We start from the raw sequence: 60,948 nt of genomic DNA, 5'->3' as shown, positions 1-60,948 counted from the left end.
TCCAGGTTGAGGCCCCCAGGTGCTAGCGCCCCCAACCTGTGTATCCAGCGAGTCTCATTCTGGGAAACCTGGATTTTTTTGTTACCCCCTCGCCAATGGTCCTTTATAATATCAATCCCGTAAAAAGTGAGACACGAAGGATCATTATTGTGCTTTTCATTAAAATGTCTTGAGAGGCTATGTTTAGTGAACCCATTTTTTATATTTTTGATATGTTCCCTTATTCTGACTTTTAAGGGTCTGGTGGTTCTGCCGACATATTGGAGCCGGCAAGGGCACTCAATGACATATGTCATTGAGTGCCCTTGCCGGCTCCAATATGTCGCTGGATACACAGGTTGGGGGCGCTAGCACCTGGGGGCCTCAACCTGGATATCGATCTAAACTGTTTCATTTCAAATTTTTAAGGGAATCAAATAAATGTATACTTTTCCAAACAAGCAAGTTATAACAGATTGGATAAGTTCCATCTATAACATCCATACTAGCATCTGTATACTAGCAGATTAAGAATTTACCTTCCAATTGAGTATTTTCAAAAGACTCTCCAAATCTCCTTTACTCCAATAAATATGATATAGACACCTCCTCTATCATAGCTCTTTACCATTTCTCCATTGGGACATTTTGCAGAAGGAATATATTCCACCCCTTTCAAATGCTAAAAAATATGTAGTACCAACATAATGACTCTATATTTGCAATGATTAGACCTGGTATATCTCCAGGATCAACTTATGATTATTATTAATATCAATATTGCTGGTACAAACCTTGTGGTATAACATGAACATTTGTAAACAGGTTCTCCCCCAATCATACCTCCATTGGGGATTATGTGTTCCTTCCTCAAGTATTCCTTAAACACTAAAATACTGTTGCCTGTGACGTCCAATACATGGACATTAATACAGGTAAAATATACATTCTATACCTCCTACATTTCCAGTAACAGTATGGGAAGGATTAATTACCATGTCAAACATGTAATCGTGACCTACGGAACACACAGATGATAGAACCTCTTTCTAGTCCTGCATTCAACAAGAGTGAGATACCCTTCCCCAGATAGTACAGCAGAACATTATAGCACTTATTGTTGCTTTTTTAATTTGAATATGATCCTAATTATGCTTAATGATACCGGAGACACATAAGTACTATTATCTATATCATAGGTCTCCTCATCGTGGGTGGAGATATTCTTCCCCAGTTAGTACAGCATGAAAGTAAAAAATATATTTTTTCTAAATAGTCCCATTATGGGACCCAGATCATGTCACTTATGGCTTAATATGAACAATTAAGAGTATTCCAATAATTATTAGCCATACGTCCTATGGTCCACCTGATTATGAAGCATACAAATCTTAGTACTTGGGTCTGTGTGTTTCCTACACATAGAGGAGTTGTGAGCTGCAGGACATAAAACATAGTAGCAATTATCTGCTGAGGGATAAAAGAGATAAAACTCCAACCAATTAACAACCAGTTAAAATGTCCCCCCCCCTTCCCTAAGCTATTCTTTATTTTACGATACACAGTGACCACTTATGGTGATAGGATCAATGTATTACTTACGTTGGCAAGTTAGCCGTTCACCTGTATATATACACTAAGCAATATAGAACATTTTTCTTCCTCTTTTTTTACTATGTTTAATAAAATTGCAACAATTAGGGGTCTGGTATTAGATGATACAAATATAGCCACTTTTATGCCAATATAAAAATCTCTATTTCAAGGCATCTTTATTTATACAAATGATTTATTTATTATATAATGTTTTTACATTTTTTCACTTGTATTATTTTTTACTTTGCACTCTTATTATCAATTAATAGAGTCCATTTAAGGTTTCTACTATCTATCAGCGGCAGCATATGGTTTCCCGTCCCTCGCATTGGACATCTCCATGGGTTAAACTGGGATTCACCACATGATTAGGATAATCCAGCCAAATTTGTTTCCTCCGCACGGCCCGGGGGCGGGACACATATGGAGCAGCGTATATAACAACATGAGCGTGTGTAGTATGTTATCGCCTTTGAGAAAGTCACATGACGAAACGCGTCAGGTGACCTACACACAGCTCATTCATTGAGACACACGCTAATCGCCAGCACGCCTACCTGTCTCAGCTGTTTTCTCTGCTTCACAACCGACAGCGCCGAAGGAGGATTTTAAACGGCGCTAACAGCAGCAGCCACACCATTCAGTGTGAGACCCATAGGCCAGTGCAGCGTGTCTCTCTACTTGTGTTTTATTTATTTTTATTATATTTTTTATTTTTCTTGTGCACGTATATTTTATATCGGCTCATTGGAGCCCCCCTCTGCGCAGGGCTTCCAGTGGAGGCATACTACTGCCTTTGTCACTTTTTCATTTTTAAATAAATACAGTTTTTGGGTATTACCCAATTAAACTTTAAAAACATATCACACTATGTGGTTCCCTTTGTTTTTTCCTTTTTAACCACTGAGTGATTTTGGAGGACAACTTGGAAAGGATCACATTCACCTTGCAGCCCCTGGATAAGGAGATAGCTGAGGATCTAAGCCAAAAGGTCGTGACACCACAGACATCGAGGTACCACTACCATCCGCTTTTTGCCCCCTGGGGGGTGACGACATTCGGTGAGTGGGGACCTATGTGGGGGAGCACAGATGTCACCGCCCTAACCATGTGTAGCGACACCCTAAAGTCACAAGTTTGAATCTGTTAACTCGCATGCAGGAATAACATCTTAAAGGAAGAAAACTGCCTTGATAGACTTTGTTGAGTTCCTATGCAATTAGTTTAAACACCGCTCTTGATTGACCGGACTCTAGAGTGGATGTTAATTACTACACCTGCTATTAGCATTGAATTTATGGGACTTGTGTCTCTTTCTATTCTCTTTTTTTCGTTTTGTGATTTTTGACACATTTTTTGCTTAATCTTCTAGTCCCAGGAGGGACAGTAGGATTTACACTTTCATTTTTACATAAATATTTCTTTTATATGTTTTTGATATTCACTTATATATATATATTTTTTATGGTATAGCCACACCTAATTAAGAAGCACCGCTTAGGATATTATTAGGTAATAGGGATTCACATTAAGGTGTGCCCTACCTCTTGGACACCCCTTAAGCACTTAGGGACCACTTATTGCGCATGATTCAATTATTTATCTTGCGGTGCATGCAGATGCACATAGCTTAAGGCTATTTATATTATATATATTAACACAGTGCATTTACCACTAGTGATCTCCAGGATACCCACTTAGGGTCGAGTCTTTAACAGACACTCATTCATGTTTTGTATTTTTATTTTTTATTTTTGATTACACAATTCTGGCACATACTAATCACTTGTAATAACATTCACCACGAACGCCCACACTACTGGGGTACCAGACTAATGTAAGGACTTGGATAGGGCCTCTCCTTTTTTCCACCCGCCACTTATGTGGTAGTCATACACTTTTGGCACCAGCAAACAGGGTAACAAAAAAATCCACTTGCGTTCTCCAATAGGGGAGGTTCACTATATTGGATCTACCCCTGAATCGGATTACCCAACATTTGTTACTTCCCATAGTATTTGGAATCAACTCAGTGGAATTTTAATTGCAGCGCCATCATCCTATTACCAGCACTATAAATGGAAATTTCCCTTCTGTCTGTCAGCTTCCAACCAAGGTCGCAATGCATCTTTGAGAGTGCCAGAAGACCTGCCCAGATTTTGCGAAACACTTGGGTTGCCTCCAATCTCAGTACCTGACTGGTATGCACCTTACCGCCGGTCAGTTGGGAGAAGGGGGAGACCTCCAGATACACCCATGGAAACCCAAGCTACCAGGTTTCGCAGGATGAGATCCCCCTCCAACTCAAGATCCCCCCAGGACTCCCCTGGGGCAAGAAGAGAGCAAGACCACATGACCCCACCGGAGGCCAGAAGGGCCAGAAGAGATCACAAATAAATGAACGGGTTGACACAGGTACACGTTGTCTAATGTACTTTAAAAATTTCATCAATTTCAGTTTGATGTAATTCGTCTCTTCATCTTTCTGAGTCCGCAAGGATAACTCTCTTCTACGTCCCGGAGACAGAGATCTACTCTTCCTTCTCACCCTCAGGACACAAAGCTAATTGCTTTCCATAACTGTGTTCATCACCAACTGATGTCCCTCGGTTCGACCGCATAGACTTCCCTCTATGGAAAAAAGAAAAAAAAAAAAGCGAAAACATTCCGCCCTCAGAAACTGTTCTATAAACACCAAAGATACACTTTGACCAAAGAACATTGAGCTATTGTCTCGCCCTATATTGTAGACTATCCATTTTCCCCTGTCCAAACCCGGTAATACTCCACCATTAAACGATTGTCGATCACAGAAACCGATAACCCTGGAATCGGTTTTCAGAAACTGGAGCTACCTGAAAATTCTCCGATCATCATCTCAACTGGATAGTATGACTCTATCACTTTAGTCCAAACCTTTTGCTCATCATTAGTTTTGTCCTCACACTTGTGACTATTTAACACCATTGCCTCTCTTACCTTTTCCTTCCCTTTTAGAACTCTGAGGGGACCTTGACTTCCATGAATACTTACGGTAGCAGGTAAATGGCCTTGACCGGTCTTGTTGACAGCACACCCTTGCTACTGTAACTTTTACTGTATGGGTGGCTGCCTAACATTAATGGTAGAGGCTCAATAGAAATGGTATAAAAACAACTTTAATAGTGATTTTACGTTGCTCCCCCATAAGTTGAAAAGTTGAACAGTTTGTCTTTATTCTACTTTATTATATAGTAAGAAGTAATAAGTTTGATTTGACAGAAATGTAAGATTCAAACTGAGAGATCCTTTAATATTCTAAACTAACCAGTTCTTATGATCCACTTTAGGTCAACTAACAAAACTGGCACCTGTTGCAACTTTAATATGCAATCTGTCTTCTCTCAGTCTGAATCTATTCTGGGGTGATTAGGCAAATATTGGTTACATTTACTTGTATTGTTAAGAAACCTAGTTATAGATTTATAGATAAAATTTTATTAACAAGATCTTTTCTTCCTGTGCTGGCTTTGGCCAACCCCACAACAGTGGTGTACTAGGGCTTCCGGGCTCTAGATAGGGTCCTGGGGGTCTGGTTCCCACTGTACCTTTCCGATTGTTCTCTGTAAATAGAAAGTGAGTGGAACATCCTCCACCACTTAATCGGTAACTACAAATTACAGGCCGTCTGGCCTACCTTTAACAACATTGCCCTCTACTTGGCTAAATATCCCTGAGGCCTATATTCTTCCTATCTTAACCCTTTTTTATCACATCTTTTGCCCTTTCCCTACCGGATTATTGCTTCAGAGACATGACTCCGGTATCATCACCCTCCCCCATTTTACAGAAGAGGGGACCTTTAAGCCACATTAAATTATATTCCCTAAACATTAGGGGATTGAATACTCCCGAGAAACGTTCACGCTTACTTTTCTCACTTCAAAAAGAAAAAGTACACATAGCTTGTATCCAAGAGACACATTTTCGCACGGACGTAATTCCTAAATTGACTGATAGGAACTTCCCGCTAGTGTTCCACGCTCCCAATAGTGAGGCAAAATCTAAAGGAGTCTCTGTTTTAATTTCTCGACATTGTCCCTTTCAAGTCTCAGAAATTCAGAGAGACCCTTTGGGAAGATATATATTCCTACGTGGTACCATACATAACGTGGTGTACACGATAGCTAATGTATATGCTCCCAATACAAAACAAGTATCCTTTTTTCGCTCAACCCTCTATCAACTAACTTCCTTCCAGAGGGGTACCCTTATTTTAGGTGGGGATTTTAACGTTCCCTTACAACCAGATCTTGATACATCCAATGGTTCCACCTGTTTAAAATTTAGTGCTCTGAAAGCTATTAAATCCACCCTCTCTACCCTGTCCCTACACGACACTTGGAGAACCCTTTACCCAAACGTGAAAGATTTTACCTATTTTTCACCACTTCATAAAAAATATTCACGGATAGACCACTTCTTCCTCACACAAAATGACCTCACCTCCCTAGTCAACGCTACTATTGACCCAATGCTGTTGTCAGATCATCACCCGATCACTATTCTGCTCTCGATCCCTACAAATTGTCCCAGATCACCCATTTGGAGACTTGACGACTCCATTTTGCTAGACAATAATTACACCTCTGATATATCCAAGGTCCTCTCAGATTACTTTGCTGTAAACATTACAGATGACACTCCTGCTCCATTGGTCTGGGCTGCTCACAAATGTGTTGTTCGAGGTCATTTCATTTCAATAATGGCCAAGCGAGCCAAGCTGCGGAAAGCACGCATTTTAGAGCTATCAGATAAAGTTAAGGCCGTGGAACTTACACACAAACAAACATTAGCTTCCCAAACACATGACGAGTTAGTAAAAGCCCGAGAAGAACTTCTGGAGGAAGTTAAGAAAAGACTTGCCCGCAAACACACACTTACAAGCAAACTGTTCTATGAACACGGGAATAAGTCTGGCAAACTTTTAGCTGCGGCCCTGCAAAAAAAAAAGGCATCCTATACTATCAATAATATAACCACCACTTCCGGGGAATCCATTGTTACTAACAGTGGAATTGCAGATCAATTCGTAAAATACTTTTCTGGGCTATACAATTTGCAGAAATCCCGTCAGCAGGTAGAAGCTCCTGATAGAAAGACTTTGATGGAGGAATTTTTAGCGGAATTCTGCCCAATGTATACCACCCCTGAAGACATAGTAGACCTAGGCTCCCCAATCACCACTGAAGAAATCACTTTAGCACTAAGCCAACTCAAACCTGGGAAAAGTCCCGGTCCAGATGGCCTGCCAGTAGGTTACTATAAGACCTTTTCCGACATATTAATTCCCAATTTTCTGTCAACATTTAACGCCCTTGCGGATTCCCTTTCACGCTCAAAAGACTTTTTAGAGGCTCATATATCTCTGATTCCCAAACCAGGCAAAGATGCCACACTTGTTTCCAACTATAGACCGATATCGCTATTAAATGTTGACGTCAAGTTATACGCCAAAATACTTTCAAACCGTATTCTCCCATTACTCCCCAAACTCATTTCAACTGATCAGGTTGGGTTTGTCCCTGGAAGGGAAGCCAGGGACAATACTATTAAAGCTCTTAATATACATCACTGGCTTTCCTCCTCAAAGAAAAACGTTTTTTTTTGTCATTGGACGCTGAGAAGGCGTTCGATAGAGTGGCCTGGGATTTCATGCAAGCGGTTCTGACTAAGATGGGCTTACCATCACGCCTTACCCAAATGATCCAATTGCTGTACACTGATCCCACTGCACGGGTCAGGGTCAATGGCCACCTATCGAGCGCCTTCTCTATAACTAATGGAACCCGTCAGGGCTGTCCCTTGTCCCCCCTTATTTTTATCCTCACGATGGAACCATTTCTCAGAAAGCTTCGGGAGAACGATGCCATCAAGGGGGTCGAGATCCGGGGAAGGCATTACAAGACAGCAGCTTACGCTGATGATGTGTTGCTATTCCTTTCGGATCCGATAACCACAATTCCCAATCTCTTAAAAGACCTCAAACTGTATAACATTTTGTCTAACCTACAAATTAATTTTGAAAAATCGATAGCTTTAAATATTTCTCTGCCAACCCAAGTAGTTGAGTTATGTAAACAAAACTTCCCCTTTAAATGGGAATCTAACTATATTACATACTTGGGCATTAAGATCCCTAAAGATCTGAGTAAGCTATTTGCACTAAATTTCCTACCAAGCCTTGCGACAATCAAATCAGACTTATCGGATTGGAACAACGGCAGATTCTCGTGGTTTGGTAGAACAGCAATCCTTAAAATAAATATCCTCCCGAGGATCTTATACCTTCTCCAGGCGGTCCCGATCATGATCCCACAGACCTTTTTTGCAACTTTCAAAAAACACTGTAGAACATTCCTATGGGCAGGCCAAGCTCCCAGACTGAGCTGGTCTAAACTGATTCAGCCAAAGCACAGGGGGGGCCTGGGTATTCCCGATCTAACCCTATACCACAAAGCATGTTTACTCACTAGGCTCGTAGATTGGCATCTCCACACTGGTAATAAGGATTGGATTGCCCTGGAAAACGCATTCCTCTCCTTCCCCATCACCCATTTGCCATGGATAGAACATCGCTCAATTCCTACAGACTGTCAGAACCACCCTTTAATAGGTCCTACGCTCCAAAATTTCAAAGTCATATGCCGTTCTCTGAAAATAACTCCCTCCCCGGGCCCGCTGACACCCTTATCTCATAATCCTGACTTTTCACCAAACATATCCTATAAATATCCAGTTGTAGACCCTAATTCTCAGGCCATTAGAGCTCACCAACTTTTCCACAAGGGTAACTTATTAACCTACCCAGAGCTAACTAAAACGTTTCCTCAAGTGAACATGTCCGTATTCAAATATCTCCAAATCAAACATTTTCTAGGTCCCACCCAGTCACAACGGAAATGGTGCAGAGACCTCTCCCCCTTAGAACAAATATGTATAGCGGGAGAACCTAAACAACATCTGATCTCTACTCTACACTCACTACTGATGCCAGACCCAACTCCTTCCTCAAACACTCGTTCAGCTTGGGACAGGGACCTTTCCATGTCCTTATCTGATGAGGACTGGGACATTATATGGGATCACACACACAGAGGATCCATTAATGTTTCAGCACAAGAAAATCGATACAAGCTCTGTACTAGGTGGTACCGAACACCGGAAAAACTCCATAAAATTTTTCCAGCGGTTTCCCCGTCTTGCTGGAGGTGTGATGGAGCAGATGGCTCACTTTTACATATCTGGTGGGACTGCCCGCTACTAGTCCGGTTCTGGAAAGAGGTACATGAATGTATTGTACGAATAACAACAATACCAATAAGTTTTACCCCAGCGCAATTCCTGCTACATCACACTCCCATTCCAAGATCGCAATACCGGAGATCCCTAACACTCCACCTTGTCAATGCAGCTACCCAATGCATCCCTGTTTTCTGGAAATCCAAAACTATTCCAACAATTGATGATTGGCATGCACGCGTTGACAGGGTGGAGGAAATGGAGCGCCTTATTCACCAAGCTAAGGACATGCACGAGAATTACAGACATACATGGTCATGCTGGTCATTGTATAGAAACCCCCCTTCACAAATACCATCTGATACCCGGAGAAATTCTAACATAACATCTAGAGATGTACTCACCCAACGACCTTATAGTTAGGTACTTTCTCATTCTGTTTTCCTTCTCATCTGGCCTCATCCCCCCCCCCCCCCCCCCACACAAGTCCACACACTCCCTTTGAACATAGAGTCTGACTTGACTTTTCTCAAAGGATGGAAAGGGGGAAAGGGATAAGATACATTTCTGATATGCCATACCCCTGCTATTACTCTTACTGTCCTTTTCGAACACTGGAAGTTAAGCCTATTTTGTTCCGACCTTCCCCTCTCGGCACTGCCCACAGATTGTCCCCGTTAAGGGGTGGGTAGGGCGGAGGGGGGCCGCTGTCACAAAGATATTGTGTAGAGATATAATGCTTAATTTTCTTCTGTTAACATGGAATTTAATGTTTGCACTTTGATATTTGTTCTCAGGATTTGACCCATTTATGAACAACAATGTCGTTATCTTGTCTTGTTTGACATATTATTTATGATCAATTGTTACCATAAGATCCTGTGAAGACTTTATGTGAAATTGAATGACATATATATGTCTTGGATTATACTGTAATGATTGAAAAACTTTCAATAAAATGTTTATTAAAAAAAAAAAAAAAAAAATGTTTCATTAGGGTGAACCACCGCTTTAAAGGTTTTCAATATATTTTATCTAGCAGTGCCCATTTAGAGTCCTTCATTACTAACAATGTAATTTTTCAGTTTGTTTGTGCCGATCTGTAAGGCTGCGCTATATACCATGATCTGTGATGCTGGGGCTTTATACTCTGTCCTTTGATGCTTGGGCTATATACTCTGTCCTGTGATGCTGGGGCTATATACTCTGTCCTGTGATGCTGGGGCTATATACTCTGTCCTGTGATGCTGAGCTGTATACTCTGTCCTGTGATGCTGAGCTGTATACTCTGTCCTGTGATGCTGAGCTGTATACTCTGTCCTGTGATGCTGAGCTGCATACTCCTGAAACTATGGGTGGATGGAAGTGGAATACGGGGGACAAAGTAGGTGGATTATATAAGGGGTGTGGTTTACAATAAGTGGGAGGGGTCAATTGTGGAGGGGGCGGGGTCTTGCGCCCCCCATCCTAAAACTTCACCAGCCGCCACTGGTTGGGGGCCCGGTCGGAGCACGTCACTTCCGGTTTTCCCTGCAGAGGACGGTCAGCAGCGTCAGGTTCATCCACCCACAATGCCAAGGTTGTCAGGTTTTGTCCCTACAGAGCGGCGGTCGGCCGCCGCCCATGTATCTGTTTAGCTGGGCTCATGCTGGCTTCTGGGAGGGGGGCCACCCGCCCGCTCGGCGTTATCTCATGCGGGCAGCCTTGAGCAGCTTTACAGGGCTGCCCGCTCCACCTCCCTGTCTGTTTCCAGGCTCACGCGGGGGGGGGGGGGGGGGGCTGTACTACGAGCGCACGCTGGTGCACAAGGGGGGGGGCATCCATCCACCCACTTACTCTTCCTGGGGGAGAGGGAGCCGCCCGCCACCTCTCCCGGGTTCTCTGCGGGGGGAGGGGGAACGTTTGCCCACTTCATTGCTCCCTCCCTAGCATGGAGGGAGCCGCTCGCCGTTCTCTCAGCGTTCACGCTGGGGGGAGGGGGTCCGGCCGCAACTTCACTGTCGAGGCACTTTCTGTATGGAGGGAGCCGCCCGCCGCTTCTCCCGGTGTTGTCAGGCCGGGGGGGGGGGGGGAGGGGGGAAGGTCCCGGTCGGTACGCGGGCAAGCAGGGGGAGCCACGTGGGGGATTGTTGACTTGCTTTCCTTCCCCATGCAGCTGCTCACGCTGGTGGGAGGGGGGGGGGCATCTATCCAGACACTTATCCTATCCTGGGCATGCTTGGGTCTTGCGGCGGCGGGGGGGGGCATCCATCCTCATGTCCCAGGCCTCACTGGCGGCGAGTAGGGGGGGGGGTGGTTCACCTCTCTGCTGCAGGGGGTCACACACATGCTGCATGAGGGGGGGTCATGCTGGCAGCATGGGGGGGGAGTGGCCTTTTCCCGTGGTCACGCTAGCTGGGGGGGGGGGAGTCACGCTGGCAGTATTCCTTGCATTAGTCATAGCATCTCGTTCAGCGTTTTCAGTCTGTGTTGTCATAGCGTTTCTCATGCGACTACGTTTCTCATGCGACTACGTTTCTCAGGTTAGTTATGTTCGAGTGGTCACGTTTCTAGTACCATGCATGTTCTCATGCAAGGCCGTTTCTCATGACGTTTGTCATGGGTTTTCTCATGCGATTACGTTTCTCATGGGTTTCTCATGCGATTGCGTTTTTCATGATGGCGTTTCTCATGGTTTTTTTCATGCGATGACGTTTCTCATGGTTTTTTTCATGCGATGACGTTTCTCATGGTGTTTCTCATGGTGTTTCTCATGGTGTTTCTCATGCGATGGCGTTTCTCATGCGATGGCGTTTCTCATGCTGTTCTTCATGCGATGACGTTTCTCATGGTGTTCTTCATGCAATGGCGTTTCTCATGCGATGGCATTTCTCATGCATTCACGTGGCTCATGGTATTTTTCTCATACGTTTACGTTTTTCATGGTAGTCACTCATGCGTTTACATAGCTATAGTATCATGCGTTTCTGCCCCCAGGTTGTCTGTCATAACATTTGTCATTGCATATCTGCCTCAGTGTTGCAGACGCAGCTTTCTCTCATACCATTCATGCCCCAGGTTTCTGCCAGATTTTGCCTCAGCGTCTCAGGCTCTGTGTTTCTATGATACCATTCTGCCTCAGGTTTCCGTCATTACGTTTTACCCCAGGTTTTTCTGTCATAGCATTTCTGCCCCAGGTTTTTCTGTCATAGCGTTTCTGCCCCAGGTTTTCGGTCATAGCGGTTCTGCCCCTGGTTTTCTGTCATAGCGTCTCTGCCCCTGGTTTTCTGCCATAGCGTTTCTGCCATAGCTTTTCTGCCCACGTTTTCTGTCTTGGCACTACGGCCCCCGCATTTTCTGTCTGGGCACTACGGCCCCCACGTTTTCTGTCTGGGCACTACGGCCCCCACGTTTTCTGTCTGGGCACTACGACCCCCACGTTTTCTGTCTGGGCACTACGGCACCCAACTTTTTCTGTCTGGGCACTACGCCCCCTGCATTTTCTGTCTGGGCACTACGGCCCCTGTGTTTTCTGTCTGGGCACTACGGCCCCCCACGTTTTCTGTCTGGGCACTACGGCCCCCGCGTTTTCTGTCTGGGCACTACGGCCCCCGCGTTTTCTGTTTGGGCACTACGACCCCCACGTTTTGTCTTATTTCTGTCTGTCATTGCATTTCTGCCTCAGCATTTCAGGCTCAGTGTTGCTCTCATACCATTTATGCCCCAGGTTGCTGTCCTATTATCTTTTGCCTCAGCATTCAGGTTCAGCGGGTCTCCCATACCATTTCTGCCCCAGGGTTTGCCATAAGTTTTCAGTCTCAGCAGTTCTGCTGCCCCCACGATTTCTGTCCCCCTCAGTTCTGTCATGGTTTTCTGCCCCCCCCCATTTCCGTCTTGGCTTTGCTGCCCCACGATTCCTGTCCGTGTTTTGTTTGTCTTGGCATTGTCTTCGTGGTGACGTCTCATTGTACTTTGTCCATGTTGCATCTGGGTTGATTAGCTAGTGCTCACATCTCAGGATCGGTCACGTCTACAGATTCTTACGGGCTGAGGTTTCGTTTTTAATTGATTGTTGACCACAATCTTCTCGCCTGTTTACATACGTCATACGTTGCACGTTCATTACACCTATACGATTACCCACCACCGTCCGTGGGTACACTAGCCCTGAGTATTCAGTTAAATTGCCTGTCTCTGCGCGGCAGGTTACTCAGGCTCACGTGCCAGTCACACTGGGTGGGGGTGTCATCGGGTTCATTCATGCGCAGCGGTCTTGATGTTATGGTCATATTCTCATATATAGGTAGGCACATAGGGCGTTGTTGTTTCATGTCTGTTTTTTTTCTGTCTTGTCTACGTTGTGTCAGCGCACCCCCAGTTCCTGCTCTTCTTCCATTTCTGCCGGCCATGTCATCATTCCTTTGGGTCCGGTCTATCAGTCCTTCTAGTTTATGACTGAGCCATGGGTGTTCCTTGTCGGAGGTGGTGGTGGAATCTCCCATCCCTGATTCTCTGACGTCCCTTCATGGGTACTTTCAGCCAAGTCTATCAGGGAGGAACGGGTTCCGTGTGTCGGCATGGTTCCATGTTAGGTTGTTGCTGCCGTAGCGCATGGGCCTCGTCCTTCTGCTCCGTCAACATATCCATCAGGTATCCAGCACTTCAGGCTCCTGCCAGTTTTTTGCAACTCACCCGCTCACTTTCCTATATCAAGTATGGGTAGGCCAGGGGTTGGGGGGTTTCCTCATGGAGCTACGTCTCTGGCGTCCGGTTGTAGTATTCGTTGTTAGGCATGGTTGCAGGGGCTTATCGGGCCAGTTCTGGTTCAGTTGCCCCCAAGTATCCTCTCATCATAAACGCTTCAGGCTCTCGGCTGGGTTGTCGCAGGCAGCAGGCTCGAACCAATCTTTCTCGGGGCATTGGTTGACTTCAGGGGCTGCTTCACGCGTTCGGCAGGGGCTTCCTTCTTTCACAGGTCATGAGTCAGTAGGTTCTCCTGTCATAACGGCTACTTATCGGGTATGCATACGGTTGCCATGCGGGCGCATGCTGCTTTACTTCTTGGTCGCTTATCTACGCCTCTTCACCTAAATATGGGTCTTTTGCCCTCTTTCAGGCGTACCTACCAGCGGGCCAAAGGCACACTCCAGGCCATTGGTTATTAGGGTTATCGCATCCCTTACTCGAAGACTCTGATTACAAGTTAGAAGGCTGGGAGGAGTCTGAGGGTACTTAAGACTACCTCCCTGTCAGGGCTGGGTTCGCCGTCGGATTTTGGGTCCCACCCTCCCATTCCCTCAGCTTTCATATATTCTCATTGTACTTTTTCTTATTCAGGGTATGCCCTCTTTCAGGCGTACCTACCAGCGGGCTAAAGGCACACTCCAGGCCATTGGTTATTAGGGTTATCGCATCCCTTACTCGAAGACTCTGATTGCAAATATAAGCTGTTGCCTGGGTACTGTGCCACATGGGTGTGGTAATCTGTTGTTCAATGGCATTAGTTCATTTTTTTTGTAGGGGGGCCTGTGATTTCTAGTCATACCTCTGCACACTGACATACTGTACATATGTACAGACAGTACACAAATGAAGAAAACTAAAAGATGATGCGCCAAAGGGAGGACTGTAGTAACTTCAACCTCTGGCAGGATCTCTAATGTTGCTCCTCCCACCGGTGCTCTTCATTGGAACTACTGCTTCATATGTTCCCGCCCACCACCATGCTTAATGGCCTTTCCATTTATTACTAATGGATTTAATAAGCATATGCTTATTTATTAAAAAAAATATCTACAGCTGTAGTTTACTCGAAGTCCAGTCTTTTTACATTGGTAGGTATTGCAACTGTTTGTCGTTTTCTTTGGTTTAATAAACTCTGTAAGGATTCCTGAGAATAAGCAAGAATAATTTAATGACACAAACATGCAAAAATGGCACAAAGAAATACACTGCATATATCTGAAGTCCAAATATTAATATATTGTGGAACACTTTTTTAAAATCTGATCCTCAGTGAATTTCCCCAACTGATGTCACTTTTTGTCAGAGCAAAACTACACATTGAAGCACTAACACAAAGGTCTTCTTTTTTTTTTTATAATCTTTATATAAGAGTTCACTTTCTGTAAATACAACAGTCAAAAACAAAAAGAGGACAAACAGAAATGCACAATATAACAAAGCCAGAAAAAATAAAAGACAGTAGTATACAAAACAGTGGGCCCGATTGGCCATCCAACAAAGAGGGCATAAGAGACGGAGCATATTAATCATATGGCTATTAAGTTGTCCCTAAACCCTCTACTAGACACAGGTGGTGTTCGTGGGCAGACACCACCGAGTCTGACAGGTAAGCAAAGCCAAGTGGCTGATACATTCAAGAAACACCGATCTCTAGGATCGAAACCAAAAAACTAAAATAACAAGGAAATAAACAAAGAAAAGTGCACTCATGCAAATTATGGGCTGGATTCAGATAGAATGGTCTATCTATGCGCCCGGCGTAACGTATCTCAGATACGTTACGCCGCCGTAATTTAGGGTGCAAGTTCTGTATTCAGAAACAACTTGCGCCCTTAGTTGTGGCGGCATAAAGTATCTGTGTCGGCGTAAGACCGCCTAATTCAAATGTGGATGATGTGGGCGTGTTTTATGTATATTAACTGTGACCCCCGCATATTTGACTATATTAACTGTGACCCCGCATGCGCCGTTCGTGAAAAAATCCCAGTGTGCATGCTCGAAATTCCGCCGCAAAACCTCATTGCTTTCGACGTGAACGTAAATTACGTCCAGCCCTATTCGCGAACGACTTACGCAAACGACGTAAAATTTTCAAAACTCGACTCAGGAACGACGGCCATATAGCCTCATATAGCTGGGGTAACTATACGCCAAAAAAAGCCTAACGTTAATAAATGCGCCGGCCGGACCTACGTTTCTGAATCGGCGTATCTAGCTCATTTGCATATTCCTCGCGTAAATATACGGAAGCGCCACCTAACGGCCAGCGTAAATATGCAGCCTAAGATACGACGGTGTAAGTCACTTACGCCGGTCGGATCTTAGGGAAATCTATGCGTAACTTGATTCTCTGAATCAGGCGCATAGATACGTCCCCGCGCACTCAGAGATACGACGGCGTATCTTCTCTCTGAATCTAGCCCTATGTGAGCAAACCTGCAGCAAATAGATCAGATGGATAGATCGGATCAATAAGCATTCTGACAATTACTCTCCCCCTGTCTGATTGGGGTCTCTTGGTCGTGTGTCAGCATCAGCCCCCTCGACGTAGTGAATCCATGTGGCCCGTGTGCCATGGCATTTATCATATTTGTACTTGCATTTTGCCATTCATTCCTTCCGCCGCCTTGATATTATTGTTCACTAAACGTATCCAGTCCGAACGGCTTGGGATTTGGCTATTTTTCCAATAAACGGGATCAGTCTCCTAGCCGCATTCAGAAGATGAGGCAGTACCAACTTTCGACAAAAAGGCTGAGAGGAATGGCGGGGACATGCAGAAGGAAGCCCATTGGAGAGTCAGGGAGGTCTATGTCCAGTATACAGTTACTTTGGGTTCTGATGTCTTGCCAAAAAGGGTGTAACTTAGCGCAGTCCCACCATACGTGTAGGAAGGAGCCTCTATGGCCACACTCCCACCAACAAGTGTGGCAGGCGTACAGGGCCGCCATCAGGAATTATGGGGCCCCTTACAGGGGCGGGGTGGCGGAGTGCTGCCGTCTGAAAGTGAGAACGGGGGAGGGGCTGCCGCGAATTGAGAAGCTGGGGGGGGGGGGGGGGGCCTTTACAAAAAAAAAGAAGAAATAAAGAAAAATATATATAAAAAAAGGGGGCTAGCCATCCGGGGCCCTTTAATAATAAAAATATATATAAAGTAATACAAAAATATATAAAAAATATATATTTTTTTTATAAAAAAAGGGGGTTTTTCATCCGGGGCCCTGGGGCTCTCCGGGCCCCTGGGGAGCCCCGTATCCCTAAAAAAAAAAATTGGCCCTTTAATAAAAAATAAAATAAAAATATATTAGAAAAAATATTTTTTTTATAAAAAATAAATACAAAAAAGGGGGTTGCCATCCGGGGCCCTGGGGACCTCCGGACCTCTGAAAAAATAAAAAATAAATTGGCCCTTTAATAAAAAAAAAATATATATATATATATTTAAAAAAATATATATTTTTTTTTTATAAAAAAAAAAAAAGGGGGAGTTGCCATCCGTCCCCTTTAAAAAAAAATATATATATTTTTTTTTAAAGGGGGTTGCCATCCGGGCCCCTTACAGGTGTACTGCCTGTACCCCCCTGATGGCGGCCCTGCAGGCGCAGCACTATGAAGTGCCTTTATGCGCTGTGGCATTAGAAGAATTTTGATTTCTCTGATCTTTTAGTCCAAACAAGACTGTCTGTTACTCTATAATTCCTCTAGCGCCGTTCTCCGGGATAACAACCGAGCGGCTTTTAGCTTGTCTGATCTGTTTGTGGAGCATATCGGTGTTGCTTGTCCAGTCTCAGCCTTGTCCAATTCCTCTGGTGTCACAGGCTCTGTCCTATATTTATATGAAACAAAGTTTACAGTTTATTTATTTTCATTGGGTGTAGGTAGATCATGTAAGCTTCATGTTTTTGCATTTCATTTTCAAGGTGTAATAAAAACAAGACAGTTGAAATCTGATTGGCTGCCATGGACAATACATGAACTCAGTTCACTAAAGAAAATAGAATACAGTAATTTAAGCGTTATTCTAAATGGTGTTGAATGACACCTTCCTACAGACAGGGCCGGACTGGCCTACCGGGATACCGGGAAAATTCCCGGTAGGCTGCCTGCTGTCAGTCAAATTTATCAGCTGTGTGGGCTACGGCGGCGGCCGCCGGCCGCACTTTGCTATTGTGCAGGGCTGGATGGCTGCCCTATGCCTAGCTGCAGTCACTCCAGTGTCATGCATGTCACATTATGTCAGTGAAGCAGCGGCGGGCCGGCCGCCGGTGAGTTGCGGCCGCCATGCTCGCCGCCGCACTTTCCTTCCCAGCATCTAACCCCCTGTGTGGACTGACTCACTCACTGGACTGGAGCGATCATGTGACTGAGGGAGGGGAGGAGCCGAGCAGGAGAACTGAACGTCAGATCAGTTCCATCTTCCCGTGCGGCGCCAGCACCGCCCACTATTTCTCCTGCAGGGTCACGTGGCAGAGGAGGCAGAGGAGAAGACCACCACCCTTGAAGCACAAGGTAAATTAATAGATTTTTATGAAATCCTGGCCTGCCCTGAGGCTGCTTAGGGGCGAAGCTGTGGCTGCAGCACTCTGCTCCCTCGTCCTCCTCCACTACACTGTGTACATCACACTCACAGTCAGCGGGTATCTCCCTCTGTGTGTCTGCAAGCTGTGAGTGTGAAAACTTTAGCCGCGCTTCTGATTGAAAAGTCCCCCCTCCTCCTCCTAGACCAGCTTGTGTCTGCAGAGAGGGGGGGGGGGGCAAAAGCTAGTGTAATGTGGCTTCAGTTCTGAGCAGAGTGTCTATTCTCTGTCACACTGTTCGGACCCCGCACTGACAGCCCACCCTCCCCCCTCCTCCTCGCACGTTGGACAGGAGAGAAAAGAAAATACAGAGAGCAGGATCTTCTCCTCTCACCCCCCCTCGTGTGTGTCCTCGTGGCTCCGCCCACATCCAATCCTCAGCAGCTCCTCCATGCTTCCCAAAGAGAAACTAGCACTAGCAGCCTGCAGGTAGATAGTGGAGGGAAGGACAACTTGTATTATGGATGCTGCCTGCAACCCCCCACAAAGGATCCACAGCTCCAGGTCAGCTAAAATCCTTGCTTGCTAATTAAACTTTCCAGTGAGTGAAAAGAAAGCAGCACACAAGGTGGGTCAGTCATTGATGGGGCTGAACAGAGTGTGTCACCTCCAGAGTCCCTCAACCAACACAGCAGCCCACTAGGGTTTCCCTAGTGTGGTGCACTACAAGCCCCAGCATGCTCTGCCAGCCTATGTATAGCACAGGCTAGTAGGCCTTGTTTGCTGACCAATCCAGGGCCCAAGCCTTCATCTTTGGTAAGGGAAATATCCCCCCGGGCCCCCCCCCATCTCGCCAACCTCTGAGCACACTTATGTAAGGGAGAGCTCTGTGGACTGTGATGTAAAGGGGGGCTCTGATGTACGTGGGGGCTTTGGTGATCAGATACCCCCTTACATCAGGATTCCAAGAGTACCTCTTTGGGCCAGTTCACTCCAGACACAGTTCCATGTGCTTTTTTTCTGCACAAAATGCATGCACAGTGTTTTCCATGTATTCCAATGGCTCTTGATGGCTCTAGTTCACACCATGCAGTCAGTTTTCGGTCAGTTTCTGCACCAGAAACTGACTGCATGGTGTGAACTAGAGCCATCAAGATCCATTGGAATACATGGAAAACACTGTGCATGCATTTTTAGCGCAGTAAAAATGCGCACAAAACTGTATGGAACTGCGTCTGGTGTGAACTGGCCCTTACATCGGTTTCCCTTTACATTACAGTCCACAGATCTCTCCCTTGGAGCCCTTTCACATGGGCAGACTCTGCCAAGCAAATCCACCTGCTCAGTGGGGGAACTCTCCACTGATCCCTGCTGAGCAGGTGGATGACGGGTCCATGTCTGCTTCACTTGTGCAGAGTGGACACGATCACAGACTGCTGTTCTCTATGGACCGGTCTGACTGTCATCCAATCTGCAAGACGGATGGGGAATCTCCATCCATCTTTTTTCATTGGAGCGGATGCAGGCAGGTGTAAATGGACACGTCTGTTTACATCCACCTCCCCATACAAAACAATGGGTAGTCCAATCAGTTAAATTGTGTAAAAGGGGTCCTTCTGCAGGACCAAAATCAAGGGCCCCGTGATGGGAGAAAAGGACTCCAGGTGCCCTTCATGGTTTCTTGTGGGCCCTGAAGGTTCTAGTTACGCCTCTGGGCACAGACACTGACTGCAGTGAGACTGCATTACGGGCAGGCTGACACTGCATTATGGGCACGGTCAGGCTGCAATGATGGGCACGGTCAGGCTGCAATGATGGGCACGGTCAGGCTGCAATGATGGGCACAGTTAGGCTGCAATGATGGGTACAGTGAGGCTGCATTTGATGGGCACTGTTGGCTGCATTGATCTCTTGTACCTTGCCCGCAGCTCCTGAAATCTCCTGTACCATGCCTGCAGCCCCTGACATCTCCTGTACCATGCCCACAGCCTCTGCCATCTTGACATCTTCTGTACCATGCCCATAGCCTCTGACATGACATCTCCTGTACCATGCCCACAGCCTTTGCCATCTTGACATTTTGTGTACCATGCCCAAAGCCTCTGACATCTTCTCTACCATGCCCACAGCCTCTGACATCTTCTGTACCATGCCCAAAGCCTCTGACATCTTCTGTACTATACCCACAGCCTCTGACATCTCCTGTACCATGCCCACAGCCTCTGACATCTCCTGTATCATGCCCACAGCCTCTGCCATCTTGACATCTTCTGTACCATGCCCATAGCCTCTGACATCTCCTGCACCATGCCCACAGCCTCTGCCATCTTGACATCTCCTGCACCATGCCCACAGCCTCTGACATCTCCTGCACCATGCCCACAGCCTCTGACATCTTCTGTACCATGCCCACAGCCTCTGACATCTCCTGTACCATGCCCACAGCCTCTGACATCTCCTGTATCATGTCTGCAACCTCTGACCATCTCTTGTTTTATATCATGTCTGCAGTCTGGAGAGGAGTCAACGGTTGGGGGTCACGGGAGAAGTCAGACGTGTGTGGACTGTGGAGAGGAGACAATAGGAAAACCAGAGCCACCAACTGGGAGCCGACTGACTGATCCCTGCACAGTGCACCTGAGAGGTGGTCAGTGACAGCGCCGCCAGGCCAGTCTGAGAGGGGGGGGGGTCATTGATGTAAGGGGGGGTTGATGTAAGGTGTCCCCCTTGATGATTGCTCCACTTTTACCATTTTTAACTGTAATTTGCTGTTATATATCCCTAGCCCTATGTGCTTTCATATCGGTCTTATCTATATATAATACACTCTTCAACTGTGCTTTACAATGCATAATTTTCCCTTTTATGAACAAGAAAATAATGACGTTATGTTGTTGGGCTGGTATAATAATGCTATGGGGCTGGTATGACATTTTTTCCAGGGCTGGTTTTTACTCCCAGTCCGGCCCTGCCTACAGATACCTATAATAATAATTTTTCCTGACTCAAGTGCAGATAAATAAAAGTTTAGTTGGCTGCCATGGATTGCTGTACATCAGGGTTGCCCAACCAGTGGCCCAGGGGTAAGTTTATTACTAAAATCACAGGGGCAGATCCACAAAGAGTACACGATACGCCGGCGTACTTTCAAATTTCCCGCGTCGTATCTTTGTTTTGAATCCTCAAAACAAGATACGACGGCATCTGGGTTAGATCCGACAGGCGTACGTCTTCGTACGCCCTCGGATCTTAGATGCAATTCTTCGGCGTCCGCTGGGTGGCGTTCCCGACGTAATCCGCGTCGAGTATGCAAATTAGCTATTTCCGACGATCCACGAATATACGAGTGGCCGTCGCATTCTTTTACGTCGTTTCCGTTCGGCTTTTTTCGGCGTATAGTTAAAGCTGCTATTTGGTGGCATACGCAATGTTAAGTATGGCCGTCGTTCCCGCGTCGAATTTGAAATTTTTTATTTTGTTTGCGTAAGTCGTCCGTGAATGGGGCTGGACGCCATTTACGTTCACGTCAAAACCAATGACGTCCTTGCGACGTCATTTAGCGCAATGCACGGCGGGAAATTTAGGGACGGCGCATGCGCAGTTTGTTCGGCGCGGGGAAGCGCTTCATTTAAATGAAACACGCCCCCTACTCACCGCATTTGAATTCCACGCCATTACGCCGCAAGAGATACACTACGCCGCCGTAACTTACGGCGCAAAATCTTTCTGCATTCGAACCAAAGCCAGGTAAGTTACGGCGGCGTAGGGTATCTCAGATACGCTGCGCGGGTGCAGATCTATGTGGATCTGCCCCACAGTGTATACAGTTGTATTCAAAATTATTCAACCCCCACTGAAATTGATTGTTTTGGCCAGTTTGACATTGATTTTGATCATTCAGTCATCCTGCTTACAATTAAATCAAAGAGGCACGTGTAGGTCAGACAAATATAACATAAAATTTATAATGAAATAACCACAAATGTCTTTTCTGTGCTCACATCATTATCAGTTTTATTCAACCCCCAATTGACATTCAATCTTAGTACTTAGTACAACATCCTTTTACAGTTAGAACAGCTTTTAAACGTGAAGCATAGCTTGACACAAGTGTCTTGCAGCGATCTACGGGTATCTTCGCCCATTCGTCATGGGCAAAAGCCTCCAGTTCAGTCACATTCTTAGGCTTGCGCACTGCAACTGCTTTCTTTAATTCCCACCAGAGGTTCTCAATCGGATTTAAGTCTGGTGACTGCTATGGCCACTCCAAAATGTTCCAGCCTTTAATCTGCAACCATGCTCTAGTGGACTTGGAGGTATGCTTGGCATCATTGTCCTGTTGAAAAGTCTAACGTCTCCCAAGCCTCAGGTTTGTGACGGACTGCAATCACATTGTTATCCACTATCTCCTGGTACTGAAGAGAATTCATGGTACCTTGCACACGCTGAAGCTTCCCTGTACCTGCAGAAGCAAAACAGCCCCAAAGCATGATTGACCCCCCGCCATGCTTCACAGTAGGCAAGGTGTTCTTTTCATCATAGGCCTTGTTCTTCCTCCTCCAAACATAGCGTTGATCCATGGGCCCAAACAGTTGTAATTTTGTTTCATCAGTCCAGAGAACACAATCCCAAAACTTCTGTGGTTTGTCCACATGATTTTGGCATACTGCAGTCGACTCTTATTATTCTTTGGAGACAGCAAGGGGGTGCGCCTGGGAGTTCTGGCATGGAGGCCTTCATTACGCAGTGTGCGCCGTATTGTCTGAGCAGAAACTTCAGTACCCACATCTGACAAATCTTTTCTCAGTTCCTCAGCAGTCACACGGGGACTTTTCTCCACTCTACGCTTCAGGTAGCGCTCAGCAGTCGAAGTCAGCATCTTCTTTCTGCCACCACCAGGTAGCGTTTCAACAGTGCCCTTTGCCTTGAATTTGAGAATGATGCTTCCTATGGTGTCTCTTGGTATGTTTAACATCTTTGCAATCTTCTTATAGCCATTGCCCTTCCTGTGAAGAGTAATCGCCTCTTCTCTTGTCTTCCCGGACCATTCTCTTGACTTCACCATGTTTGTAACCACACCAGTAAATGTCTAGAAGGAGCTGAGTATCACAGTCATTTTAAAGCTGCCTGATTGGTGCTTATTAGGCTTTATTGCTGCTCCCTGACATCCACAGGTGTTTTCAATACCTGATTGAAAACACTTCAATGAACCTCTGTTCCTCAGAGTGGTAGTCTTTAAGGGGTTGAATAATTGTGTAAATGAAGAATTCACAAAATAAACATTTACTACTGTATTACAAAACCAATTGATGTCATTTTAGTTGCATATGGTTCTTTAAGAAGTCCTTGTAGGATTTCATTCTGAATACAATTACAAATGTACACTAAATTCCCTAAAACCCTTTACAGCATTGGGGTGTTGAATAATTTTGAACACAACTGTATATGGGCATATCTGTTCTTCATTGGTTACTGCGCTGCTTTCAAACTGATTCACAGGTGCAGAGAAGTGCACCTGTGGGTTACCTGCACTGAGCCATAGACTTCTATTAGCTGCGAGTTTGATGTGCTGAGAGTAGAGTGGGCTCTATAGAGCCGAGTGGGCTGAGATCCATCTGCTCCTCTCATTGTGGCTCGCGACCGGCTACCAAGACGCTTAAGTGGCTCTTGCTCTTCAAAAGGTTGGGCACCCCTGCTGTAATGGATTGCTGCAGATAATTGGTGATAAGCCAAACCTACCTAGGGTTTGGTTTAGAGACAGTTTGACAAATTTTTACAAAGTTTGGATGCCAAATACGAACCTCACTGAGGTCCTTAGGAGCCAAATCTTAGATATCAGTAAGTAAATCAGCGAGATATGCCTATTCTTGAACGTACGCTTGCCCATCGTAGTAAAGATATGCCGTTTATGTAAGGTGTTTTCAGGCCTAAAGATATTCCACCAAAAAGATGGCGCAGCCAATGTTAAGTATGGATGTCGGGGAGCTGCGGTGGCTCAACGTGATTGGCACTGCGCTGACAAGCCATTCACCTCTGCAGCTAGGGGTTCGGATCCCGGTCTCCGCTACATGTGAATTGAGTTTGGTGGTCTCAGCCCGGCTCCCGGTGGGTGTGCTATGCGAGGTAAGCCTGCGCTTAGTACGCCCACCCCCCTCCCACAAAAACCACCACACTTACACGCACTCGAAATTGGGGTAACATGCACGCACTTTGACCACGCGGTCTCTAAAAAAGAGAGGCGAAGGACTAACGGGGCTGGTTGAGTGGGCTAATCCTCTCACTCCCTTATAGGGAGTCCCTCTGCCCCGTTGGGCTTCAAAGCGGAGCAGGTAGGGCGGGCTGTGTGGGAGGACCCCCTCACACACCCACCATTGCCACCCGGGGCATGGAGAAAGGTGGCAGATTGCCTCTGGGGGAGGCCTGCCTACTCCCAACTCCTGCAGTCCGGCTCCTCTCTCGAGTACACACACAAAATACACTTTAAAAAAAAAAAAGTATGGACGTCGGAACCGCGTCGAATTTTCTAATTTTTACGTCGTTTGTGTAAGTCATCCGTGAAAACCAATAAGTCTTTGCGGTGTAATTTGGAGCATGCGCACTGGGATATGTCCACGGACGGCGCATGCGCCGCTCGTTAAAAACGTCAATCACGGCGGGTCACGATTCATTAGCATAAAACACGCCCACCTCTTCACAATTTGAATTGGGCGCGCTTAGGCCGGCACATTTACGCTACGCCGCCGTAACTTAGGACGCAAGTGCTTTGTGAATACAGCACTTGCCTCTCTAACTTACGGCGGCGTAGCGTAAATACGATACGCCGGCTCAAACATACGCCGCCCTACGTGAATCCGGCTATATATAGATAGATAGATAAATAAATGTTTTTTTTTATTATGGCAGGTTATTTTATTGATTAATACAAATATTTCCTGGTAGAGTTCCTCTTTTTATATCACAGCTACATTAGGGGCATCACAGAAAGAAAGAAATCATAAGAAAAATAACTTTCAGTTCATTCAGTAAATGATCGGACACTCACACCCTGTACGTTTTATTTAACTTACTTTCTCCATGCTTTTGCTTTATAATAGAACAGGATTGAAATCACCAATATTACTGCAGCAAGAACTATTGTATACCAAACCCAGGAGTGGTGTTGTGTCTCATGTATTTCTTGGTCATCTGCAAGAAAACAAACATAATATTCATAGGAGGCCACAATAAAACAATAAGGGGCAGATCCTCGTACAATTGCATGGGCGCAGCGTATGTGAGATACGCTACGCCGCTGTAACTTACTTTTTTAATCTTTGAATCCACAAAGAATTTGCGCCGTAAGTTACGGCGCCGTAGTGTATCTCTCGCGGCGTAACGGCGCGTAATTCAAATCGGCGAGTAGGGGGCGTGTTTCATTTAAATGAAGCGCGTCCCCGCGCCGAACGAACTGCGCATGCGCCGTCCCTAAATTTCCCGCCGTGCATTGCGCTAAATGACGTCGCAAGGACGTCATTGTTTTGACGTGGACGTAAATTACGTCCAGCCCCATTCACGGACGACTTACGAAAATAAAATATTTTCAAATTCGACGCGGGAACAACGGCCATACTTAACATTGCGTACGCCACCAAATAGCAGCTTTAACTATACGACGAAAAAAGCTGAACGGAAACGACGTAAAAGAATGCGACGGCCTCTCGTACGTTCGTGGATCGTCGGAAATTGCTAAATTTGCATACTCGACGCGGAATACGACGGGAACGCCACCCAGCGGACGCCGAAGAATTGCATCTAAGATCCGAAGGTGTACGAAGACGTACGCCTGTCGGATCTAACCCAGATGCCGTCGTATGTTGTTTTGAGGATTCAAAACAAAGATACGACGCAGGAAATTTGAAAGTACGCCGGCGTATCAGTAGATACGCCGGCGTACTCGCTCTGTGGATCTGCCCCTAAGCCTAACTGGATAGGAGTGTGCAAAGGTCACCACATCTAAACTCATTCCACTAACTGACAGTATGCACTTTTTGTCATTGAGTATGCTGTATATGATCCCAGAAGGTCCAGGGAAACGTTCTTTGCTGTGACTGCTTTTTGGTTTACATCTCTCATTTAAATCCCATAATTCCACCACCCCCCCCCCCTTTTGTCAGATATTATGTAATAAACAGTAATGCCTTGTACACACGATCGGAATTCCCGATGAAAAAAGTCAGACGGAATTTTTTCATCGGATATTCCGACCGTGTGTGGGCCCCATTGGACTTTTTTAGAACATGTTTTATTTTTTCCAATCAAAAATTCCGATCGCCTGTGTGGAACTCCGACGGAGAAAAAAACATGCATGCTCAGAATCAAGTTGACGCATGCTCGGAAGCATTGAACTTAATTTTTCTCAGCTAGTCGTAATGTTTTACGTCACCGCGTTTTGGACGGTCGGAATTTGGTCTGACAGTGTGTATGCAAGACAGCTTGAACCAGGGGCGGACTGACCATTGAGGCACTCGGGCACTGCCCGAGGGTCCATGCCACTAGGGGGCCCCATCAGGGTTGCCAGGCTCAGTAAAACCAGGGACAGTATGTAAAAATCTGTCCCTGATATGTCCAAAATCGACATGCTTTTGATGTGAAAATCCTGAGATTTTAGCTTCCCTGCCTCTGCACTGCCTCCTGACTTGGTGGCCATCTGTAAGCCTGGGGGCCCCATAATCTTCTATTGCCCGGGGGCCCCATGAGTTGTCAGTCCGCCCCTGGCTTGAACGGAATTCCAACGGACAATTCCATTGGATTTTATCCAATCGGAAATTCCGATCATGTGTACAGGGCATAATACGATGTGCTCACTCTATATAGTGATTGGCCTCATTCAAAGTCCCCCTGACCAAAATTCTCTTTTTTCTGCCCAAATTTGGGATGGAGGCCAATTACTGATGGTGCCACGGACCACATACTTTTTTTCATTTTTTTTCTATTGAGTATGGGTGTCCTGTCATTGGTTCTCTTGTAGGCAGAAGAAAATGTCACATCATGTGACCTGACCAGTGTCAAGCTACAGAAAGGAATCACACTCACCTTTATTGGCACCCTCCATGTACAGTTCCTCTGCAATGGATGTAACTTTATTGGGATTTTCCTCCAGAGACGGACCTACCCAGACAAGTTAAAAATCTTCCATTAACATCTACAATGGTACTTGCACACAGAAAATTCTACTCAACCACCCATAAGTATGAGACAACCCATCTATTGTATTGGACCATTTTCAGTCTATTAAGTCAGGTACACACTAACAGCTGCAATGCGAGGTTAGTGCAGTGATCTATCCCGCCGAGCAGTTGTGTTCTGAACGGCGGGCAGCATCCCTGCCAGAACACTCCGATCAGCTCTCTCTGCCATTGGCAGAGAGCGCTGATCGGGAGTCGGTCAGCCTCTGGTTTTCCAGCATGTACATCCAACAGAAGCCGGCCAAAAAGCTTATGTCGGAAAGACCGACGGGCAAAATGTCGGACATCTTTTTTTTTTTAACTGGCAAAGGTCTCCTGACATTCTGCCTGTGCATACAAGGCTTTATTATTATTATACAGGCAGTGGCGGCTGGTGGTATATTTATCACTTGCACCAACTCCCCCTATGTGGGTCGGTTGGGTCACCCGCACCTCCCTTCCCCGCCAGTCGGATATGAGTCCTGCACTTACCCCATCTATGGCCCCCGGGCGGCGACTTCCCCCACATCTCAGAAGTCTTGTCTTCCTCTTTGGCATCACGGCATCCTTCTAGGCCAATGGGCTCCTTTCGGGCCAATCTGGAAATGGGTCACAGGACCTGCTTCCTGATTGTCTGGGAGTAGAATCAGTGTAACAATAGCGAATATTAATTTGGTTTAGTCACACAACTGGGTGGGCTTAAGGCGCAGTGCTCTGGGCCCGGATCCCACCCTTTTTTTGAATCCTAGGAGGCTAGGAGGAGACTCAGAAAGACAATAGCGAATATTAATTTGCTATTGTTTGTCACACATCTGCGCCCCAAGCCACCCTCTTTTTAAAGCCCATTAGAGCCTCAAAAAAAACCTGATTGGAATCCATGCATCCGGAGCCCTGCATGTAGATTAGGGGGCAGGAAGCATAGATGGGGGGAGCCACTGTATATGGACGGGCCGCCACTGTATACGTATGAATTTATATAGCGCCAACAGTTCGCTCAGTGCTTTACAAAATGAAGGCAGACATTAAAGCGGAGGTTCACCCAAAAAACAAGTATATAACATTACATTCAGTATACCTCAAACATGTACAGTATGCAGTTTTTTTTTTTTTGGGGTGTACATACGGTATTATTGGTATTTTCCTCCCAGCTTCCGGGTACTCGCTCCCGCGGGAGTAGGCGTTCCTGTGCAGTGCCGCAATGTCATCTGGGACTTCGCCCATATGATTGACGTGCCTGAGAAAAACTCCCCCCGGCGGATAAGGCGCGTCACGACTTTCCGAAAGTAGCCGAGCCGCGAGTCGGCTCTATACGGTGCCTGCGCAGTCAGCTCTACACGGCTCCTAGTCGGTGCGCAGGCGCCGTATAGAGCCGACTCGCGGTTCGGCTACTTTCGGAAAGTCGTGACGCGCCTTATCCACCGGGGGGAGTTTTTCTCAGGCACATCAATCATATGGGCGAAGTCCCAGATGACATTGCGGCACTGCACAGAAACGCCCACTCCCGCGGGAGCGAGTACCCGGAAGCCGGGAGGAAAATACCGATAATACCGTATGTACACCCCCCCCCAAAAAAATAAAACGGCATACTGTACATGTTTGAGGTATACTGAATGTAATGTTATATACTTGTTTTTTGGGCGAACCTCCGCTTTAAAATTACATTACAATTTGGTACAAGAGGAATTAGAGGGCCCTGCTTGTTAGAGTATACAATCTAGGAGGGAGGGTCAAGTGATAAAAACAGTTAATATCTGTGGGGGATGAGCTGATAGAGAAAGTAAAAACACAGTATATTAGTTAGAAAATAAAGTTCCAAAGGATGGGAGAGACACGAGAGAAGTCCTGGAGGCAAGCATGGGGGGAGATGACAAGGGAGCTAGAGATCAAGAGGTCTTGGGAGGAATGAGAACAATTTGGTTGGTATTTTGAGACTAAGGTTAGTGATGTACCCAGGGCAGAGTTGTGGATGTCTTTGTAAGTTGTTGTTAGCACTTTGAAATGTAATTGTTGGGTGACCGGAAGCCAGTGGAGCTTACAACAAGTAAAAATCCTGGGCCAGCGTAACGTATCTGATTTACGTTACGCCTCCGCAACTTAGACGGGCAAGTGCTGTATTCTCAAAGCACTTGCTCCGTAAGTTGCGGCGTAGCGAAAATCGGCCGGCGTAAGCCCGCCTAATTCAAATTTGGAACAGGGGGGCGTGTTTTATGTAAATGTTGTGTGACCCGACCCGCATGCGCCGTCCGTGGAATTTCCCAGTGTGCATTGCTCCAAAGTACGCCGCAAGGACGTGATTGGTTTCGACGTGAACATAAATGACGTCCAGCCCCATTCACGGACGACTTACGCAAACGACGTAACTTTTCAAATTTCGACGCGGGAACGACAGCCATACTTAACATTGGTACACCGCACTTACGCCACCATATAGCAGGGGTAACTATACGCCGGGAAAAGCCTAACGTAAACGGCGTAAATGTACTGCGTCGGCCGGGCGTACATTCGGGAATTCGCGTATCTAGCTAATTTGCATACTCGACAGGGAATTCGACTGAAGCGCCACCTAGCGGCCAGCGTAAATATGCAGTTACGATACCACGGTGTAACACAGTTACGCCAGTCGGATCTACGGGAAATCTATGTGTAACTGATTCTAAGAATCAGGCGCATAGATACGACCGCGCAACTTAGAGATACAACGGCATATCTGGAGATACGCCGTAGTATCTCGTTTGAGAATCTGGGCCCCTGTATTTTCTGCTAGAAAATCACTTAGAACCCCCAAACACTATATATATATATATATTTTTTTAGCATAGACCCTAAGAAATAAAATAGCGATTGTTGCAATATTTTATGTCACACGGTATTTGCGCAGCGGTCTTTCAAACGCAATTTTTTTGGACAATAAAAAAAAAACTAAACAGTAAAGTTAGCCCATATTTTTTTTTTCGTCCAAAGGTTTTGATTACCTGTTTTTGGGCATTTAAAAGATTAAAAAAAAAAAAAAAAAAAATATATATATATATATATATATATATATATATATATTATATTATACATACAAGTGCACTGAATGGAGGCTTGTTGTGTTTAAAATAAATGTTTAAATTTAAGAAATTTTCTGTATCACTTATTACTTGGATAATGGAACTTCCGCTTTTCGGAATCCTCCCCCCCCTCCGGTGTCACATTTGGTACCTTTCAGGGGGAGGAGGGAGCAGATACCTGCGTAATCCCAGGTATTTGCTCCCTCTTCCGGGCATAGATCACCGCGCTGACTGTGGTGACCTACGCCACATCTGGCGCCTACTCTGCCCCCCCGCTGTCTTCTGGGACTCGCACATGCACAGTAGAGAACCAGGAAGTGAAGCCGCAAGGCTTCACTTCCCGATTCCCTTACCGAAGATGGCGGCGGCAGCACCCGAGGGAGAGATCGGCTTCGGGCACCCAGGACAGGTAAGTGTCCATATATTAAAAGTCAACAGCTACAGTATTTGTAGCTGCTGACTTTAAAAAAAAAAATCTGCAGAACTCCGCTGGACCATCATTCTAGAGGTCCTATTGGCTGCTAGCGGGGTGCTTATATCCCAGCTAGCGGCCGATGAAAGGGTTAAATGCTCCCATGTAGCGCCACTGCAGAAGCGGTGCCCGTTCATTTCAATGGGCTAGAGTGGTGGAGGAGCGGTGTACACCGCTCCAAAGATGCTGCTTGCAGGACTTTTTTTTAACGTCCTGCCAGCGCACACCTCAGTGTGAAAGCACTCGGCTTTCACACGGAGACTGCAGGGGAGCAGTTTTGCAGGCACTTTACAGGCGCTATTTTTAGCCCAAAAGCGCCTGAAAAACGCCCCAGTGTGAAAGGGGTCTAACTGTTAGATTTTATGAGATGAAGGGGAGAAAAAAAAATCGGCCTAACATATCGGCCCCAAAAAATCGGCATCATATATCCGCCGCGATTTCTAAATATCGGCATCTAATCCACATCCATGCTGCATCCATCCTTGCCTGTCTGGAGGTGAAGACTCTGTACTGCTGCCTGTGGGTGCCGACTGCCTTCGGGATTTGGTGAGCGGGCTAAAGCCTAAATTCCTTTTTTGTCAACAAAACATGGACACTGCATGCAGACATCATAACCCCAATTTCAGAGGAAGTCATCCCAATTATCATGCTAACTGCTAGAACTTTCTATTCTTTCCTTGAGGATTTCCCCTTTCCTACACTTTGAGCTGCCAGTGAAGACTACTTAAGGCCTGACACTAGTAGCTAGATTCAAGTAGACCGCCGCATCTTTAAGGCGGCGTAGAGTATCGTATTTACGCTACGCCGCCTTAAGTTAGATAGGCAAGTACTGTATTCACAAAGTACTTGCCTCCTAACTTACAGCGGCGTAGCGTAAATGTGGCCGGCGTAAGCGCGCCTAATTCAAATTAGGCTGAGGGGGCGTGTTTTATGTTAATGGGGGGTGACCTGACATGTTTGACGTTTTTTAAGAGCGGCGCATGCGCCGTCCGTGTACATATCCCAGTGTGCATTGCGGCAAAGTAGTCCCCAAGGACGTATTGGTTTCGACGTGGACGTAAATTATGTCCAGCCCTATTCACGGACGACTTACGCAAACGAGGTAAAATTTTCAAATTTCGACGCGGGAACGAGGGCCATACTTAACATTACTAGTCCAGCTATTTGATGGAATAACTTTACGCCTGAAAATGCCTTACGTAAACGGCGTATCTTTATTGCGACGGGCGCACGTACGTTCGTGAATAGGCTTATCTAGTGATTTACATATTCTACGCCGACCTCAATGGAAGCGCCACCTAGCGGCCAGCCTAAATATTGCACTCTAAGATACGACGGCGCAGGCTGTCGTATATTAGCTAGGTTTAAGTGTATCTCAGTTTGAGAAGGCGCAGATTCCGAGTTAGGTCGGCGTATCTACTGATACGCCGGCCTAACTCTTTGTGAATCTAGCTAAAGGACTACTTTTATCCCATCATGATCTGCAGGGTGTGAGCTGGCCTAAATACTACCTGAACCCCAGATCCATGCAGGCCAGTCTCTTCCCCTAGTCACCACCTTCGTATAATAGAGTTGTCTGGGCCCGTTCAATTATTCAGTGTTTACTATTCTTTCTGCATATTTAACTGTTATCATATGTTACTGTCTTCTCATTATCCTGTATATACCTGATTGGCGAGTGTTCAACTCAACCAGCTTTGGGTGCTGTCCCAGGGTTTGGCTGACGTACACCTTACTTACACTGTTTGTTTTGCCAATACAGAAAGTTTGCTGACTTGAGCTTATACTGTGTCTGTGGTTTATTTTAAGGTGTGTGTATTATGTTAGAACCTAGACTGTAAGAAGTGCTGGGGAGTTCACAGGGTCATTGCACCACAAGAGGACAAGCAATATCCAGCGGCCCTCATGGGGGTGGCACTACAATTATAGAGTTCATACCTCCCAACTTTTGGACTTGAGAATGAGGGAAATAGTAGAGAAATGGAAACGGCAAAAAAGTGGGTGTGGTTGAATTACGCTTAACTACTTGCCGTCGCCGCACCGTCATTTTACGTCCACAAGGTGGCTCTCCTAGGCGAGACCACGTAAATGGACGTCCTACCCTTTAGCCGCCACTAGGGGCGCACGCGCGCCGCCGGAGGCGCGCGCGCGCGCCCCCCGCTCGCCCCCGACTCCCGTGCGTGTGCCCGGCGGGCGCGATCGCCGCCGGGCACACGCGATCGCTCGGTACAGAGCGGGGAACGGGAGCTGTGTGTGTAAACACACAGCTCTCGTTCCTGTCAGCAGGGGAAATGCTGATTTTCTGTTCATACAATGTATGAACAGAAAATCAGTGTTTCCCCAAGTGAGGCCACCCCCCCCCCCCCCACAGTAAGAACACACCCAGGCATACTTAACCCCTTCCCCGCCCCCTAGTGTTAACCCCTTCACTGCCAGTGGCATTTTTATAGTAATCTAATGCATTTTTATAGCACTGATCGCTATAAAAATGCCAATGGTCCCAAAAATGTGTCAAAAATGTCCGAAGTGTCCGCCATAATGTCGCAATACCGAAAAAAAAATCGCCGATCGCCGCCATTACTAGTAAAAAAAATATTAATAAAAATGCCATAAAAATACCCCCTATTTTGTAAACGCTATAACTTTTGCGCAAACCAATCAATAAACGCTTATTGCGATTTTTTTTACGAAAAATATGTAGAAGAATACGTATCGGCCTAAACTGAGGAAAAAAAATGTTTTTTTATATATTTTTGGGGGATATTTATTACAGCAAAAAGTAAAAAATATTCATTTTTTTCAAAATTGTCGTTCTATTTTTGTTTATAGCGCAAAAAAAAAAAAAACGCAGAGGTGATCAAATACCACCAAAAGAAAGCTCTATTTGTGGGAAAAAAAGGACGCCAATTTTGTTTGGGAGCCACGTCGCACGACCGCGCAATTGTCTGTTAAAGCGACGCAGTCCCGAATCGCAAAAAGTACTCTGGTCTTTGGGCAGCAATATGGTCCGGGGGGTAAGTGGTTAAAGCGGAGGTTCACCCTTTAAAACATTTTTTGACATCACACAAAGTCGCGCCATCCTACCGACACAATGCCGGTGTTTTTTTTTTTTTTGTCAGCACATACCTCTTAATCCGGATTTTCACCTCACGGCGATCCCGCGGGAGTGGGCGTTCCCAAGCACTGCCTGTGATTGACAGGCTTCCGAACGGCGTATACTGCGCGTCACAGCTTGCCGGAAAAACCCGAACGTCGGTGCGGCTCTATACGGCGCCTGCGCACTGACGTTCGGGTTCTGTCGGCAACCTGTGACGCGCAGTATGCGCCTTTCGGAAGCCTGTCAATCACAGGCAGTGCTTGGGAACGCCCACTCCCGCGGGATCGCCGTGAGGTGAAAATCGGGATTAAGAAGTATGTGCTGACAAAAAAAAAAAAACACCGGCATTGTGTCGGTAGGATGGCGCGACTTTGTGTGATGTCAGAAAATGTTTTAAAGGGTGAACCTCCGCTTTAACCACTTGACGACCAGCCACAGTATATATACTGCGACAGGTCAGCTCTATTACACGAAACGACATACCTGTACGTCGTTTTGTTTAATAGATACTGTAGGGGCATCATTATGACGTGACCATTTAAGTTGCTGGAGAGAGCAAACCCAGATGGAAGATAGGAGAAGATGGAAGCACCTGGAGCAGGCCAAAGCTTTTTTAACCCTACTTCTTCTGTAGGTCACAAGAGTGCACTGTAGTCTTGTGACCTGTATTCAGCCGACAGCAGGCTTAAACCGCTGTCGGCTGACATCAATCAGCTGGTCCAGACTCTGGAGAGACCCAAACTTTAATGTCGGGATCCACTCAGAGCCTCTCAGCACGCTGCCCCACTAAAATCAATAGAAGTCAAAACGAAAAATTTCTATTTTCTGGGCTTATAGGCAAGGGGGTGTCAAAAGTAATGCTTCTATATATTATTTTGGCTTCTGCCAAACAGGTAGCTGAAGTTCAGTCCGACCATGCAGTAGGTTTGAACCCAACCATTGGATCATCCCCATCCGCCCAAGCTCTTGTGAAATGTCTCCTGGCACTTCATTAAAGAGAACTTAAGTTGGGGAGTAGCTATTAACTTTGTGTTTCTGTGCCCCCACCCCTCCACCTTTGCTAGAGGGGTGGGGGTCCTTATTAGTAAATCGGTCCCCTGCACTATTCATCACGTGATCTCCGATCCAGGGGGGCGGTATGTGGCCCTGGTATTAGATATCTCTTACTGTAAAATGGTATTGGTGAATGTTTATCTACCCCCACCTTTTAATGTACAATGTCTGTATGACTTACTGGTTAAATTGGCCCCCTATACACATCTCCCACTTTTAATTATGGGGGATTTTAATGCTACCTTGGATGCATTGGATTCCTCCAATGTGGGTAGGTTGGGCTCGGCTGATCTAGCGGCCTGGGCTTCGATTGCTGGGCTGTCTGAGATGTGGCGGGCGAAGAACCCCACTGCTAGGTGTTTTTCTCATCTCTCACAGACACATCGCTCATCAGCCAGGATAGATTTTGCTTTTGGTAGTCCTCTGGTGTTGTCCTGGGTGGGGGACATTGCTTGCCTGGCGGAGGGGTTGTCTGACCATAATCCTTTTTCTGTCTCCCTGGCTCTCTCTTCCGGGAGGGAGTCCAGGGGGTGGAGACTTTCGCCTGGTTGGATTCAAAACGACACAATAAACGCTCATCTGATGGAAAAGGTTCTGGAGTATTGGAATACCAATCCTGCATCTGCCGATCCTCCTATAGTTTGGGACGCCTTTAAGGCGGTAGTGAGGGGGGAATTTATTTCTGCAATTAAAAAAGAGAGGAAGGAACAACAAGCGGAGGTCCAGTTGTTGCAGGACAAAGAGAAGGAGTGCGCGGACCATAACGCCGGTAACCCGTCTGCTTCCTCATATACGGCTTTGTTAGAAGCCCAAAGGAAGCTAACTCTGCACTTTAATAATCTGGCACATACAGAAGCGAAACACAGGGCTGATACTCAATTTGCGGAGGGTGATAAGAACGGGAAGCTCCTCGCGAATTTAGTAGCTGACTCTCGGCAACTTGCGAATATCCCGGTTATTCGGCGTAGGGATGGAAGTCTGGCTAGTGACCCCAGTGACATACTTGCTGAGTTTCAGGACTTTTATGCCTTATATACACCCATCCCTTCCTATGACAAATCGGCGCTGAAGTCATTGTTGGGGGGTCTCTCCATTCCGAGGCTCTCTGATGAGGACCGGGGGGTCTTGGAGGCTGAGATCACTAAAAAGGAAGTGATGGCGGCAATTTTTGCTTTTCCCCCCATAAGGCTCCGGGTCCCAAGGGTTTTCCGGTGGATTTTTATAAGGCGTATGCGGATCAGATAGCACCCAGACTTACTGCCCTGCTCTCCTATTGTGTACAAAATCAGCAACTGCCTCAATCTATGTTGGATGCATATATGATTTTGCTTCTCAAGCCGGGTAAAGACCCTCTGGAGTGCGCATCATATAGGCCGATCGCTTTACTCAATATGGATTTAAAAATCCTTACGAAGGTTCTGGCCAGGAGACTGGCAGGCGTTATCCCTTCTCTGGTGAACATAGACCAGACGGGGTTCATGCCGGGTAAATCTACTGACACCAATCTTAGAAGACTGTTCACACACATGCAGCTTCCAAATTTTGCCTCTCCCACTAGGATAGTGGTGTCCATAGACATTGAGAAGGCTCTCGACTCCATTGACTGGCATTACATGCAGGCAGTCTTTGAGGAAATGGGTTTTGGCCCAACTTTTCGAAAGTGGATCTTGATGCACTACAGCAACCCCAGAACGGCGGTTCGTATAGGACCTCATACTTCTCCATTTTTCCACATAGGTAGGGGGACTCGGCAGGGCTGTCCTCTATCGCCCTTTTTATTTGCACTCATGATGGAGCCTATTGCAATTGCATTGAGAGTGGCTGGGGAGGGGGAGGTGAAGGCGATCGGGGTGGGGTCCATAGATGAGTGTTTGGCACTATATGCGGATGACATGTTGTTATTTTTGCAGGATCCCAAGGAATCACTAGAGGCAGCGATGTGCATTTTAAATACGTTTTCGCAATTTTTATATGGGGGGGGCTAACCCGGCAGAGGTGTGCATGGGGCCTAAGTGGGCACGTTTCTCCTACTATATTTTTAAAATAATTTTCTCTTGACAGTTTACTTTTAGTCTGACTTACTGATATTGTTCAGGGGAACTTCTTCTAGGAAGGCACCATCTGGATATGCATTAAAGAGGCAAACATAAAAAGCTTCATCTTCCTTCTCCAGCTTAGAAACCTTTATAGAAGAGGTTCTTGAATTGGCACTTAGAATGGAGACATGTCCCTGAAATGGTGCAGCGACGTTGCTGCCATACTTCTCACTGTAGGTCACCATGTTCTGTGTGTTCTTCCCCTTCTTCTTTTGCCAGGTGACTTGTAGAACATCCAGATGAGCTTGGAACACACATGTCAGAATAACATCTCCTCCCAGTACAGCAGGGCTTGTTTTGTTACATAGTACTTGAGGTCTTGATGCTGAAAAGAAGAAACTGGTTACTGTGACATGCAAAATAAGGCCTTGTGCACACTGAAAGTTTTTACAGCTGCTGTTTTTGGCTTCAGACATTTTTTTTTCTACAGTCAATAAACTCTACAGTATGTTATCCTATGTGTCCATGCACACTATAGGCTGTCATCAACTGTTTTTGGCTTGGTCGTTTTTTTGCTTTAAAAAACGACCCCAAAACAAGTGGGTTCTGAGAGCGTTTTTTAGCTGTAAAAATGAATGGAACGTCAAAAAATGTCAAAAACCACCGATCAACGTTCAAAAATGTGTCTCGTCACCAGCGTTTTTTAAAGTTTTTGATCCATTGAAATGTAGCGCCTGTGTACTTTATGATACTGATGCTAGTTGAATTTAGAAGGAGATCAGAGTGTAGTTAAACTCTGATCCAAATTGTTATGTGCAAAACAGGGTCTCTGTCTCAGCTTGGCTGTGCTGTGGGCTTATTCTGTTGCACTGGGTTGTTCTTCCAACCCCGGTGCTGCAGGTGGCAGCAGTGGAGTCAAGGTTTGGGTGCTCTTTCCCAGCAGCCAATCAGGAGGGTTCGAACTTGCTGTGCATGCTGGGAGGGGTATTTATGGGGCAGACGCCATTGGTTCTGAGTCTTCTTTTTCGAGTGTGGCACCCACCTTTAGGGTGACCACATCACAGCGCCCTGGCGTTATGGCCTACCTGGCCGGGGCGTGCATGCCACGCGGTGTTCCTGGTTCCGGGGCCATGTTGGCCCGGAGCATCTGAACAGCGACGGGTTCCCACCTTTGAGGACCCCAAGCTGTATTTGCTGTTCGGTGGGGAGTCCGTCTAAGGAGCGCCATTGAGAGAACCAGGAACACTGCATGGCATGCGCAGCCTGGCCTGGTAGGCCATTTCGCCGGGGCCCTGTGATGCAGTCACTCTAAAGTTGGGTGCAGCACTCGAAGAAGAACCCAGACCAATGGCGTCTGTCTCACAAATACCCTCCCCCAGCATGCACAGCGAGGAGAAACCCTCCCGGTAGGCTGCTGGGCAAAAGCACCCAAACCTCGACTCCACTGTTGCCACCTATCGTCCTGGGGTGGGAACAGCACCCCAGGAAAAACAGAATAAGCCCACAGCACAGCCAAGCTGAGACAGAGACCCAATCTGAACAGATCAACTGGATCAGAGCTACTTAACTCAATGATCCCCCCTCTAAATTTAACAAAGCACCGGTACTTGAAAGTAACCAGGCACTACATGCAAATCTACTGACGTTTTTATAACGTTATTATAACGTCCAGTATGTATGAGGCCCAAATATTGAAATATGACAATAATTTACCATGTTGGGGAAAAATCTTGGAGTCCAGTCCGTGCAAAAAAATCTGAAGTCTAATCAACCCAAATATCTCTTATATTAGTCTGGGTCAGTGGCGGCCCATCTATTAGGGGCGCCGGGGCGCTGAAATCCCTATCCATGCGTCCGGCTCCCTCATCTGAGCGAGAAAGCAGTTGGAGAGAGCAAGAAGGAGAGCAGCCGACGCTGCCCGTGATCCCCGTAATCCGGCCAAACCCCCCCCCCCCCAAATAAAACACCAGCCGCCACTGGTCTGGGTCAATGGTGATGAGATCTCTGGAACCAGTTCCCAGATCCACCATCACTTGATGTGGCTTTTATAGGGTGTTAGGGTCAAGTGTAAGGTTTTAGGTTAGTTTTAGGCTTACCAGAGGTAGGGTAGGTGGTAGTGTGATGGAGTTGATAAAATGATTATTTTGTGTTTATGTTCTCTCTCTTCTAACCACTCAAATATTCTTCTTTATTATTTTTGTATTATTAGTTTCTTTCTTGTTGCGATGTGTGTGTGTATGTGTATATATATGTAGCTCTACCCCCGCAGGAGCCGCTGATTTGTTGTTGGGATCGGCATATTGATATGGTCTAGAGGTGCAGTTGGAGAACAAAGCAGTTGAGCGAAGGTCCAGTGAACAGTGAATAAAGGTTTTCCAATGCTTTATTTCCAGGCCAAACACGGCCAACATCAACATCAAATGGGAAGAAAAGGTTGATGAAGAGAAGGGAGAACCTTGCAGTATCAGGCCCGGATATTAATTGAGCAGTCCTGCTCTCAATAGTACCAAATTATTATTCGTCGCCACTCTAGCCAGAGTGGGTGAAGTGCCCCCGGACAGACCCCTCTCACAAGCCTGGCAGCCGAAGTGTCACTTAGGATTCGCTGGGAGGAACAGATCTCTCTCACAGACCTGGCTCTAGGGCCTCTGCCACAGGCCAATTACTTTAAGTAAGCTAAATGGATGAACAGAGCGAATCCTCCCAGTAGATTTTAGAATAGGTCACCGGATGAAAGCAAAGCGTACCTGTCAGCATTCCGGTCACCAGATAGATAACTGATTGGTTCGTTCAAGCCCTGTTGGATAACCTGCCTCCGGGTTCTCCTCAAGCCGACCCCCCAATTGAACGGCACCCAGCCTGGGATCCTTTCAATAGAACCGGGGACCAGTGGCGGCCCGTCCATAGGGGGCGCCTGGGCGCCGCCCCCCCCCACCCCAAAGCCATTAACAAAAGAAAATTAAAAAAAAAAAATGAAAAAAAAAATTTTTTTTTTTTGGCCCTTTAAGAAAAAAAAGGTCCTTTAAAGTGTTCGGGGCGGGCTCTGGGCGCCGGGAACAGTGGGATATTAAGGCATAGGCATCATTGAAACGTCCTGCCAATGCTGCAGCAGGACGTTTCATTTGCAAGTTTTTTTTTTAAGCTCTGTGGCGCTGTGCAGGACGCCACTCCAGCCAATCACATCGGTCCTGTGTCTCTCCAGCCCCTCACATTGGTTCCTTCTGCACTGCTAGGAAATGAGCAGTGCTTTTCCCCGGCGGGCGGCTGTGTCACTTTCAGTTCTCTGGCTCCAGGACATGGAGGTAAGTAAAATATTCTTATTAAAACCCTTTATTTATTCTTTTAACCCAGTGTCTGTCCAGTGTCCACTCCTTCCACACTTCCTTGCTGGATGTATTGTCAGCTTGTGATGAAGAGTGGGGGGGGGGGGGCCATGCTTCACCCGATCTGTGCTGAAGCCTTCATTACACACATCTCCTGTGTGTGAGGGAGGGCTCCCTGCTCTGCGACCTACAGCCATGCTTTACAAGTCTCTTATATCTGTCTCTTATATCTGTCTCTCTCTGTCCCTCTGTCTCTCTCTATCTATCTATCTATCTATCTATCTATCTATCTAATTATCTATCTATCTATCTATCTATCTATCTATCTATCTATCTAATTATCTATCTATCTGTCTAATTATCTATCTATCGAATTATCTGTCTAATTATCTATCTATCTAATTATCTATCTATCTATCTATCTATCTATCTATCTATCTATCTATCTATCTATCTATCTATCTATCTATCTATCTATCTATCTATCTAATTATCTATCTATCTATCTATCTATCTATCTATCTATCTATCTATCTATCTATCTATCTAATTATCTATCTATCTGTCTAATTATCTATCTATCGAATTATCTGTCTAATTATCTATCTATCTAATTATCTGTCTGATTATCTATCTATCTATCTATTTATCTGCCTGATTATCTATCTATCTCTATCTAATTATCTGCCTGATTATCTATCTATCTCTGTCCCTCTGTCTCTCTCTCTCTCTCTCTCTCTCTCTCTCTCTCTATCTATCTATCTATCTATCTATCTATATATATCTATCTATCTATCTGATTATCTATCTGTCTGATTATCTATCTAATTATCTATCTATCTATCTATCTATCTATCTATCTATCTATCTATCTATCTATCTAATTATCTGTCTGATTATCTATCTATCTATCTAATTATCTGTCTGATTATCTATCTATCTGTCTAATTATCTGTCTGATTATCTATCTATCTATCTATCTATCTATCTATCTATCTATCTATCTATCTATCTATCTATCTAATTATCTGTCTGATTATCTATCTATCTAATTATCTGTCTTATCTATCTATCTATCTATCTATCTATCTATCTATCTATCTATCTCTATCTAATTATCTGCCTGATTATCTATCTATCTATCTAATTATCTGTCTGATTATCTATCTATCTATCTAATTATCTATCTATCTGTCTAATTATCTATCTATCTAATTATCTGTCTGACTATCTATCTATCTATCTAATTATCTGTCTGATTATCTATCTAATTATCTATCTATCTGTCTAATTATCTATCTATCTAATTATCTGTCTGACTATCTATCTATCTATCTATCTATCTATCTATCTATCTAATTATCTATCTATCTATCTATCTATCTATCTATCTATCTATATATCTATCTATCTAATTATCTGTCTGATTATCTATCTATCTAATTATCTGTCTGATTATCTATCTATCTATCTATCTATCTATCTATCTATCTATCTATCTATCTATCTAATTATCTGTCTGATTATCTATCTATCTATCTAATTATCTGTCTGATTATCTATCTATCTAATTATCTGTCTGATTATCTATCTATCTATCTCTATCTAATTATCTGTCTGATTATCTATCTATCTATCTATCTATCTATCTATCTATCTATCTATCTGATTATCTGTCTGATTATCTATCTATCTATCTATCTATCTATCTATCTATCTCTCTATCTATCTATCTCTATCTAATTATCTGTCTGATTATCTATCTATCTATCTATCTATCTATCTATCTCTCTATCTATCTATCTCTATCTAATTATCTGTCTGATTATCTATCTATCTATCTCTATCTAATTATCTGTCTGATTATCTATCTATCTATCTATCTATCTATCTATCTATCTATCTATCTATCTATCTATCTATCTCTATCTAATTATCTGTCTGATTATCTATCTATCTATCTATCTATCTATCTATCTATCTATCTATCTATCTATCTATCTATCTATCTATCTATCTATCTAATTATCTATCTATCTGTCCTATCCAATCTATCCCTCTGTCTAAATGCAGGTCACATTGTCTGTGAGTGACATTGGGGGGGGGGGGTTTGGTTGGGGTTTTGTTTGCGCCCCCCCAAAAAAATGGAGCACCAGCCGCCACTGCCGGGGACCCAGTAGATCACTGGAGTCCCCTTTTACCTCCGGATGAGGTTCCGTGTAGCCTGCAATTTTGGCCAGATGGGCCGCGAAGATTATTGAGCACATGACATCTGTCACAGATATACTCTCCCCCAGCATGCCCCGCGAGGGAAAAACTCCTCTAATTGGCTGCTGGGGAAAACTCACTCTGCCAGAACCCCACTGGTGCCAACTGCTGGCCAGGGATGGTAACGCATCCCTGGAGCACAGTCTGACCCAGTGGACATTTCTGGAATGACATGTTCCAATTTAGCAAGTTGTGAATGGGAGCAAAATAACTCTTCCATTCCCACTAACTTTAGCGTAGTGCCCTTACTGAAAGTAAGGGGGCACTACATATATATATATATATATATATATATATATATATAATATATATATATATATATATGTGTGTACACATATACACACATACATGTGCATATATACAGTATGTATGTATTTCAGTATTACATTAGTATTATTTTTCTTGAATGAAAGTCATGAAAGAGTTAATCTCAGCCCGGAGTGAAGAGGAGAAACAGACGTCTTTCAACCCCCTCCTTTCTACTCCCTACTCCTAATCAACCCCCTCCTTTCTACTCCCTACTCCTAATCAACCCCCTCCTTTCTACTCCCTACTCCTAATCAACCCCCTCCTTTCTACTCCCTACTCCTAATCAACCCCCTCCTTTCTACTCCCTACTCCTAATCAACCCCCTCCTTTCTACTCCCTACTCCTAATCAACCCCCTCCTTTCTACTCCCTACTCCTAATCAACCCCCTCCTTTCTACTCCCTACTCCTAATCAACCCCCTCCTTTCTACTCCCTACTCCTAATCAACCCCCTCCTTTCTGCTCATCCTACCGTATAAAGAATATGTCGCTGAGTTGTGTTTGCCTCGTGGCCAGGAAGAGGTGTAATAAGAGAAGACCATATGAATAAGCCAATCAGATGCACCCATATGTGATGATGCTTGCTTATGTCACTTTGACTATAAAAGCTGTGATTTGAATAAAGTCTTTCCATTTCCTGTTGGAGACGATGACGGAGACTGCAGCGTGAATTATTTTCTTCTGCATGCATGTACTCACATCATCATAGATTTGGCTCAGCGGCAGAATAGAACACGTATCCTGGAATTGAGCCAGGGAAAATCTATTACAGTAGTGCTCAAAAGTTTGTGAAACTGTACTTTTCCCATACTTGGCAAAAAACTGATTCGCCTTAATGGCAGGGTCAGAAAGAGCCAGTACTTCCCTTTAACTAATTTTCCTGCCAATACCCCTAGCCTGAGAAATACTCTGTATACTTCTGGGTATAAGGCACTTTCCCTGCCTCCCCTTCAAAGCTACATTTAGACACGTTTGTAGCTCTTCACTGTCCCTAATTTTAGGGGACTGTCCCTGATTTAGAACAAAGTCCCTCTGTCACTCTTTCATTCTCATTTGTCACTCATTTTGGTCTGATCTATATAGTTGTATTATATAAAATGCACTTGTTATCTTTAAAAGGTGTTTTCCAGAGCTAAACCTTTCATCCAATTTCTAAATTGTTGCATTTGTAAATTTGAAAAGTCAGTATAGAGGAATGGTAGTGGCAAAAAAAAAAAGAAGCACTTGTGGGTTTAAAGGGGTTGTAAAGGTAAATGTTTTTTCACCTTAACAACTTAAAGCGGGGGTTCACCCCAAAAAACACATTTTTAACATTAGATTGAGGCGAGTTGTTAGAAGCACAATCGGGTTTAAAAAAAACCACCCGTTTTTGCTTCCCACAATTAGCCTCAATCTAATGTTAAAAAAAAAATTTTGGGTGAACCCCCGCTTTAAGGACCCCTTCACGCCAATATACGTCAGCAGAATGGCACGGCTGGGCATATCCATGTACCTGTACGGGCCCTTTAAGCCCAGACGTGGGGTCGCGTGCGCCGCCGGCGCGTGCACGCAACCTGGTCCGAAGCTCCATGACCGTGGGACCCGCGGACTCGATCGTCGCTGGAGTCCCGCGATCGGTCCCCAGAGCTGAAGAACAGGGAGAGCTGTGTGCTTCCCAGTTCTTCACTGTGGCGCCGTCATCGATCGCGTGTTCCCTTATATAGGGAAACACAATCAATGACGTCAAACCTACAGCCACACCCCCCTACAGTCAGAAACACAGATGAGGTCACACTTAACCCCTTCAACGCCCCCTTGTGGTTAACTCCCAAACTGCAATTGTCATTTTCACAGTAAACAATGCATGTTTAATGCATTGTTTGCTGTGAAAATGACAATGGTCCCAAAAATGTGTCAAAATTGTCTAAAGTGTCCGCCATAATGTCGCAGTTACGAAAAAAATCGATGATCGCCGCCATTAGTAGTAAAAAAAATATAATTAATAAAAATGCAATAAAACTATCCCCTTGTAAGCGCTAAAAATTTTGTGCAAACCAATCGATAAAATCGTAGAATACGTATCGGCCTAAACTGAGGAACAAAATATTTTTTTTTATATATTTTTGGGGATATTTATTATAGCAAAAAAGAAAAAATATTGCATTTTTTTCAAAATTGACGCTCTATTTTTGTTTATAGCGCAAAAAATAAAAACCGCAGAGGTGATCAAATACCACCAAAAGAAAGCTCTATTTGTGGGAAAAAAAGGACGCCAATTTTGTTTGGGAGCCACGTCGCACGACCGCGCAATTGTCAGTTAAAACGACGCAGTGCTGAATCGCAAAAACTGGCCAGGTCCTTTAGCTGCCTAAAGGTCCGGGTTTTAAGTGGTTAATGCATCCTATACAATACCGCCCCTCCCCCACCCCCGAGCCCCCGTTTTACTTACCTGAGCCCTCGAAAGTCCCGCGCTCGCCCCCGTCATCCTCCGCGTTTCTGAGCCCAGCCGTTGATTGACTACACTGGATGGATTGAAAGCAGCGCAGCCATAAATATATCTCCCATTTTGTAGACGCTTTAACTTTTGTGCAAACCAATCAATATACCGTTATTGCGACTTATTTTTTGCCAAAAATAAGTAGAAGAATATATATCATCTAAACTGATGAAGAAATTTATTTTTTACATTTTTTTGGGGATATTTATCATAGCAAAAAGTAAAAAATATAGGGCCAGATTCACGTAGCCCGGGCGCAACTTAACTTTTCCGATTTAAGTTACACCGCCGCAAATTTTCTGCCTAAGTGCCCGATCCACAAAGCACTTACCTGGAAATTTGCAGCGGAGTAACTTAAATCCGTCCGGCGCAAGGCGGGCCCAATCGAATGGGGCGAGTCCCATTTAAATTAGGCGCGCTCCCGCGCCGGACGTACTGCGCATGCTCCGTTGGGTAAATTACCCGACGTGCATTGCGCTAACTGACGTCGCACCGACGTCATTTGCTTACACGTTAACGTAAATGGCGTCCAGTGCCATTCACGGACGTCTTACGCAAACGACGTTGATGTTTAAATTTTGACGCGGGAACGACGGCCATACTTACCATGGCTTAAGACAACTAGGGCTGAGCCCTAGTTTTACGCGGCGTAACTCGACGGAAACGACGTAGATTTAGATCGACGGGCCGTTCGGGACGTTCGGGGATCGCCGTAAGTTTTCATTTGCATATTCTACGCCGGCCGCAATGGCCTCGCCACCTAGCGGCCGGCCTAGAATTGCATCCTAAGATCCGACAGTGTAATTCAATTACACCTGTCGGATCTTAGGGCTAGCTATGCGTAACTGATTCTATGAATCAGTCGCATAGTTAGAAACAGAGATACGGCGGCGTATCAGTAGATACGCCGTCGTATCTCGTTTGTGAATCTGGCCCATAGTTTTTTTTTTTCAAAATTGTCGCTCGACTCGAACATCGGGACCATCCCTAATCACAAGCACCGGTGGTGTTTTGACACAGTCCAACACTGGTCCAATGCCGGGACCGCGGGACGTGTGACGTCCATCATAGGTGCTGCAAGCTCCAGAAGGCGGGAATTACAATACTGCAGCGCCACATCACTGAGATCCCCGCTCGGAGATCGGACAGGCGGGTCTCAGAGCGATCGGGAGAGATCAGGCCAGCTGAGGAGCGATCGGGTGATAGCAAGGTATTTAAAAGGCAACTAGGTCCAACAGGCAGCAAAGTAAATGCAAATGCTAATCGCAAAGAGACCTCACACATGCTTGTCTCCGGTGGTCCCCCAAAGGCCAGACGAAATGTTGTGAAATGCACATAGGACTCCCTCCATTGCCAGCATTAGCTAGATTAGAGGCTTTCTCCCCCCTCCCTGGAGTTCTCAGTCCTCTCCATGGTTCAGGCTCTGCTCTATCTTGTTTTATCATGCATAGCTCTCTGCAGCCAGACTCTCTATCTCCTCTGGGCTCAGCAGTTGTGCCCCCTACCTGCAGTTCTGGACACACAGGTCTCTGCCAAAAAACCCTGCACCACGACCACCCTGGACCCCCCCCCCCCATATGTCAGGTAGGTGTATGTAGGTCAGGTAGGTCAGTGTATGGAGGTCAGGTAGGTCAGTGTATGGAGGTCAGGTAGGTCCGTGTATGTCAGGTAGGTGTATGGAGGTCAGGTAGTCAGTGTATGTATGTCAGGTAGGTCAGTGAATGTATGTCAGGTAGGTGTATGTAGGTCAGGCAGGTGTATGTAGGTCAGGAAGGTGTATGGATGTCAGGTAGTCAGTGTATGTCAGGTAGGTCAGTGTATGCATGTCAGGTAGGTGTATGTAGGTCAGGTAGTCAGTGTATGTATGTCAGGTAGGTCAGTGTATGTCAGGTAGTCAGTGTATGTATGTCAGTTAGGTCAGTGAATGTATGTCAGGTAGGTGTATGTAGGTCAGGTAGTCAGTGTATGTATGTCAGGTAGGTGTATGTAGGTCAGGTAGGTGTATGTACGTCAGGTAGTCAGTGTATGTATGTCAAGTAGGTCAGTGTATGTCAGGTAGGTGTATGTATGTCAGATAGTCAGTGTATGTATGTCAGGTAGGTCAGTGTAATGGTCAGTGTGTCAGGTAGGTGTATGTATGTCAGGTAGTCAGTGTATGTATGTCAGGTAGGTCAGTGTATGTCAGGTAGATGTATGTATGTTAGGTAGTCAGTGTATGTATGTCAGGTAGGTCAGGGTATGTATGTATGTTAGGTAGGTAGGTCAGAGTAATGGTCAGTGTGTCATGTAGGTGAGTTTAGTGTTCAAAATTGATGGACAATGGTAAGCCAGGCAGCAACCAGCAAGTGAGCTTACCCCCCGCCACACAACCCCACCACTCAGCCAAAAAAAAACACGCCATGACCATCCCGGATCCAAACCCCCCCCCCCCCCCTGCGCGCCCCCGATGCCGGCCTCAGGCTGAAGCCCCTGGTCTTCTTGCCACCTAGCAATGCCCCTGCTTTGAAAATAAATTTTTACCTAGCTTAGTGAAGAAAGTGACATTTTACTTTGCAAAGAATGACCGATTATATGCACAGAGAAATAAGAGAATAATTTTATGATACATTTGTGTTAGTACTGAAAAATCAGAGAGGTCATATACCTACTGAGTGAATTTGCTATCCAAAGTACATAATACAGGCTGCAATAAATTTCTTCCATTATTCAATCAGAAAACAACCAGAAAACATACAGAAAACATACAGAAAACATATAGAAAACAATCAGAAAACATAGGTATACAGTATAGAAAACACACCTAACAATAAATAAATGTACTCACCCGCTATGGACAATAAGGATAGAATCAGGATTGCACGGAGCGACATTCTGCACTGCAAGGTTGTTCTGCACTGCAAGGTTTTCTGTTCGTTTATACTTTTTGGCGCTCAAATTCAAAAAGTACGTGCAGAGTCCATGAACTCCGTCATGTTTTTTACTTTCACTTTCATCTATGGCCTCTTCATTCTAAAGCATTTAAAGTTTAACCACTTACAGACCCGAAGAACTTTTAAAATAGAAATTTCTTCATCAGTTTAGGCCGATATGTATTCTTCTACATATGTTTGGTAAAAAAATAAAAATAAAATCGCAATAATGGTTTATTGATTGGTTTGCACAAAAGTTAAAGGGCCAGATCCACATACAAATGGACAGGCGCAGCGTATCAGAGATGCGCTACGCCGCCGTATCTTACCTGGCTTTAAGTCGAATCCTGGAAGAATTTGCGCCGTAAGTTACGTCGGCGTAGTGTATTTCTGGCGGCGGAATTCAAATCGGCGGGTAGGGGGGCGTGATTCATTTAAATGAAGCGCGTCCCCGCGCCGATTGAACTGCGCATGCTCCGTTTCAAAATTTCCCGCCGTGCTTTGCGCGAAATGCCGTCGCAACGACGTCATTTTTTGAACTTAGACGTGACTTGCGTCCATCCCTATTCACGGACGACTTACGCATAAAAAAAAAAAATTCTAATTTCGACGCGGGAACGACGGCCATACGGCAAGTCTATCTATACGCTGCAAAATAGCAGCTTTAACTATACGCTGGAAAAAGCTGACTAGAGACGACGTAAGAGAATGCGACGGCCGCGCGTACGTTCGTGGATCGTCGGAAAAAACTCATTTGCATACCCGACGCGGAAAACAACGTGAACTCCACCCAGCGGACGCCGAAGTATTGCATCTGCGATCCGAAGGCGTACGAAGCCGTACACCTGTCGGATCTAACCCAAATGCCGTCGTATCTTGGTTTGAGGATTCAAACTAAAGATACGACGCGGGAAATTTGAAAGTACGCCGGCGTATCAGTAGATACGCCGGCGTACTTCGTCTGTGGATCTGCCCCAAGGCGTCTACAAAATAGGAGATATATTTATGACATTTGTATTTATTTATTTTTTACTAGTAATGGCGGCGATCTGCGATTTTTATCAGGACTGCAACATTGCGGCAGACACATCGGACACTTTTGACACTATTTAGGGACCATTGACATTTATACAGCGATCTGTGCTATAAATAGCCACCGATTTACTGTGTAAATGTCACTGGCAAGGAAGAGGTTAACACTATGAGGCGATCAAGGCGTTAAATGTGTTCCCTCGTGTGTGTTTCTAACTGTAAGGAGAGGGGACTGGCTAGCGGAGAAAGAGAGATTGCTGTTCCTGATTACTAGGAACAGACAATCTGTCTCTCCTCTCCTGTCAGAAAGGGGATTTACATACACACATCCCTGTTCTGACGCTCTGTGGATCGATTGTGGTTCGCCGGCCACGCTCATCAGGTCCCCCACCGTGCGGCGGCGCGCGCGCCTGCTATCGCCCTTAACCACTTGCTTACTGGGCACATATAACCCCTTCCTGCCCAGGCGAATATTCAGCTTTCGGCGCTGTACCGCTTTAAATGGAAATTCCGCGGTCGTGCGACGTGGCTCCCAAACAAAATTGATGTCCATTTTTTCCCCACAAATAGATCTTTCTTTTGGTGATATTTGATTACCTCTGCGGTTTTTATTTTTTGCGCTATAAACAAAAAAACAGCGACAATTTTGAAAAAAAAACACAATGGGCTGGATTCACAAAGAGTTACGCCGGCATATCAGTAGATACGCGGACGTAACTCGGAATCTAAGCCTGTCGTAAGTTTAAGTGTATGCTCAAACTGAGATACACTTAAACCTAGCTAGGATACGACAGCCTGCGCCGTCGTTTCTTAGGGTGCAATTTTTCCGCTGGCCGCTAGGTGGCGCTTCCGTTGATTTCGGCGTATGTAAATGACTAGATACGCCGATTCACGAACGTACGCTTGCCCGTCGCAGTAAAGATACGCCGTTTCCGTAAGAGGTACGCCGGCGTAAAGATAAAGCTGCCCCCTAGGTGGCGTAGCCAATGTTAAGTATGGCCGTCGTTCCCGGGTCGAAATTTGAAAATTTTACATCGTTTGCGTAAGTCGTCCGTGAATTGGGCTGGACGTAATTTACGTTCATGTCGAAACCAATACGTCCTTGCGGCGTACTTTGGAGCAATGCACACTGGGATATGGACACGGACGGCGCATGCGCCGTTCGTAAAAAACGTCAATCACGTCAGGTCACATAACATTTACATAAAACACGCCCCCTCATCCTCATTTGAATTAGGCGCGCTTACGCCGGCCCCATTTACGCTACGCCGCCGTAAGTTAGGAGGCAAGTACTTTGTGAATACAGCACTTGCCTCTCTGACTTAAAGGGGTTTTCCACCCATTTTTTAAGTTTATTAAAAGTCAGCAGCTACAAAAAGTGTAGCTGCTGGCTTTTAATAAACAGACACTTACCTGCTCCAACGCTCCAGCGCCGCGCCGGCCGGGGGTCCGCTCCTCTCCCCCCCTCCCCGGCCGGCGTCTTCATTGTCACTGTGGGCACCCGGCCGTGACAGCTTTCGGCTTCACGGCCGGGCACCCACTGCGCATGTGCGAGCGGCCATGCGCGCGCGGCGCGGCCCAGCGCTGCGCTGTTTGATTGGACAGGCGATCGCCTCGGACCTGACGTGTCCTAGGCGATCGCCTACAGGTAGGGGCTGCCAAAAGGCGATTAAGCTTAATCGCCTTTGCAGCCCCTCGGCGGAAGGAACAAGTGGGACAGGAAGTCCCCTTCTCCTGAAGCCCCCACTCCCCCCCCCCCAAAAAAAATTACATGCCAAATGTGGCATGTAAGGGGGAGAGGAGTGGGTTAAGAGGAAGTTCCATTTTTGGGTGGAACTCCTCTTTAAGGTGGAGTAGCGTAAATACGATACGATACGCCGCCGTAAAAATGCGCCGATCTACGTGAATCCAGCCCAATATTTTTTTACTTTTTGCTATAATAAATATCCCAATTTTTTTTTTTGAAAAAACTATTTTTTCTTCTCAGTTTAGGCCGATACGTATTCTTCTACATATTTTGGGGGGGGGGGGGGGGGGGGGGAATCGCAATAAGCGGAATAGTGATTGGTTTGCGCAAAAGTTATAGCGTCTAAAAAATAGGGGATAGAATTCGGAATTATTTTTTTTTTACTAGTAATGGCAGCGATCTGCGATTTTGGTCAGGACTGCGATATTGCGGCGGACACATCGGACACATTTTTGGGACCTTTCACATTTATACAGCGAAAAGAGCTATAAATATGCACTGATTACAGTATAAATGTGACTGGCAGGGAAGGGGTTAACACTAGGGGGGCGAGGAAGGGGTTAAATGTGTTCCCTAGGAGTGATTCTTACTGTGGGGGGAGGGGACTGACTGGGGGAGGTGACCAATCTGTGTCAAGGGACAGAGCATCGGTCTCCTCCCCCTGACAGGACATGGATCTCTTTGTTTACACACACAGAGCTCCACGTCCCTGCTCTGCCACTGCCGATCGCGGGTACCTGGCGGACACACCATGCAGGTGGGATGGAGTATGCATGTGATCTGATTTGCTGGCTCACAGGTAGTGTGCATAGAGCAGTGCACTGTCAGTACCAGCTGTTCCTTTATGACTCAGCAAATCTCACCTGCGACAGCCCTCGCCTGGGAAGTGACAGGGATTGGCCAGCTCATCACTGTTCCCCTTTAAAAAATCTGCCAACACACCACCAGTGCTTGTGATAGTGCTGTTACCTTTGTGTGCTAAGTGATAAAATACTAAAGCGCTGCTAGGTGTGAAAGCAAAAGCTAATGACAAAAATCAGAACCGCTGCACCATTCAAAATGATCCAAACATTAACCACTTGCTTACTGGGCACATATACCCCCCTCCTGCCCAGGTGAAATTTCAGCTTCCGGCACTGCGTCGCTTTAACTAACAATTGCGCGGTCGTGCGACGTGGCTTCCAAACAAAATTGACGTCCTTTTTTCCCCACAAGTAGAGCTTTCTTTCGGTGGTATTTGATCGCCTCTGCGGTTTTTATTTTTTGCGCTATAAACAAAAAAGAGCGACAATTTTGAAAAAAAATACAATATTTTTTACTTGTTGCTATAATAAATATCCCAATTTAAAAAAAATATATATATATTTCAGTCTAAGCCAATACGTATTCTACATATTTTTGGTAAAAAAAAAAAAAAAAATCGCAATAAGCGACTGGTTTGCGCAAAAGTTATAGCGCCTACAAAATAGGGGACAGAATTGTTTTTTTTTTGTTTTTTTTACTAGTAATGGCGGCGATCTGCGATTTTTATTGGGACTGCGACGTTATGGCGGACACATCGGACACTTTTGACACATTTTTGTCGCCATTCACATTTTTACTGCGATCAGTGCTATTAATATGCACTAATTACTGTATAAATGTGACTGGCAGGGAAGGGGTTAACACTAGGGGGTGAGGAAGGGGTTAAATATGTTCCCTATATAGTGTTCTAACTGTAGGTGGGGAAGGGGGGTGACTGGGGGAGGTGACCGATCTGTGTCCCTATGTACAAGAGACACAGATCGGTCTCCTCTCTCCCTGACAGGACGTGGATCTGTGAGAGCCGGCAATGAGAAATGATCTCAAATGTTTACATATGAGATCATCTCTCATTGGCCGCACAGATCCCATAGCAAATGGTCACTCTGATTGGCCGTTCGCCGCGATCTGTGATTGGTTGTGTCCAAGGGACACGGCCAACACAGAGTTTTCCTGCTGCGCGCTCGGGAGCGCGCGCCGGGAACGCGCGCCGGTCAATTGACGTCCGATTGGATTTTCAGGTCCGCGCTGTAGCCGTCATTCGGCTATAGCACGGGCCCCAGGTGGTTAAGGCCCCTTTCACACAGGGCGGATCATTAATGATCCGCCTCCGTATGCTCCGTAAGCTCAGCGGGATCACTCCGTTGATCCCCGCTGAGCTGGCGGATGACAGGGCGGTCCCCGCACACTGTGCAGGGACCTCCCTGTCTTTTCCTATGGGGGGATCGGATAAACACGGACCGTCTGTCCTATGGGGGGATCGGATGAACACGGACCGTCTGTCCTGTGGGGGGATCGGATGAACACGGACCGTCTGTCCTATGGGGGGATCGGATGAACACGGACCGTCTGTCCTATGGGGGGATCGGATGAACACGGACCGTCTGTCCTATGGGGGGATCGGATGAACACGGACCGTCTGTCCTATGGGGGGATCGGATGAACACGGACCGTCTGTCCTATGGGGGGATCGGATGAACACGGACCGTCTGTCCTATGGGGGGATCGGATGAACACGGACCGTCTGTCCTGTGGGGGGATCGGATGAACACGGACCGTCTGTCCTATGGGGGGATCGGATGAACACGGACCGTCTGTCCTGTGGGGGGATCGGATGAACACGGACCGTCTGTCCTGTGGGGGGATCGGATGAACACGGACCGTCTGTCCTGTGGGGGGATCGGATGAACACGGACCGTCTGTCCTATGGAGGGATCGGATGAACACGGACCGTCTGTCCTGTGGGGGGATCGGATGAACACGGACCGTCTGTCCTATGGGGGATCGGATGAACACGGACCGTCTGTCCTGTGGGGGGATCGGATGAACACGGACCGTCTGTCCTATGGGGGGATCGGATGAACACGGACCGTCTGTCCTGTGGGGGGATCGGATGAACACGGACCGTCTGTCCTGTGGGGGGATCGGATGAACACGGACCGTCTGTCCTATGGGGGGATCGGATGAACACGGACCGTCTGTCCTATGGGGGGATCGGATGAACACGGACCGTCTGTCCTATGGAGGGATCGGATGAACACGGACCGTCTGTCCTATGGGGGGATCGGATGAACACGGACCGTCTGTCCTATGGGGGGATCGGATGAACACGGACCGTCTGTCCTATGGGGGGATCGGATGAACACGGACCGTCTGTCCTATGGGGGGATCGGAAGAACACGTACCGTCTGTCCTGTGGGGGGATCGGATGAACACGGACCGTCTGTCCTATGGGGGGATCGGATGAACACGGACCGTCTGCCCTGTGGGGGGATCGGATGAACACGGACCGTCTGCCCTGTGGGGGGATCGGATGAACACGGACCGTCTGTCCTATGGGGGGATCGGATGAACACGGACCGTCTGTCCTATGGAGGGATCGGATGAACACGGACCGTCTGTCCTGTGGGGGGATCGGATGAACACGGACCGTCTGTCCTATGGGGGGATCGGATGAACACGGACCGTCTGTCCTATGGGGGGATCGGATGAACACGGACCGTCTGTCCTATGGGGGGATCGGATGAACACGGACCGTCTGTCCTGTGGGGGGATCGGATGAACACGGACCGTCTGTCCTATGGGGGGATCGGATGAACACGGACCGTCTGTCCTATGGGGGGATCGGATGAACACGGACCGTCTGTCCTATGGAGGGATCGGATGAACACGGACCGTCTGTCCTATGGGGGGATCGGATGAACACGGACCGTCTGTCCTGTGGGGGGATCGGATGAACACGGACCGTCTGTCCTATGGGGGGATCGGATGAACACGGACCGTCTGTCCTATGGGGGGATCGGATGAACACGGACCGTCTGTCCTATGGGGGGATCGGATGAACACGGACCGTCTGTCCTGTGGGGGGATCGGATGAACACGGACCGTCTGTCCTGTGGGGGGATCGGATGAACACGGACCGTCTGTCCTATGGGGGGATCGGATGAACACGGACCGTCTGTCCTATGGGGGGATCGGATGAACACGGACCGTCTGGCCTGTGGGGGGATCGGATGAACACGGACCGTCTGCCCTGTGGGGGGATTGGATGAACACGGACCGTCTGTCCTGTGGGGGGATCGGATGAACACGGACCGTCTGTCCTATGGGGGGATCGGATGAACACGGACCGTCTGTCCTGTGGGGGGATCGGATGAACACGGACCGTCTGTCCTATGGGGGGATCGGATGAACACGGACCGTCTGTCCTGTGGGGGGATCGGATGAACACGGACCGTCTGTCCTATGGGGGGATCGGATGAACACGGACCGTCTGTCCTATGGGGGGATCGGATGAACACGGACCGTCTGTCCTATGGGGGGATCGGATGAACACGGACCGTCTGTCCTATGGGGGGATCGGATGAACACGGACCGTCTGTCCTATGGGGGGATCGGATGAACACGGACCGTCTGTCCTGTGGGGGGGATCGGATGAACACGGACCGTCTGTCCTGTGGGGGGATCGGATGAACACGGACCGTCTGTCCTGTGGGGGGATCGGATGAACACGGACCGTCTGTCCTATGGGGGGATCGGATGAACACGGACCGTCTGTCCTATGGGGGGATCGGATGAACACGGACCGTCTGTCCTATGGGGGGATCGGATGAACACGGACCGTCTGTCCTATGGAGGGATCGGATGAACACGGACCGTCTGTCCTGTGGGGGGATCGGATGAACACGGACCGTCTGTCCTATGGGGGGATCGGATGAACACGGACCGTCTGTCCTATGGGGGGATCGGATGAACACGGACCGTCTGTCCTGTGGGGGGATCGGATGAACACGGACCGTCTGTCCTGTGGGGGGATCGGATGAACACGGACCGTCTGTCCTATGGAGGGATCGGATGAACACGGACCGTCTGTCCTATGGGGGGATCGGATGAACACGGACCGTCTGTCCTGTGGGGGGATCGGATGAACACGGACCGTCTGTCCTGTGGGGGGATCGGATGAACACGGACCGTCTGTCCTGTGGGGGGATCGGATGAACACGGACCGTCTGTCCTATGGGGGGATCGGATGAACACGGACCGTCTGTCCTGTGGGGGGATCGGATGAACACGGACCGTCTGTCCTATGGGGGGATCGGATGAACACGGACCGTCTGTCCTATGGGGGGATCGGATGAACACGGACCGTCTGTCCTATGGGGGGATCGGATGAACACGGACCGTCTGTCCTGTGGGGGGATCGGATGAACACGGACCGTCTGTCCTATGGGGGGATCGGATGAACACGGACCGTCTGTCCTGTGGGGGGATCGGATGAACACGGACCGTCTGTCCTATGGGGGGATCGGATGAACACGGACCGTCTGTCCTGTGGGGGGATCGGATGAACACGGACCGTCTGTCCTGTGGGGGGATCGGATGAACACGGACCGTCTGTCCTATGGGGGGATCGGATGAACACGGACCGTCTGTCCTATGGGGGGATCGGATGAACACGGACCGTCTGTCCTATGGGGGGATCGGATGAACACGGACCGTCTGTCCTGTGGGGGGATCGGATGAACACGGACCGTCTGTCCGTGTTCATCCAATCCGATCCGCAGACGGAAGGAAAAATAGGGCAGAATCGGATCATTGCGGAGGCGGACGAGATCAGGTGTCAGCGGATTTTCATCCGCGATCTCATAGGGACCAACGTCCCTTTTTCATCCGCAAACGGATGGATGAAAAAGCGGACATACGATCCGCACGTGTGAAAGGGGCCTAAAGGAGTGTGTATATTAAAAAGCAATATTTGCATTGCTTTTTAGTATACACATACCTTTGTGTGCTCCCGCTTGACCCAGCTGCTATCTTCTATGATCTACACTATATTACCAAAAGTATTGGGACGCCCGCCTTTACACGCACATGAACATTAATGGCATCCCAGTCTTAGTCCATAAGGTTCAATATTGAGTTGGCCCCGCCCTTTACAGCTATAACAGCTTCAACTCTTCTAGGAAGGCCGTCCACAAGGTTTAGGAGTGTGTCTATGGGAAGGTTTGACCATTCTTCCAGATGCATATTTGTGAGGTCAGGCACTGATGTTGGATGAGAAGTCCTGGTTGTCTCTGCTTTAATTCATCCCAAAGGTGTTTTATCGGGTTGAGGTTTTAGCTTCTGTGCAGGCCAGTCAAGTTCCTCCACCCCAAACTCGCTCATCCATGTAAATTGTGTTTACTGTGCTTCAGTTTGTGAATGAACAGGAAGCCGCTCAGTACAGAGCACTTCCCATTCATTGCACACCCTAATGTATACAAGTAAGATGTGTATATATAGCCAGTGGCGGCTGGTGCTAAGCTTTTTGGGGGAGGCAGCAAACAAACCCCCCCCCAGGTCCGCACTCAGCCCATCCATGGTCCCCCCCCCCCCCGTACCCACCCCTCCACTGTCCCCCGCACTCAGCCAATCCATGGTCTTCGTCCCGTACCCACTAGGGTGACCACATGTCCCGGATTGCCCGGGACAGTCCCGCATTTTGCAGGTCTGTCCCGGGCACCTTCATTCCAGGACAATACAGTGTCCCGGAATGAAACTGACACAGGCACCCCCCCCCCCCCCCCCCGGGTCAATCTGGCCGCCACATCACCGCTTTACTCACTGACAGTACTTGTCCTGGCCAGGAATGTCTAGAGGAGCACAATCCCTTCCTCTGCTTGTGATTGGAGAAATCATAAATCCCGCCTCTTGTGTCCAATCACGGTGCTGTGATTCGTTACAGCACAAGCTGATTTTTGGGAAGGGAGGGTGTCCCTGAATGGTAGTTTGGAAATTTGGTCACACTAGTACCCACCCCTTCACGGTCCCCTCCGTACCTACCCCCTTCACTGTCCCCCTCCCTCAGCCCATCCACGGTCCCCGCACTCAGCCCATCCACGGTCCCCGCACTCAGCCCATCCACGGTCCCCGCACTCAGCCCATCCACGGTCCCCGCACTCAGCCCATCCACGGTCCCCGCACTCAGCCCATCCACGGTCCCCGCACTCAGCCCATCCACGGTCCCCGCACTCAGCCCATCCACGGTCCCCGCACTCAGCCCATCCACGGTCCCCTGTACTCAGCCCATCCATGTTGCCTCCTATCCTGATTGGCTGGGAGGAGAAGCTAGTGGACAATAGCGAATATTGATTCACTAGTGTCACAAGTGGGTGGGTTCGGGGAGCAGTTCTCTGCGCTCTAAGCCCAACCATTTTCAAGCCAATTATAGCCTCAGGCTCTGAAAATGTGGCTAAAAAAAAACAACTCATAGAAACCTATGAGTCCGTCGCCCCACATGCATCACTGCATGCAAAGTAGGGGGGCGGCGCCCCTGCACCACTAATGGACTGGCCGCTCGTGTATGTAGCGCTACCCCCGCAGGAGCCTCTGCTTGTTTTGGGATCGGTGTATTAAGTTACCCTGCAGTGTGTCTAGGGGTGATAGCAGTGAGCCAAAACAGTGAGCGAATGTCCAGACAGTGAATAAAGGTTTTTCCAATGCTTTATTTCCAGGCCAACATCAACATTAAGTGGGAAGAGCAGGTTGATGAAGAAAAGGGAGAACCTTGCAGTATCAGGCCCGGATATTAATTGAGCAGTCCTTGCTCAATAGAGTGTCAAATTATAACTAGGGTTGTCCCGATACCACTTTTAGGACTGAGTACAAGTGCCGATACTTTTTATTATGTACTCGCCGATACCGAATACCGATACTTTTTTTAAATGTGTCCCCAAATGCAGCCATGTCCCCAAACATATCCAGCCATGTCCCCCCCATATATGCAGCCATGTCCCCCCCCATATATGCAGCCATGTCCCCAAACATATTGCAGCCATGTCCCTCACATATCCAGCCATGTCCCCCACATATGCAGCCATGTCCCCCACATATCCAGCCAAGTCCCCCACATATGCAGCCATGTCCCCAACATATGCAGCCATGTCCCCAAACATATCCAGCCATGTCCCCAAACATATGCAGCCATGTCCCCCACATATGCATCGATGTCCCCCACATATGCAGCCATGTCCCCCACATATCCAGCCATGTCCCCAACATATGCAGCCATGTCCCCCACATATGCATCCATGTCCCCAAACATATCCAGCCATGTCCCCAAACATATGCAGCCATGTCCCCCACATATGCAGCCATATCCCCAAACATATCCAGCCATGTCCCCCACATATCCAGCCATGTCCCCCATATACGCAGCCATGTCCCCAAACATATTGCAGCCATGTCCCCCACATATCCAGCCATGTCCCCCCATATGCAGCCATGTCCCCCACATATCCAGCCAAGTCCCCCAAAATGCAGCCATGTCCCCAAACATATCCAGCCATGTCCCCCCACATGCAGCCATGTCCCCCACATATGCAGCCATGTCCCCCCACATATCCAGCCATGTCCCCCATATATGCAGCCATGTCCCCAAACATATTGCAGCCATGTCCCCCCACATGCAGCCATGTCCCCCCCATATCCAGCCATGTCCCCCCACATGCAGCCATGTCCCCCGTATATCCAGCCATGTCCCCCGTATATCCAGCCATGTCCCCCGTATATCCAGCCATGTCCCCCGTACCTACTGTTATGATGCCGCCGCCACCGCTGCCGCGTTAATCACCGCACGGGGGAACATTACAGTCAGCGTTCGTTTGAATAGCTGTTTTCCCCGCCGCGCTGTGTATAGAGACACTCCCCCTTGCTCGCGATTGGACAGATCCGTCCAAGGGGGAGTGTCTATGCGCGGTGGGGAAAACAGCTATTCAAACGAAAGCTGACTGAAATGTTCCCCGCGCCGCGGTGATTAACTCGGCAGCCGCGGGGAGTATTCTATTTTAGCATCGGCGGTATTAGCGGGAGTACGAGTACTCCTGCTAATACTCGGTATCGGTCCCGATACCGATATCGGTATCGGGACAAGCCTAATTATAACTCATCGCCACTCTTAGCTGGAGTGGGTGAAGTGCCCCCGGACAGACCCCTCTCACAAGCCTGGCAGCCAAAGCGTCACTTTGGATTTTCTGGGAGGAACAGATCTCTCTCACAGACCTGGCTCTAGGGCCTCTGCCACAGGCCAATTACTTTAGGTGAGCTAAATGGATGAACAGAGCAAATCCTCCCAGTAAGTTTGTAGCATAGGTCACCGGGTGACAGCAAAGCGTACCTGTCAGCATTCCGGTCACCAGATCCCCGATTGGTTCGTTCAAGCCCTGTTGGATAACCTGCCTCTGGGCTCTCCTCAAGCCGACCCCCCAATCGAACGGCATCCTGCCTGGGATCCTCTCAATAGAACCGGGAACCCAGTAAGTCACTGGAGTCCCATTTTACCTCCAGGTGAGGTTCTGTGTAGACTGCAATTTTGGCCAGGTGGGCCGCGCCGGCGGGGTCCATGGATGCGGGCACCCTGAAGGTGGATACCGCACCTGGAACGGGGACCCCGTGAAGATTTTAGAACACATGACACCTGTCACAGATATACCCTTCCCCAGCATGCCTTGCGAGGAAGAAACTTCTCTAATTGGCTGCTGGGGGAAACTTGCTCTGCCAGAACCCCTCTAGCGCCAACTGCTGGCCAGGGATATTATTGCATCCCTGGAGTACAGATTGACCCAGTGGACATTTCTGGAATGACAGAAGTCCTATTTTAAATAAATTGTGAATGGGAGCAAAGTAACTCTCCCATTCCCCACTAACTTTAGCGTAGTGCCCATACTGAAAGTAAGGGGGTGCTACATGTATATAGCTGATTTGCAGATAATCATTCGCATTCCTTAAAGCGGTTGTAAATCCGCATACTAGCTCATTATGAAATACTTACCTCGGAACGAGGTGTAGAGAACTTACCTGGTCCACGCCGAGCGAGAT

The 60,948-nt window shown here is 47.0% G+C and overlaps 1 protein-coding gene across 1 annotated transcript; it reads right to left on the bottom strand.

The window, feature by feature from the left end:
• Positions 1-17,159: 17,159 nt before the first annotated feature.
• Positions 17,160-48,346, bottom strand: LOC120928008. Its single transcript, XM_040339066.1, has 5 exons — positions 48,209-48,346; positions 37,056-37,394; positions 27,171-27,245; positions 25,166-25,283; positions 17,160-17,407 (listed from the first exon to the last, which is right to left on the bottom strand). The coding sequence occupies exons 1-5, from the start codon at positions 48,252-48,254 to the stop codon at positions 17,272-17,274; spliced, it is 714 nt and encodes a 237-aa protein (XP_040195000.1). The 5' UTR covers positions 48,255-48,346; the 3' UTR covers positions 17,160-17,271.
• Between the last annotated feature and the right edge of the window lie 12,602 nt (positions 48,347-60,948).

Source organism: Rana temporaria, chromosome 2, assembly GCF_905171775.1.
Source record: "Rana temporaria chromosome 2, aRanTem1.1, whole genome shotgun sequence".
Lineage (NCBI taxonomy): Eukaryota > Metazoa > Chordata > Amphibia > Anura > Ranidae > Rana > Rana temporaria.
The sequence above is the reverse complement of the archived record's forward strand: the minus strand, read 5'-3'. Positions and strand labels throughout refer to the sequence as shown.

Coding starts and splice junctions, on each gene's coding strand:
- LOC120928008 (XM_040339066.1), bottom strand. CDS start 48,254: ATGTCGCTCCGTGCAATCCTGATTCTATCCTTATTGTCCATAGCGG. Junction 37,395..48,208: donor ATCCTTATTGTCCATAGCGG/GTGAGTACATTT, acceptor TCTTCTTTTCAG/CATCAAGACCTCAAGTACTA. Junction 25,284..27,170: donor CATGGAGGGTGCCAATAAAG/GTGAGTGTGATT, acceptor GTTTTCTTGCAG/ATGACCAAGAAATACATGAG.